The following is a 62039-nucleotide window of genomic DNA, read 5'->3' as shown; positions in this document are numbered from 1 at the left end:
CTTTAGTCTCATTGTCTTTGCAGGATCTAAGATTGTCATTTTTTTATGGAAACTGGTGGATGCAAAAATCTATTTTAAAAGGCCCTGATCCAGGCAACTGGGTCAGCATAGATGTAACTCTGCCCCTATGGTTCAAATTTTATTCATTATTTTTCCTCAGTTGAATAATTCCTTTGTGGTCAGCATGTACATAAAACTCGTACACAATCATGTACATATTATTAATTAAAGTCGGTCAGTAAATAACTGTAGAAGCCACATTCAAAAACAGCTGTAAAGATTTTACTCAAACTTTCTAGGAAAATTCACACCCAACAGGAATTTGCTTAAGGAAGTTCTGAGCAATGAAAAAGCGGGAGTCATAATGACAGCTGGAAATTCACTCACAACTTTAGACTCTGCTGCCTCTAGCATGGACGCTATGATAATGATAATACAACAATAACAGAAGTGTACTTTAAAACATCTTTAAGAATCTATGCTATTCCGTTGATAACAGAGTTGCAATCCTTTATGTCCAAACCTACATCAATGGACTATTGAGATGGTGGTTCATTGTTTATAAATTCTTTGTAATATTAAATGTATTTAATATTTTCTTTAGGCCCTATCTACATAAACTTTCATTGGCGTTTAAATCCAGTGCTTAATAACTAATAATACCTACCATCTTTGTAGTACTTTACATTTTCAAAGCACTTTACAGCCTTGCTGTTAAACTCAGTTGGAAATCCCATGTAGATGGGACTTTTGGTGCAAAATTTGAATCCAAATTTCTCCAAAATTTGGGGGTTGTGACAAAGTCTGTCTTGACGGACATAAAAGAGCAGTCCTGTTGGGTTCTGGGAAGTGGGCTAAAGGACTTTCCGCCCCCTCCCAGGATGAGGTGAAGCAGGTACCCTGCCACAAGGTGTTCAGATGCTGAGTTTTGGTTTACTCCAATATAGTGATGAGGGGACAGCTCTAAATTTGGATTCTGGTCTTTCACTGAATCTATCTCTAGTTAGGTGTAGTGATAAGAACTACATTTCACCTTACATAATAATATATTGGCTCATACTTTTGTCTCCTTCTACTGGGCGAGTACAAAACGACTATACTAACCTATTGTCCCTCACACTTCCTCTACTTCTGCCAAATAACCTCACACTGAATTTACTCCCTGCTGGTGGCTGTAGTAGGTAGTGCCTGTCTGAATACCCTGAAATACCATGGTTACCCTGAAATCCCTATGTATTTATGTATACAGCTCCAAAGGTTCCCTTCTCTGTTACATATGTAATGGTTTTCTTTGGTCCAGTCCATATCATGTACCTAGCACACTTTAGGTTGCTGTATAAATAAGTTAAAAAGATCACCAAAACCAAAATAATTTACTGATAAAAATACTTTGGTGAAGTGGTCACAAAACCCAACCCCCACCATGGTTATTATGGAGGTACCGCAGCTCCGTAGCTTAGGAGTTTTGCACTTAAAGCTGAGATTCAACCCTTTTGTAATCTATAAAAATTATACATTACTCTTTTACTCAATTACTCTTTGAAAATAGGTTGAATTTTCTGAGAATTTACAAGTAAGCCCATTAATTAGTTTAGGAATTCAAATTAATAAAAAGTTTGGCCTTTTAAAAATTTAATTGATGGCAAACTGATTTTTTTTTATCCCAGATTAGCTCAATAACAATACACAGAAGCTTCAAACTCCCCACATAGTTTCAATTCGCAGAAATCTTATGCGTGGGCCTCTTTTGGTGGGTTTTAAAGGACTGATGATAATTTTTTCCCCAATTAGTCTTCACAACTGCAAGTTTCTCCTTCAGCAGAGGCTGAACAAAAAAGTTCTGCTACAGAGAATTCCACCCAGAGCTGCCCTCTTTCAAAACGACTGCCATCTCCCGTTGTTCTCAATGAGCCTGAAGTCGCGGGTTGTCCTCTGGGGCCCATTCTCAATAGCACTCTATGCCTTCTAAAGGGGTGTGGGGAAAACAATTTTTCTTGGTTTTACTCTCATCAGAACAAATGGCCAGTTTGAAAGAGGACACTTCTCTGGGGGTTTCTCTGAAGGAGAAGTTTGATGCAGCAGCCTTTGCAGACAAGCTTTCAGTGATGAAAATGGCAAAAATGAATTGACCCTTATTAATCCGATAGCCTTCTTTCCAAAAATCTATCCCTTGCACCGAAGCTGCTCCAAAGGGATGACAGGAAAGAGGGGGAAACTGGTGTGTGTGTGTATAGGACAATGTGGGGTGTTGTAGGGAGAGGGAGCTGGGCTGTGCGTGTGTCCGCAGGTGAATATGGGGTGCAGATGGGAAACTGGTGGTTGTGCATGCTGTGGAAAGTGGAGGATAGGAGGGAGGAGGAACTGAGGAAGCGTGAGCAGGGGAGCATAGAGATGCCCGAGGCAGTGGGCATTTGGGGGAAGCAATGGTGGGAGCAGTGAATTGGGTTCTGGAGAAAAGTTCAATAAGCTAGGGGAATGCACTTATCTTTTTGTTGCCCACTATGGGGGTGACTGAATCCAGGGATGTTGTAGGGTGCAGCTGGGGGTGGAGGCGCTCGGCACTGGACTGCAACCCTTACAGAGCGCGGGGCTGGTTACCAGATACAACCCTAGACTGGGGCCTTTTTCTGGGCTGAAATTTGGTGTGTGGCGGGGAGGGGCGCATCTGAACGCCTGTGACCAGGATGTGCGTGGGTGGAAGAGCCAGGCCCTTCAATGGGCTGCAACCAGCACCCTCAGGCTGGGAAGAGGCCGCCGCGGCCCCGTCGGCTGCAGCCACCTCCTCCCCGGCGGCAACTCCGGCCGCGCGTCGCGGCTGCACAGGGAAGGCCAGGCAGAGGCAGCCGCAGCCGCAGCCGCACGCGGGCGGGCTTGGAACGCTGGGCCGGGACGTTCGGGTTCCGCTGTCACCATGGCGACCGGACGCGGCTGGATCCTGCAGCAGCACGGCCTGGGGCTGGCGTGGGCAGCGGCTGCGCCCCAGCGCCTGGCGCCGCCCGCCCTCCCCAGCCGGAGCCCCCTGTCCCCCGCGGCTCCTCCTCCGGGCCCGGACCGCGGCAGCTTCGCCCGCAGGTAACCGCCCCCCGCCCCACCCCACCCCCGGCTGAGCGCCACTCGGGTTCCCTCAGCACCGGTGCCAGAGCCGAGTCACGCCAGTCCCCTCCACCTCCAGGCGCCCTGTTTCATGGTGCTGTGGTGCCCCTGCAGTCAGGGCCTGCTCTCGATCTTCCCCCTGGCCCAGGTCGCTCAGGGGAGCGTTGACTCGGAACCCTAATGATGACGTCCCCACTAGTGCGCGAGGTGCCAGGGGAAGGAGAGCTGCAAAGTCTGCCGTGAGTGGCAGCTGGTAGATCTACCTCACCTGTGGGCAGAGCTGGGGAAAGTGTGGCCACTTGTTATTTGTCCCCAGTGGGCTCAGTGCCCGGATCGGAGCCCCTGTTCCCAGGGTTTGTCTGCTGCCTAGTTTGGACCCATTACTGCAACTGCATAGACAAGTTTCAGGGAAGTAAGTGCATGGGAGGGACTCCAGTAGGATGGTCGAAAGGAAGAACAGTGCCTTCATAGATTCATAGATACTCAGGTCAGAAGGGACCATTCTGATCATCTAGTCCGACCTCCTGCCCAGCGCAGGCCACAGAATCTCACCCACCCACTCCTACAAAAAACCTCACCCATGTCTGAGCTATTGAAGTCCTTAAATCATGGTTTAAAGACTTCAAGGAGCAGAGAAGCCTCCCTCAAGTCACCCATGCCCCATGCTACAGAGGAAGGCGAAAAACCTCCAAGGCCTCTCCAATCTGCCCTGGAGGAAAATTCCTCTCAGTCATTGTGACACGGACTCTACTGCTTCAGAATCCTACTATGTCATGCATTGGTCTTGCTGCCCCTGTTGTACCTTGGGCCATTTTGAAACCAAAGCTTCATCAGGGGCTAGGACACCACAGGTCAATGAGGGATAGGCTGCAGTGGTTAATCGATCTTTAGTGAAAAAGCTTTTTAGAAAGGGATAAAGGAGGAAGCTAGAGCTGGTATTTTTGGGTCTGGTAGTCTAAGGTTTGTAAAACTAGTGAAGCAGAATTGCTGGATCTTGTGGTTTCATCATGAATCTCTCAATATATGCTTAGAGACTAACAAATTTATTAGAGCATAAGCTTTCGTGAGCTACAGCTCACTTCATCGGATGCATTTGGTGGAAAAAACAGAGGAGAGTGCCACAAGTACTCCTTTTCTTATTTCCCCATGGTATTTCTCCCTTCCACCCCACCCCCCACTGTTCCTCTGATATTCTTGTTAACTGCTGGAATTAGCCTACCTTGCTTGTCACCATGAAAGGTTTTCCTCCTCCCCCCCCCCCGCTGCTGGTGATGGCTTATCTTAAATGATCACTCTCCTTACAGTGTGTATGATAAACCCATTGTTTCATGTTCTCTATGTGTGTGTGTGTGTGTGTATATAAATCTCTCCTCTGTTTTTTCCACCAAATGCATCCGATGAAGTGAGCTGTAGCTCACGAAAGCTTATGCTCTAATAAATTTGTTAGTCTCTAAGGTGCCACAAGTACTCCTTTTCTTTTTGCGAATACAGACTAACACGGCTGCTACTCTGAAACCTGTCAATATATGCTGTTTTCTTTAAAGTCATAGCTCCTGGAGTCATGCAATTATGTGAAAATTTCTAGTTTCCAGCCGTAATTGGTGTGTAGAAAAGCTTGAAAACATGAACTTTAAAGACTCAAAAACAGAAGCAAATAAACCTCTTCCATAGTCCCCATCCAAAAGTAATTTTAAAAATTTGATGATTTGGGAAGGCCTGACTTGTGATTTTTTGATCCCTTGGGACTAGAAATACAAGTGAAGAAACTGTACTGGCTGCTGCTACTTACTGTTGGGAATCATTGTCTTTTTTCATGTTAGTCAAAACTATCTTGGTTGGTACCGGTATCTGCAATAATTGAGGACTCAATCCTACAAACACTCACATGCATAAATGGTTGCGGGACTGGGCCTTAATATTGCAAGTCTCATTGACTCATAGACTTTAAAGTCAGAAGGGACCATCTTGATCATCTAGTGAATACCTCCTGCACAAGTCAAGCCTCTTTTCTCATGTGTTTAAATCTTTCTGGAATATTCTCTCTCAAGGGTGGCATTTTTCATGTTTGTTCATTGCACAAAGATGTTTTGTTTGTTTTTGATTTGAAAGCTCAAGTAAAATTCCGTGAACTGTTTTTGGGTTATGGAAAATGAAACCCCCTTTCTATTAAAGAAAATTGCTAACACCACTCTTATAAATGCCTGTAGCAAAAATGGCAGAAGTTTGAATCTTGGCATGGATTTTGTACTTAAAGAAGATGTGCTTTTATCTGGTTTGATTTAACAAAATATGGCTATTTGAAAATTTCATGCTGAGATTATGACATATTTATTTAAAGTCTTTCCGGTGGCTCTAATTACTGTAGCATCTGAGCGCTTCACAAACTTATTATTATTTTTTCCTATCTCAAGGGAATATTGCAAAGATGATATCATTATCCCTATTTTGCAGATGGGGAAAGTGAATCATAGATGACCATAAGGATATGTGACACTTCAGTTGTGAAAGTGATCTTGAATAAAATGTAGGGGTAACCTTGTGTAGTTATTTACATAATAACTTGTCTTGTGTAGTTATTTACATCTCTGTAAAGTAGTTGTAAAAAGCTAACGAATCAAAATTCTCCACTTCTACTGACGGAGGTGTTTAATTTAAAGGGGGTGTAAAGGACTAAACAAGGTGAAAGGCCAAGCAAATTGCAAAAAAGGTGTATTCACTTCACACAGAGAATATATTGTTATTCCTGATTTAAATATGTATTTGATGTAATTCTCTCCTTCCTACTTCCCATAACTGCAGTTTTCCATTACAGGCAAATGTAGGTCCAAGAAAGCTGTCTACATGGAAAGCCAAGGCAGTGTAATCAAACCATTTCTGAAGCAGGTTCAGGATGACTGCTGCTAGTCACATAAGTGTTGCTAAGGAACACCTCAGCTTCTCTTTGGTTGAGGCGATATCTTAGATGGGACATGGTAGTCAAGGGGGCCTCCAGAAGAGGCACGTATAGTTTCATATTAAATTGGTGAGTAAGAAAGGGAGTAAAGTACATTCTAAGGTTATATATAAATAATATGAAGCGGGGAAGAGGCTGTGAGGTTATGTCCAATTAGTTTAATTAATTTATATTGGAAAAACAGAAGAGGATCTGGGTCGGGTAAGGGCATGGGGTAGGACTTCAAATTCCTCTGGCCCTGAAAGACATTATTCCAGGCCTGGGTGGTGAGAACTTTGGATGGAATACCTCTAAGGGAAAACGCAGGGTGTTGTAGGAAGTGATACTGGTGATTTAGTAGGTGATACTTGAGAGAGAGAGAGAGAGAGAGAGAGAGAGTTGCCTTTGAACAAAAGGCTTCAGAATGGGTTACTTCAGGGATCGGCAACCTTTGGCACGTGGCCCGCCAGGGTAAGCCCCCTGGTGGGCCGGGCCGGTTTGTTTACCTGCCGCATCCGCAGATTCAGCCAATCGCAGTTCCCACTGGCCGCGGTTTGCCGCTCCAGGCCAATGGGGGCTGTGAGAAGTGGCACGGGCCGTGGGATGTACTGGCCGCTACTTCCCGCAGCCCCCAACGGCCTGGAGCAGTGAACCATGGCCAGTGGGAGCTGCGATTGACCGAACTGCAGACGCGGCAGGTAAACAAACCTGGCGGGCCGCGTGTCAAAGGTTGCCGATCCCTGGGTTACTTGGTTGCTAGAGGTGCCATTCTTGGATGTGATATAAAACTGCAGTGTCTCCAGGATGCCAAGCCAGTTTAAATGCATAAATCCAGGTTCCATGCTGCAGATATAAAGATAGTATGATGTAACTGTTGTACTGACGTAACTGTTGTACTGCATGAGACAGGAGCCTCAGGCAAGGCCAGTTCAAACAAATTTGGGGACCCCCTGCAAAACAAACAAGCACCAAAAAACAAATTCACCACCACACCCTGAGGAACTTTCAAAAAAGTAACTTGATAAAGGCCTTTGTCTGCCAGGCTGGAGATTTGATGAGTGACTTTCTCCCTCCACCTGTCCAGACTCTCGTGCCACACAATTGCATAAGTTTGAGTCCCAGGGGTTGAAAAAGAAGAGAATACGTACCGTGTTCAGAACTTGCGCATGTATTTGTCGGAGCTGTGGTTATAGCAGATGGAGGTTTCCTGTTGAACAGAAGGTGTGGAAAACACTGAAAGTTTGGTAGAATTATTTGAACCAGCCATGGTCTCTGGTATCCTGCTGTGGACCTTGCAATCTATTTTTGCTCAGCGTAGCACTATTTTGTTTATTTCTTCCCTCCTCCTAAGATAAAAAGGGTCACTGTTATGGTTTGATGGCTAGCCTAACATTTGACTTTTGTTGTTGTTGTTGTGAACTCTTCTACATTGTCTTGGCCATATTTGTAAATAATATTTTTTTTGTACTAAGAAAATAACAGCCATAGTGGGTCAGACCAAAGGTCCATCTAGCCCAGTATCTTGCCTTCCAACAGTGGCCAATGCCAGGTGCCCCAGAGGGAATGAACAGAACAGGTAATCATCAAGTGATCCATCCCGTGTCACCCATTCCCAGCTTCTGGCAAATGCAGGTTAGGGGCTAATAGCCTTTGATGGACCTATCCTTCATGAATTTATCTAGTTCTTTTTTTAATCCTGTTATAGTCTTGGCCTTCAGAACATCCTCTGACAAAGAGTTCCACAGGTTGACTGTGCGTTGTGTGAAAAAATACTTCCTTTTGTTTGTTTTAAACCTGCTGCCTATTAATTTCATTTGGTGACCCCTAGTTCTTGTGTTCTGAGGAGTAAATAACACTTCCTTATTTACTTTCTCCCACACCAATCATTATTTTATAGACCTCGATCGTATCCTCCCTTAGTCGTCTCTTTTCCAAGCTGAAAAGTCCCGGTCTTATTCATTTCTCCTCATACGGCAGCCGTTCCATACCCCTAATAATTTTTGTTGCCCTTTTTTGAACCTTTTCCAATTCCAATATATCTTTTTTGAGATGGGGTGACCACATCTGCACGCAGTATTCAAGATGTGGGCGTACCATGGATTTATGTAGAGGCAACATGATATTGTCTTATTATCTATCGCTTTCTTAATGATTCCCAACATTCTTTTCCCTTTTTTGACTGCCGCTGCACATTGGGTGGATGTTTTCAGAGAACTATCTACAATGACTCCAAGATCTCTTTCTTGAGTGGTAGGGAACAGCCCTTTTTGACCCCATTGTTTCATATGTATAGTTGGGATTATGTTTTCCAATGTGCATTACTTTTCATTTATCAACATTGAATTTCATCTGCCATTTTGTTGCCCAGTCACCCAGTTTTGAGAGAGCCTTTTGTAGCTCTTCGCAGTCTGCCTGGGATTTAAGTACCTTGAGCAATTTTGCCACCACACTGTTTACCCCTTTTTCCAGATCATTTATGAATATATTGAATAAGACTGGGACCAGTACAGACCTCTTGGGGAACACCATTATTTACCTCTCTCCATTCTGAAAATTGATAATTTATTCCTACCCTTCGTTTCCTATCTTTTAACCAGTTACCAATCCATCAGAGAACCTTCCCTCTTATCCCATGACAGCTTACTTTGCTTAAGAGTCTTTGGTGAGGGATCTTGTCAAAGGCTTTCTGAAAATCTAAGTACACTATATTCACTGGATCTCCCTTGTCCACAGGCTTGTTGACCCCCTCAAAGTTTTCTAGTAGATTGGTGAGGCATGATTTCCCTTTACAAAAACCATGTTGACTCTTTTTCCCCAACAAATTATGTTCATCTATGTGTCTGACAATTTTGTTCTTTACTATAGTTTCAACCAGTTTGGCCGATACTGAAGTCAGGCTTACTAGCCTGTAATTGCTGGGATCACCTCTGGAGCCCTTTTAAAAAATCGGCGTCACATTTGCTATCCTCCAGTCATTTGGTACAGAAGCTGGTTTAAATGATAGGTTACAGACTACAGTTAATAGTTCTGCAATTTCACATTTTAGTTCCTTCAGAACTCGAGTCAATACCATCTGGTCCTAGTGACTTATTGCTGTTTTATCAATTTGTTCCAAAACCCCCTCTAATGATACCTCAATCTGGGACAGTTCCTCAGATCTGTCACCTAAAAAGAATGGCTCAAGTTTGGGAATCTCTCTTGCATCCTCAGCTGTGAAGACCGATGCAAATAATTCATTTAGTTTCTCTGCAATGGCCTTATCGTCCTTAAGTGCTCCTTTAGCATCTTGATCGTCCAGTGGCCCCACTGATTGTTGAGCAGGCTTCCTGCTTCTGATGTACTTAATATTTTTTTTTGCTATTACTTTTTGAGCCTTTGGCGAGCTGTTCTTGAAATTTTTTCTTGGCCTTTCTAAGTAGTTGAGTACTTAATGTTGTTACATTCCTGAATAGCTAAGAGGCATAGTGGAGGCAAGAAATCCAGAAGGGGGAGTAGGGGAGATTACATATGCCAAAGCCCTGGAAGTAAATTCTAGTAGTCAGAAAAAATGAGCTTCTCACTTCCTGCATCACTGCTTATGACATTTCAGCTGGTAAGGGTGAAAGAATGACAGCAGGGGCAAATGTGTGAGTGACAATTGTCAAGTATGCTTAATATTAAACAAGACTTAAAGTCAATGGCACTTCTAAAAAGAACAAACTGACAAAACTGCACTGAACTTGTTATGCAGCAGTAAAGTTGCGCAGTTAAAATTACGAAGTCTGGACGTGTAAATCGTAACTGGATAAAATTCTATTAAATTGTTATTTATTTCTTCGATATTGTTTTTCTCAAAGTGCTATTTGCTGTGATATTTGGGACAAGCTTTCTCCTTTCTGTTTGGCCTGATTCATTCAGCAACGACAGAGTCCAGTGTGTTTGACATCAGAGGCCATCTCCATGAAATTGTCACAAAAGATAGATTGTGGCATTACTGAATGAACTCTACAGGAAAAGAATGGGAAAGAGAAATCTGAGTGAACAGAAGCTTAACTGGTATTTACCAATGGAAGTATGGGAAACAAAGGAAAAAATACGTCAGTTAAACAAGATTTCCCATAATAATTGCTAACAGACACGCTGCGACCCATTCCTTCCTCATTTCTAATGAAGGTAAACTGCAAACATCGAATACTGGAATCTCCAAAATTAATATCTAGTCCCGTATCCAACATTCACATTCTGTAACATTTATAAAATTGAGGTTTTCCAAGTTCAACCAAGTGCATGATTGCTAAGATAAGGAAGGAGGGAATAGCATATGTGGGGACAAGAGAAAGGCAAAGCATGGGCCCCCTGTGTTCTGTTTTATACCCTCGGTCCAATGTTCAGGCTTTTCTGGAGTGGGCATTGCTGAGTCCCTAGGCAAGGTTGAGCAATTCCCCTGGTGTGGCCTTATGCAGGTGAGTCATTGAATTGTAGCTTCCTTGCAGGACAATGGCTGTTAATGGTTGTTTGACACCCACTTGGATGTTGGTTACTTTCCTTGGCATTATCTCTGGAGAGCTAGTATCCGGGCACTTCCCAAACCCACAGCATATTTGTGGACACGTCTACACTGGCAGAGTTACAGCACTGGCAGTTACAGCGCTGCTCAGAGAGTGCTGAAGGGAAACCGCTGTTGTGTGTTCACATTGTCAGCTGCCTGTGCAATAGCGTGTTCACACTTGTGGTACTTGCAGCAGTATTAGGAGCGCAGCTATTCCACAGAACTCCTTTTTCTCTTCTGCCACTAAGACTTGTGGGAAGGCAGAGGGGGTTGCAGGGCATTCTGGGTCCTGTCCCAATGCCCCGTGATGCATTGCTTCGCTTCCCAGCAATCCCTGTGCTTCCATCCACATTTGGTGCCATCTTTCAACGGTTTGTGTACTGTGCGCCCTGCCTTTTCAGGCTGCAGGAATGGATCCTGAACTGCTGACTAGTATGCTCCTCGCTCTGACCAACACATCATGAGTGGCAGTGGAGTTATTCCTTAAACTACAAAGTCAAGAAGAGTGCGACATTGATCTCGCCATACATAGTATCTATTGCTTGTGGCATTCACGGAGGTGCTGACCAGAGTAGAACCCCGCTTCTGGGCTTGGGAAACAAGCACTGAGTGGTGGGATCACATCGTGATGCATGTCTGGGATAATGAGCAGAAGTTGCAGAACTTTTGGATGAGGAAAGCTACATTCATGGGACTGTGTGATAAGCTTGCCTCAGCCCTCCAGGGCAAGGATATGAGAATGAGAGCTGCCCTGTCATTGGAGAAGTGCGTGGTGATTGCACTGTGGAAGCTGGCTACTCCAGACTGCTACCCATCGGTCGCTAACCAGTTCGGAATGGGAAAGTCGACCACTGGACTTGTGTTGACAGAAGTGTGCAGGGCCATTAATCGCATTCTGCTCCGAAAGACCGTGACTTTGGCAACGTGTGTGGCACTGTAGATGGCTTTGCACAGATGGGCTTCCCTAACTGCGGAGGGGCAATAGAGGGCACGTGTATTCCAATTCTGGCATCAGACCACCTAACCACTGCGTACATTAATTGCAAGGGGTATTTCTCAATATTTCTCCAGGTGCTTGTGGATCACCATGGTCGTTTCACAGACATTAACGTTGGCTGGTCCGAAAAGGTGCATGACGCATCCATCTTTCGGAACACTTGCCTGTTCAGGAAGCTGCAAGCATGGACTTTCTTCCCGGACCAGAAGATCACCATAGGGAAAGTCTAAATGCCCATTGTGATCCTGGGAGACCCCGCCTACCCTTTAATGCTGTGGCTTATGAAGCCATACCCGGAGCAACTTGACAGCAACAAGGAGCAGTTCAACAACAGGCTGAGCAAGTGCAGAATGACTGTTAAGTGTGCTTTTGGCCGTTTAAAAGCCCGCTGGTGCTGCCTCTATGGGAAGCTGGACGTGGCTGATGACAATATTCATATGCTTACAGCTGCGTGATGTACGCTCCATCATATTTGTGAAGGGAAGGGTGAAAGCTTCACTCAGGGCTGGACCGCAGAGGCTCAGCGCCTGGAGGCTGAATTTGAACAGCCTGAGACCAGGGCTATTAGAGGGGTGCAGAGTGGGGCCATAAGGATCAGGGATGCTTTGAGGCAGCAATTTGAAGTTGAAAGCCAGTAATATTTGGGATTGCAGTGCTTGTAATCCTAGAAGGTAATTGGTGCACATGATGCAATAAATGGGTTTAATATAATTGTATGTTGCTTTGCAGTGCTCTTTTTGCTTTCAATTAATAGAATAAAGATTGCTTTCAAATAAACACAATTCTTTTGTTAAAAGACAACAACCAGAGTAGAGTCAAACAAAAAAAAAACCCATCAGCAGTGAGGGGGATGAGAGAAGGGAGGGTCCCAGGCAGCTAAAGATTTGTGTATGTCCAGGGATCATATCCAGCCTTCTCCTTTGGAGTACAATATAGCAGGTACTGTACTTCAGCAGGGCCAAACTGCAGAGGGAGGGTGTTGAGTGCAGTGGGTACTGGGAGTCCACAGGGCTGGACTGTGATGAGGCAGGAATGGAATGCAGCAGGTACAGACTGGAGCCAGGAAGTTGATAAGAGTGTGTTGGCAGTGTCTGAAGGGCGCATGGGAAAGAGTTTTGTAACAGTGGCTGCAGGGGAGGGTGGGCCAGAGCTGCTCGGTTTGAAGAGCTACTTGTGTCGTTCACCTCTGGGGTTGTCTGGACGAGTGATCTGCTAGGCCACTCCAATCCTTGTCTCTGGGAGCCAGCCTTACCTTGCTCTGCTGTGAGAATCCCCACTCCTGGGCTATTCACGCACAGCCTCTGGTATGTAAACTGCTCGCAGCTATTTGCAAGTGAATGACACTAGCCAAGATCTCCAGTCCCAGAAACAACCCTAGGTCCCTCCATCTTACAGTGTCCCGTTATGCCCACTGGATGCTGCAAGCTTATATAAGTTCGTCAATTTAACAAAGAAATTGATACGTACCAGGCTTGTTATCCCAAGGGGAGTCTCTGACATGCTTCAAACCAAACGCACTGCTTCAGGTAGAATAAACAAACAGATTTATTAGCTATAAAGATAGATTTTAAGTGATTATAAGTCAAAGCATAACAAGTCGGTCAAATGAAATAAAAGCAAAACGCATTCTAAGCTGATCTTAACACTTTCAGTGTCTTATAAACTTAGATGCTTCTCACCACAGGCTGGCTGGTTACTTTTCAGTCAGGTGTTCTCTTTTGATCAGCGCTTCAGTCGCTTGGTGGTGGTGGTGTCTGTAGATGTAGGTGGAAGAGAGAGCACATGGCAAAATGTCTCTCTTTTATCATGTCCTTTATTTCCTATTGGCTTTCCCCCCAACCCCCTTCAGAGTCAGGTGAGCATTACCTCATCGCAGTCCCAAACTGCCCAAAGGAAGGGGATGACTCCCTTGAGGGTCTAAAACAGGGGTTCTCAAATTGGGGGTCAGAACCCCTCAGGAGGTTATGAGATTATTACGTGGGGGGGTTGCGAGCTGTAAACCTCCACCCCAAACCCTGCTTTACCTCCAGCATTTATAATGGTGTTTAAATATATTAAAAAGTGTTTTTAATTTATGGGGGGGGTCACACTCAGAGGCTTGCTATGTGAAAGGGGTCACCAGTACAAAAGTTTGAGAGCCACTGGTCTAACAGATTCATTTGTTGCTGCCTAAGCCAGGTGTTAGTTTTTTTTTTTTCCATCCAAGAGTTGTGGGCATTTTAAAGCGGATTATTATACAATGATGGAAGCTAGTACATTTGTTTTCTATTGGAAGCAGTGTAACAGCTCTCAGTCATGAAGAAATGATATATTCTGCATTTTATACAATAAGTTCGGTATTAAAAGCAGAACACAATATAATTATTATTTTTCTTTTGCCATTTACATCAATTTCAACTTTTTGTAGTATGATAATTTAGACACTTCTGATAACTTAGTACTGTTCTGTTATTATCATAATTTAAAAAAACTGTTCTACAGTAGACAGCATTGCAATATTCTTTGCCTAGAGTACTTTCCTTGTGATGTCAGTAAGTGATAATCCTGCGTCTGAAAAAGGGACAGCATTAGATGGAGCATTCTGATTATGGCATGCTAGTACTTTCTATGTGAAACCATTTGTGATTCCCCCCCCCCCCTTCTAAAACTTCTTTATAAAAGGCTGTGAAATAGATGGAGATGTTTGGCCATTGTTCCTGTGAGGCTGGGCTGGATTTGTCCCATCCATGCCTGACGAGGAGCGAACTGCCTCTCTGTTCTTGGAGAGTTTTTGCATGGGCTTGCTTTAAGCCACGAGGATACATTTTCAGCCTCATAACTATATACATGAAATTGTAACCTTACTATAACATTACTGTAACAATTACTATAACATCACTATAACAACGATACTCAGTGCATTATGAGCCTTCCGAAGACACCTAACATGACAAACTTTGCATGGGATACCATACAATCATTTTATAAAGATAGCATGGGGGTGTAAGGTGTTCCCACAAGGTACAGAGCGTCACACTCGTATCGCTTGGCGCGTGTCTGCTTGGTGCTCCATCACCTTTAGCTGCTCTGTGGCTTAATTCTGGCGTGCCACTTTCTCCTTTCGGTCCCTCTTCTTGCTGTCCCAACACTCCTTCAGTTCCTGTTTCTTGGTGGCAGAGTGCATCATAACATCACGCAGAAAGTCCTCCTTAGTTCTTCTGGCCGCTTTCTAATTCTGCGCAGCTGTTCGGCCGCCAATAACAAAGAGGGAGGCTGAGCTCCCAAGGTCATCTTTGTGAAGTTTAAACACAACATTTTACAGAAGCAGCATTGTTTGCAACACAGACAACACTGATTCAGTGATTTAAAACACAGCCAGTACTCACACACCTGACACTAACTGGCTGACCCCAGGCAAGCACACATGAGCCACAAGACCTCCAGAATGGTGAGTAGCCGCAGGGGCAGGGTAAATCTCTCTTCCTGGATCCTGCTGTACACTGGGCACGTGGCTCTTCGGGAGAACCAGCACTGTAGGGGTGCCTGATAGTCATTCCTGTCCTTACACTTTCCACAGGATGTGATCGTTATGGCGGCACTGTGGCGTGGGAAAGTTACCATTAATGGGGCAAGAAACAAAAGCAGCTCTGATGAAGAATCTGTGGCAGCGGATTGTCCAGTATCTCCACGAGAGTTTCTTGGAGATCTCTGAGGGAGATTCCCGTGAAGTGCGGGAGTCAATCAACAACCTGTTCCAACGCTCAGACTAGGCATGCAGTGGGTGACAAGCCTGCTTTCTGCAACCCTCCTGCCCCCAACAACTTGCTTCAGCAATTTCCAAAATCAGATCCACTTACCAGGGGCCTCCTCTCCTGTTTGCGCTTCGCCAAACTCCGACAGCTGTGACGGCTAACCTCCTCTGGCTGCATACATCTCTGGACTCCGAGTCATCCTCTGTCTCAGGGTCTCTCTCCCCATCCTCGTCCAAGATTTCCTCTTCCTGGCTCAGTCTACTCTCAACTGGCATGCAAGCCACCAAAGTATCCACAGTGGTTTTTGCAGTGGAGGTGGGGTTGCCGCCGAGTATCGCATCCAGCTCTTTGTAGAACCGGAGCGACTGTTTGCCTCCTGCACCTTGTGGTAGGCGTTCCACAGCTCATTCACTTTGACCGTTCACTGCAATGTGTCCCGGTCATGGCCCCTTTCTGTCATGCATCATGAAATCTGTCTGTAGGTATCCTCTCCCCAAATGCGGATGAGGTCCAGCAGCTCGGCATTGCTCCAAGCGGGGGATCACCTGGTTCGTGGAGCAGGCATGGCCACCTGGAAAGACGCACTGAGACCACTGCATGCATCACCGAGCAAACAGGCAGTGGGGCCAGGGTTGGGCATACATGTGAGACTCGTCCCTTTTACTTGCTATCTTTGTGTACCTGGCATCGAGGGGCAGAACCCCAGGATGTTTCTGGGGCAGGCCCAGCTCTTGCATTGTCAGGGTCGGGTGCAGCCTCACCACTGAGTCCGTGTCTGGGGAGGGGATAGGGCAAGGAGGGACTACAGGGCAATCTCCCATCTCAGTGCAGCCAGTGGCCTGTGTTCCCTACTGCCATGCTGGAGCCTCCACATTTATTGATTGATTGATTGATTGATTTATATATTTATATAGGTGCGCCAGGTGTGGACAGGCAGGCTCAGCAAGGCAGGATCCAAGTGTGGGGGGATCCAGGTGTGGGTCGAGAGGATTCTGTGTGGGGCAATCTGGGTGTGGGCAGTTCAGTCAGAGATCTGGGTGCAGGGGGGATCTGGATTCACAGGGGCTTGCTGGGGGGTTCTGGGTGCAACGGTAATGGGACTCTGCAGAGGGGTCTAGGTGAAGATGATTGGGGCTCAGCATTGGGGGTCTGGGTATGGGGGATAGAGCTTGGCAGGGGTGTATGGGTGTGAGGGGCTCAGTGGGGGGATCCAGGTGCAGCTGGTTGGAGCTTGGTGCGGTGTGGATCTGGCTGTGGGTGGCATGTTGGGGTGGTCCAGGGGGAGTGGGGCTCATTGGGGGAAGGGGTTATGAATGCGGGAGGGTGAGGCTCGGTGGGAGGATCTGGGTATAAGGGGATCTGGATGCACAGGGGTTGGGTGGATGGGGGAGAAGCTTGCTGTACAGGGTCCCTCCGCCTGCAGCTGAGGAGCGATGGGTACAGTAAGTGGGGAGGGAGGGGGAGGACAGAGGGGGAGTTTGCAGAACTTCCTTCAGCCGGGGGAGAAATCTGGGGGTGGGTCTGATCCGGCCCTGGATGCCGTGCAAGGGAAGAGGAAGTCCCATCCTCCCCAGCCCGTCTGGGACAAGCAGCTGAGCCCGGTACAGGGTAGGAGCCACCAGGTGGGTCTTCCCCAGTCCCTCCTCCTGGCCCACAGTGTATTACCTCTCTGCTGCCTGCCCTGGGCCCCTGAAACATACTACTGGGGAGGGTCGCATCACCACTCTTGTGACTTCCCTTTGCTTCTCCATGAGAGAGTCATTTTTCTGTGGGGAAGCAAAGAAATCTACAGGGAATATAAATTCTGTGCATGTGCAGTGGTGCATACTTCCCCCATGTATAATTTATACATCTTCTGTGATTGCAGTGTGGGGGTTTGTCAGGTTTCATTTTCCTGGAGTGGGGTTCAGCTTCCAAAGGTTTGAGAAACGGTGGCCTAGTAGTAATGTCAGAAGACTTTTGTGTTGTGTTCTCAACCCTTCTTTTGTGTGACCTTTGGCAAGTTTCTTATCCATTCTTCACCTCAGTTTCTCCACCTGTAAAAGAGGGTTCGTAATACCCCTTTCCCTTGTAAAGCACTTGGACATCATCAGATGAAATGAGAAATAGCCATTTAAATTATTTTTGTCATTGTTTATGACTAGATATATTTTAAAATTTTGGAAACAGAATCAATATTGTCACAACTTTAATTACAACTTGCTATGTTCTTTGAAACAGACTAGATTACTTCTTCTCTAAGAAAATGTTGTCTCCACTTTGCATATGCTATAGGTTACGTGCCTTTGAGCTTGAGCCTCTTAATATAATGATATATGACACTTCTGAAAAAAGTGTGTGTGGGATCAACATCTGGCATTTAGATTTTAAGTGGCAGGCCAGCCTTATCTATTTTGTCATGAAAGTTTTTCTCGTATTTGGACTGATTTCTTATCATTTAATTTCACATTACTGAAGTGCTGATTATGAAGTGAATATATATATATAACATGTCCTTTTGAATCTTGTTTCTGTTGTGAGGCATAGTGCATATTGCTACATATTTTTTGTTCCAGTTAATGATCATGTGACTATTAACAGCTTTATCTTTGTCTGTAGTAAGAGGTCAGGAATCTTCACTGCCATGTCTGCGAAACTATCTGAAACCCAAAATATTTGCATTCAAAGGCATTATCAGAAGACTTCTATGAAATCAAAATCTTGTCCATGCATTGAGAGGTGAGTATGTCTGTGGCTTCAATGTGATAATCAAACTTTAAAGAGGCTGTTCTGCTCTGAAATATAATCATGTTTAAAAATAGCCTAGTGGAGTTCCATGTTTGTATCTCAGTGACTTCCATACCCAATATTCTTAGTATAAAAGTGAATCGAATGGTTTATACCAGCCTACCTTGAAGCTTCAAATTGGGCCCTGAGTATTAAACTGGGTCTTTTCTTGTATATTTTCACCCTTCTGCTGGCCATGTTAGTCTCTGTTACCTGTGTGCAACCCTATGGTCTTGATGAATGAACTACAGGTATATCACTTCTTAAAATCAAAGTTGTTACAGTGTTAGTTTTAATAAATGGCAGTTTGTAATTAAACTTTTAAATACTTTTCATGGCGAGAAGTATATTTAGCACGGGGAATTTTAGAATGATGGGGTATGTAAAATGGGTGGCCTCTTCCTTCAGAACAGGTCTTGAAGACGGAACTGTATTGCTGTGCCTGGTAATGTTAGAGGGACACCCTCGACAGAAAAATCACATTTCTTTCTGAACCTATTGTTGTACAAGTAACGTCTGAGATTATTATAAGGAAGATTAGAGAAACTTCTTTGAGTTTGCTTACTTTGTGCATTTGATAGCACTTTGTGTGCAGCCATTTTCCGCATTTCCCTGTGTAGCTAATTATTTAATCACTTTTCTCAGTTGTCTTTCACACAGCAACAGGGAAAAGCATTTTCTGGGGGGGAAAAAAAAAGGAAAATGTTGTTATAAAATCCAAAACTGGTGGATGGGATTCTAGAGCAAGGGAACTACTTGATACTATTTTAAATTCTTTTTGCACCTTACTAGGTATGAAGCTGTATTGGGACCCCAGGTAATTAGTGGGGTGGCTAGCCCATGTTGAAGCCCATGCTGCCACGGCTTCACTGCTTCGGTATCTGAGCTAGCAGGATTAAAGTGAGCATGAGTTTCAATCAGATTCCGTGGTTGCAAGTGACCATAGCCTTAGATGTTGAGATTTTAACATATTTCCCATAGTATTTAGTGGTATTGATCAACCTGTGTTAGGAAGATCACAAACTGCTGGAGTAAACAGTAATCTTAAACATGCAGTTTCTTCACAAGAACCACAGCTGACCTGCTCTGACCCATAATTGATTTGCTTGGTCACTTGCAAATGGACATAGACATCAGGAAAGACCTTAAGGTTGCCGATTCCCACAGTAGCTCCTTTGTTCAGTGGTAACTGACACCAGGGTACTGCAACACTCAGAAAAATGAGGACAATAGAAAAAGTTTATTTCAAACTTTTGTACCATATACCTGTTAATCTAATGGCCTGTGGCTTCCAATCTCTAGAGTGTAGACAAAGGATTCATGCCCCAGGCTGTGGTTTGCACATTCCAGCAGGTGATTGCAAAGCAACAGCAGCAACGGGATTTCAGGGAAGGCACCTGCACTTCACTGAACAGCCTGACAGCCGCAGTGGAAGACAAATTTGTGCATTTGGAAGTGCTCTGAGGATGCCTGCAAGTCCTATTGAAGTTAGCGGTAGTCTTTCCATTGACTTTAATGGCAGTTAGATTAGACCTTTTATGAGTATGCATGGAGCTGAGGAGAGGTACAGCAGCCCACCAAAGTTTGGCTTGGAGTCGGCACTGTTGGTAAAGTATCTTGGGACCTGACATCACATTTGAAAAGTGATAGTGAACCCACAAGATTCTGGGATACATTTGAGAGGTATTAGTGATGAGTGACTGAACGTGGAGCCATGATATGAAAAAAGACTGTGAATCTCAGGGGAGGGGTGAACAGAATAATTTCACATAATTTGAATTAATTCTCTGTTACTTTTCAAAACTAAATTGGCTTAAAGCTCAAAAAAAAAAAGTAATATGAATGCATGAGGAATTAAGCTTGCAGTGACAGGTTTCAGAGTAGCAGCTGTGTTAGTCTGTATTCGCAAAAAGAAAAGGAGTACTTGTGGCACCTTAGTGACTAACAAATTTATTTGAGCATAAGCTTTCGTGAGCTACAGCTCACTTCATCAGATGCATTGGATGAATGCATCCGATGAAGTGAGCTGTAGCTCACGAAAGCTTATGCTCAAATAAATTTGTTAGTCTCTAAGGTGCCACAAGTAATCCTTTTCTTTAAGCTTGCAGTTAACATCTTGTGCCACTTCATTCAATAGGCTGTTGTGAACTGCAGTAAGCAAAGGCTTTAGATCAAAGCAACAAATCAGAACTGATAGGGCTGCAGGTTAACACTCTATGTGAGAACAGGACGTTTTACAAAGACAGGTTTGACATGTGGATTTATGAAGTGGTGGCTTCTCTCTCTCTCCTGATCACTTTCCTGTGCTGAGGGGTTAAAGGTTTTAGTCACTTGTCAACTCTGTTTTGCACATAAGTCCAGTAATATTTTCCCTTTCTTTTTGTTTTCAGTATGCCATCAGAGATACTCCTGAAGATATTTTCTTATTTGGATGCTGTATCCCTGTTGTGTATTGGTTGTGTGAATAAATGCTTCTATCATCTGGCCAGTGACAAGTAAGAAGGGGGGAAACATAGTAATCTCAATCTCACAGCAGTCAAATTAACCTGAGTTATATGAGACTTTTTAATTTAGTTTCATTGATGCCAGGGAATTGATGTAAGTACCCAGCAGCTATTTTTCTGTTGTATTGCAATCTGTATGGTAAATTTTCAATATATTGCATGCAGTTTTAGCTGTGTGAGTTCCATTAAAGTTAATGGGATTTACGTGGCTAAAACCAAGCATGCTGCTTTGAAAACTTACCCGTTTGCATTTATTGCTTTATAAGATCTATTTATACTTTTCTTTCTGATTTAGATAAACCAGCACAAGATGCCGGGCTCCCTCCTCACAGGCAGGGATTTTCACACCTTCCTTTCAATTCCTTCTTTTTCATTCCAGTTTTTTCCTGCTTTGTTGCAAGGGGTTTAAGTAGCCAGGCAGTTCTGGTGGTGGTTTCAGCTGCTTCCATTTGTCACAGTGCAATGAATTTATTTTCTATCAAAACAGGAGGAAAAAACAAATAGAAAAAGGTTTATCGCAGGGGTATCAGTTCAAAGGACTAAATTCCATGTTTAATTATGGTCCATGGGACAGAGAATAAATTTAAGACTCAATTCATAGTGATCTCCCACTGATGTCACTGAGAGCTTTGAAGATGGATCAAATGGAGAGGCCAACCTGTATGTAGTAATTAAAATGTTTAGGTATCATTTTTTCAGTACCTTGTTGTTGTATTTAGCATCACTTAGGGAGAAAATATGCTTCCCTGTAGACCCACCACTATTTCTCCAATTTCTCCCACTCCATTTCCTACCCCATCTGGTAAAATGATGTCCACTGAAATTGTTACTGTTGTCATTGAAGTGTCATCATTGGGCTTTGGAGCAGACATTCCAGTAAGATTAAGGAGTCAGGGAACTCCACACCTCTGAGTTACGGTCCGAAATGACTGCTTGCATCTGCTGATATTCACTGCATTGATTGCATTTGGTTCACGTACGGTAGATTTACTTTGCAACCGTGAGGGCTAGAAATAAATAACCTCAGATTTCATTTAATTTTAAAATGTGATTATATCACACAGGCCATATAAATGCAAGGGGGCACCCCTGGTTTATGGAGCTTGTGGCCTGTAATAATTCCTTTGCTTTTTCCCAGCTACTTTCTTCTGCTCACCATGAATGACTGCAACTAATGCCAGTGGGAGAGATTGCAATAGCTTAGTCTGGTGCATGCCTTCCTCCTAGTTGGCAAATGCTGTACTAGACACCTCAGGGATGTTTTGGACCTTTCTGAGAACAAGGTCTCCTTTCCTATCTCAGCCTCCAGTGCTAAACATTTTCAGCTCTCTGTCCTGCTTCTGGGATTTTCTCTGAAATCTAACTTCTCCATCCTGAATTCCTTTTTCAAATCAGAATCTAGGAGTGGGAGGGAAGAGGAGGAGACTTGAAAACTTGGGCTGTTGGTGGTATGATCTTTGCAACCTCTTACAAGGGGCCTCTCCGCAGCTCCCCAGTTGTGCCTCCCAGGCTGTGTGCTTTACACAGCCTCAGCTCAAAGAGTTGAAGAGAGGAAGCTTCACATAAATCTTACATGAGTTAGACCATCAGACTAATGTTGATTTCCCAGAGAATCCCATACAAAAGGAATGATGTACTCTTAAGAAGAGGGAGCTTGGTGGCAGTGATGTGTAGTGACTTACATTAACCACTGAGGGCATGGGAAACAGGCTGATATGAGAGAGACTGACAGTTCTCTTGGACAGAGGTCAGTCTGGGAGCCATCTAAGCCCTGAATATTTTAGGCAAAAGACCCAGAGAAACATACTAGAGCAGGTTAACATAGTTTTCATCTGGGAAAAAGCAGGGACTGGTAAGGAAGACTTGACTGGCCGGTAGATGTGAAAATCCTGTGGTGAGGCTAATTTCTAAGCGTGAAATAAAACACCATAATGTGTCTTTGGTATAATTACTATGGACTGTGTGGTTGATATTTTGGTAGCACATCCTGTTCATCATTTGTAAAATTGTATTCAGAGGATAAATGGTAACATATTTATTGCATACTGTCCCCCTTTCTCTTCCCCTCGTCCCTAATTTGTATGATTTTAACATATTTTAATGAGGAAAGGACAGCCCCAGAGGAACAGAATTAGAACATCAGGAAAGAAGGATGCTTTTTTTAATGCATGAGAGAGAGAGAGAGAGAGAGAGAGAGAGATTAGGGATTGGGAAGTCCTGAGTTCTTATTCTGGCCCTGAAACGGACTTCTTTAGGCATTGGGCAATCCTTTAACCTTGCTGTCTCATTTTTCCCATACATAAGTGATACTTATCTACCTCTCTGGGGTATAGTGGGGATTAACTAGATCACATTTATAAAACCCTCTTGATGTGGAAAAGTGGCAACTCTTGGGTGGTGAGGAGCCACTGTAGCAGCTTTGCTGGTACCCTCTTCTAGCCATGGTGCAAGGGATGTGCTTGGGACAAAAAGGGCATGTTCAGTACATCCCTGGTATGCCCTAGCTGCTAGATTAGACCTCGGGGACATTAACAGCCAGCACAATTTAAAGCAGCCTTCTAATTTGTACCAGGTGGCTGCCCTGACATTGAGTTGGCTGAGGACAGGTGGGGGAATGCAGCACAAATGACACTTTTGCATCTCCCTGTTGGTTATTATTATGATGTCCTTCCTCAGTTTTTGTTCAGACAGTCCCACAGATCTTAGTGATAATTGATTGAGAAGGTAATGAGTAACAAGTAGGATGTATCTCATGTAGTATGATGTCAGGTAAAACTTTTTATATCCAACAAAAATATCAAGATGTGTATAAATGCCCTTTGGTTCTCATTTTGTGACTTGTCTTTCCCCCAGCTATGTAAATTCTAGCATATCTGCACTAATACAGAATATGGGGTTTAACAACAAACTAAAAGAAGGGGAAATTATGAATACAGAAGGACAACAACCATTGAGGCAAAACCTAGATGTTGGGACTTTCTAGAAATAATTTGTATTCCCTTTATCCACCTAAATCAAACAAACCCAACTTGTTCTTAAAGTTGGTTAATATATTTTTTCTTAATAAGATTCTCAATAATGCCTGAGATGCACATGCAACTGTATATTTTAATTCTGATGCTGGTGGGTCTGTTCATTACTGGTCTGTGCCCTCACTGGTAATAACTCTTTATGGGGTTCACTTTGTCTCTTCAATGTTTTTTCCAGTGTGATCTGGTTCAAAATTTACTCCAGTTTTTTTCCACCTAAAAGAACAAATTGGAAAACTAACTCTGTTGAAAGATCAGCTGTCTTCGTAAGCCATGCTATGATTCAGGACAGAGAATTGGGATATTGGAAGAACGAATATATCATGAAACAAATAGCAGCTGGCAAAATTAGAATAATTCAGCTTCTGAAACCTATAAACCCTTACACTGGCCTTCCACTTAAAACCAAAGAGGCTATCAAGTAAGTAATGTCTTGTCATAAAGTGTGTTTACTCCCAAGCTACATTCAGAATGTTGGCATAGTGGTTTTATATGGTATCTGTGTATGGAGAAATAGAGATGCGAATTCAGATCATGATGGGGAGATGCTATCATGATCTGATTAATGTGATTTAGTCACAAGATAAAATTTAATGAAAATAAAAGTGAAATAAGACATTTCTTTAAGTTTTGCTTGCAGGGAAGAAGATACTTTAAGAGAAATTACCTTGGTGATTTCCATTGAAAGTAATAGGAAGGATACATGCCTTCTTCAAGGAATCCCCAGGGACATTGCTGACTGAATTTCTAAAGTTCCATACGTTGTTCTTATCACTTCTGGCAGGTTGTCTTAAAAACTTTTTTTATTGTTTTTACTTCCTCGATAACAGAATATTTAGTTTGAGTTGGGTGATTGTACTGAAGGACAGAAATGGAAAGGAACATGTAATGGAGCAGGTGGACATCTCTTTTAATGACACATCTATTACTGTATTTTGGTATGGTACAAACTGGCCATGTTTAGACACCTTGTCAACTCTGGAATTATGTGGAGTGACACCATTGCTTCTTGACCAATGTAAAGTTCCCACCAAGAATGGGTGAGTTTAAATTAAAGTATTTTTATACAATTAAATATTGTTGGAATTGTCTGTGTGGAAATTGCCTGACTTAAAACTGACCCAACCAGTGAATTATTTTGAGTCCTTCTTCAGCCTATTCTAGGAAATCTATTTCTTGTTCTTCATTGGCTCCAGAGAAAATAGAGAATTTAACAAAATCATATATTATTTATTTATTATTACATTATTTTATGAACTGAGTAGGTGTGATATAGTGACTGGCCATGTACAATACAGAAAAATAAAAACACTTCCTGTCTTGGAAAACTGACAGTCTAAGCATAGGTATAAATAAAATGGGATGGTAAATCCAGACCCATGGAAAACTTGTAATTAAAAATCCAGTGAGAACAATTCTTTGCCTCTATTTAATCATATATATTAATCTAAGGCATTTGTTACACAAATAAGGAAATGTTGTTAAAATATATTTTAACCTGAATTTCTTTTGTTTAAAACAAATGTGTGTATGTTTAGAAAACCTAAATGAATAAAAGGGAGATTTTAATAAATTCTTAAAAACATCCATGATAGGATTTCTTTGGTGTAAGTGGAAGGGTTTCAGCGTGTTAGTAATTTAAATGTTTGTGTGAGTTGTGAAATTGCACACAACAGTATGGTAGTGCATAAGACCTGGAACACAAACATGTTGATCTAGTGTCATTGTCCAGGAAGAGTGAGTGATGTATGTGAAAAAGAGAAAATTATATTTAAATTCTTTGATGTTGTTGGTAACATGCCCACTGACTTTCTTTATCCCCAACAACCTCATGTATTTTTTAAAATTGCTGATCTAACTCTTTGTGATCTGTTAACTGAAATAGTTTACAAAGTAAATGTTATTATGTCTGGAAAGAAGACTTTTTGATCCTGTCCTACACAATCTGGTTTATTAGGGAAGGCAGTATGTTTGTAGCCCTAGGAACTTCCACTTTTAGTTTATTAGCCGTAGCCATCGAGAGGTGTTTGGCTATGATTAAAAGAAGACCGTATGCATGTAAAAAGTAAAGTGTTTTCCTTCTTATTGGAAAATGTTGGCTTATTTTGGTTTCCCTGGGTAACTTACAAATCCTTGGCTGGAACTATATTAACAAAGTATTCCAGTTAACAAATCACAACGAATTAGACTTCTGATTTTTAAGAAAAAGTACATGTGATTGTGAAATTTGTTGTTTTTTCATAGGGTAGTCCGCACCATCAAGTTCCCTAGGATTTTTTAAAAAGGGCTCCAAAGGCAATCCTGGCAATTACAGGCCAATAAGCCTAACTTTAGTACTAAGCAAATTGTTTGAAACTGTAGTAAAGAAAGAATTACCATACACACAGATGAATATGCTATGCTGGGGAAGAATCAGTGTGACCTTAGTAAAGGGAAATCATGCCTCATAAATCTATTAGAATTCTTTGGAGGGGGTCAACAAGCATATGGACAAGGGTGATCCCGTGGATATAATGCACTTGGATTTTCAGAAAGCCTTTGACAAGTTCCCTTACCAAAGGCTCTTAAGCAAAGTAATCAGTCAAGGGATAATAGGGAAGGTCTCCTCTTGGATCAGCAACTGGTTAAAAGATAGGAATAAATGATCAGTTTTCATAGTGGAGAGAGGTAAATAGTGGGATATCCCAAAGATCTGTGCTAGGACCTGTGCTGTTCAACATATTTATAAATGATCTGAAAAAAAGGGGAAAACAGTGAGGTGGCCAACTTTGCAGACAATACAAAATTACTCAAGATAGTTAAGTCCAAAGCAGACTGTGAAGAGTTACAAAAGGATCTCACAAAACTGGGCAACAAAATGGAGGATGAAATTCAATGTTGATAAATCGAAAGTAATGTACAGTAGAAAACATAATCTCAACTATACATACAAAATGATACCTAAATTAGCTGTTAGCACTCAAGAAAGACACCTTGCAGTCGTGGATAGTTCTCTGAAAAAATCTGCTCAGTGCTCAGCTGCAGTCAAAAAATCTCACAGAATATTAGGAATCCTTAGGAAAGGGAGAAAAAATAAGGCAGAATATACCATATTGCCACTTTATAAATCCATGGTACACCCACACTTCAAATACTGCATTGCAGGTCTGGTCGCCCCATGTCAAGAAAGATATATTAGAATTGGAAAAAAGTACAGAGAAAGGCAACAAAAATGATTAGCTACTACGTGAGGAGAGACTAAAAAGACTCTGACTGTTCATCTTAGAAAAGAGACAGCTAAGAGGGGATATGATAGAGGTCTATAAAATCATGACTGGTGTGGAGAAAGTGAATAAGGAAGTGTTATTTACCTCTTTCTGCTGTTCCGAAACTCTTTTTTTTCTTCCTTTTTTGCCATTTTAAAACGTTTGTGTACTTTTTCCTTTCCTGCAGTTTTAAAACTTTCTTTTTTCCTTTTTCTCACTATGCAGTAATCCACTTTCTTTTGTAAATTATTGGAAAAGGGACTAATCTGTATTTACTAAACTTTATTTAAAATGCGTAAAAACCTGTTTTCTTCTGAAAATCTTCTAATGTTAGCATGTGTGGAAAAAACACAGAGAAGCAGTCCTAATGCACCCCATAAAAGAAAAACTAAAACATTATTTCAAAATGGCTGCCTGGGAAGTATTTTTTTTTCTTCCCTGTCTTCCTGGACATCACAGGAAGCTGTAAGTGGACCATGGCAATAGGCAAGCTGGAGGTTGCAAAGGTGTGAGTAACTGTTGTAAGGTTCACCTTTTTTCACCTACTGCTGTATTGCTAGATGAAGAAAGGTAATACTGCTACTATCAGGAGATCCAGGAACCATTTTGGATCTAATTAGGATTCTGAAGCTGTGAACTATTTTAGCAGAAGCTAGTTCTCCTCAATTGATAATACAGACTTTGTTCCTACTACGTGTTCCTCCTAAATGTCTATTTTGCCAACAAGCATCCCTTCTTCCTTATTTGGATGAGTTGCTGCTTGTTCATTTTCATCCAGATCCTTGTTCTTGGTCACATAGTGGGAGAGTTATTGCACCTAAAGAATCTGAATTTCAGTTAAAGGACATGTAGTCTTATATCCTAAAAATTACGCTTTTGAAGTTCCAGGAATGAAGAATTGAGTATTACAAGCATATTGATGTGATTGGGATGTGTTTGCAGCTGCAATCGCCTGCTGATGGCATCCTGCTTTTTTTTTAAAACACACACACACACACACACACACACACACACACACACACACACACACACACACACACAAAAAGCATCGGAAGAGTGATACTATGGATCTTTACAAAGGTCTTTGTGGAGAGTGAGCAATTGCCAAACAATATCTTGTGAAACTTCTCTGATGGGAAGGATTGAACACACTAAAGAGCCACTACTTACATTCCTGCAAACAGCCAACAAGGCAGCAGTCAGTGGTATTAAATATATATTACCATTGTGGTTCTACACCAATTTTTAATCCCAGATTGGTAGAGTACAAAAAACCTGAAAAATACAACTGTATAGTAAATGACCTTTTGGTTCAAATTTCACTTGTTCTGAGAAAGCTTTACCTTCCTAAGTTGCCTGTTTAATATTGATGAATATTTCATGATTCCCTTTGCTATGGAAACAGTTTCTTTATAATGACACATTTGTTAATAAAAGAACCCTCTGGGCATTTAAGAAATTTAGTGAGCATGTCAGTTCCTCTTGTTGAACTGTACAGTGGATATGTAATACCAGCCTGTGATAGATTTTGGTAGACATCCTTATTGGAGATTCTCTTCCCACTAGGCTTTGCAGTCCTGCTGGTTAGCTGCTAGTTAGACTTTTTACTGCTTCTCATACTGCACGGTTTCAGAACAATTTGTTTTAATGCCCAGGCAGAAAATGAAAAGTGGCTGAACTTTCATATTAATAATGGCACATTCGTGTCTTTCTTTACTCTGCTATGTCTCTTCAAAGACCACGGCGACGTTCCTTAATTGCTGAGTTCAACCTTACTAACCTCACTAAAGTGACAACAATGATTGGCTCTGACATGCTTGTGCAACTTTTCCGTCTGAATCCGGGACTCTTGGTGGGTCTCTGGAAGGTAAGACTACATTCAGCTACAGTATATTGTTCATTATGGTAGCCTGGAAGGCACAGTTTCCTCCATCTTTCCTTTTTTTTTTTTCTTTTGTAAAGTTCAGACATATATATGCAGATAAAGAAGATGTGTGCAAATGACTTCCATAGCCTAATAGGAATCCACAGTCAAGCCCCGTGTACTATTTCGCAACGCCTTCATTTATGCTTTAAAAAATATAGGTTTCTAATTATTTCAGTGTAACATTCAGATGGCATTGTACGGTTTATTTTCCTCTTCCAGTTTTTGATGTGCCCGGGATTTTTTTAATTGACATAGTGTCACAGTTCAAGGGCAAGCTGCACCTGTGATCCCTTCCCCCAGACTCTCTGTGGGCACTCTTTCCAAGAGACAGGCCCTGATCTGCATTCTCCCAGAGTGCTACTCTGTGGTTCCCCTGACTTTAGACTGGATCACCAGGCTACATACAACACCATCTATTCTCACTGTACTGTCACAGTTACAGGGCATGAAGTGCCTTAGACCCCTTTACAGTCCTTTATGAGTGCTCTCCTCAGGTGACAGTGCTAATTATAAGGTAGAAAAATAAGATTAATGAATTGTTGCTGATACTGCAGAGAGTCTTCCTGTATGGGTAGCTATCCTGTGTTCTTGTGCTGGGACAATGTTTATGGTAGCATTCTATGCGACTAGTGGCCCACATATAACTATTATTAAAATTGTACTAATGCGTTGTGGTAATCTTGCAGCAGCAAAAGAAGAAGCATTTATCTGTGGTCTTTAATGTACAATATTTCCAGGTGAGAAAGGTATTCATTGTAATTAACTTTTCAGAAAGGAAATGGAATTGCTTTTGTTACGGCAAGTCTTCATCATCATCAGCTTATTGAGAGAAGCACTTTGGGCTCTGCCACTATGTAAGTACTGGTTTCTCTTTGCCTGTGGATGCTAGAGATGATCTTTTAAATAAAGCATTGAGTTTGAAAATTAAAATTGATTGGTGATAAAGAAAGTTCAGTAACAATTGTAGTTCCCCCTAACCAAGAATAAGAACTCTGTTGTGCACTAGAGTTGCAATAACTGGTTTACAAAATGGCGTGAAAGAGGCCTATGTTTTCCATGCTAAAATGTACTGTGGTGAAGTAATATATTAAAGAGACCCTGTAAACTTAATTACACATGTGTCTGAAACCTTTCACCTTAGCTGAAAGAAATAAGAAATTTTTCTGTATTTTTTTTTCTTTGTTTATTTTCGTCACTTTCTCCTGATGTGTGACAGACCCACAGGGAAGAGGGACATTTTAAAAAACAGGAAAATGTCATTGTAAATCCACAAAAAGTGGCAGGGTGATTTAATTTAGAACCTAAATCTACTTTTAAATCTTATTGAAAAAGTTATCAGATTTCTAGTAGACAGTGTCCTTTAAATAGGTATATATAACACTGTATATTAATGCAATATATTCATGTGTGAGTTTTTCCTCACACATGTTAAAATAGTCAAAATAATGGTTACAATGATTACTATGTCAACTAGCCTCCCTGAGCAGCTCTTTTTCTCTTCTTCTTCATACCCTTTCCTCCCAGGCTGAAGGAGCATTTTATCTGGCGTAGATATGCTCCCTTTCTTTCCCCCTCTCCCAGCCCCCTTCATTGGGATTCATTTCACACAGGCAATATCTAATAACTTTCACTCCACTGGGACAGTCATTTATATGGGTAAAAATTTCCAGTATGTGTAAGTGACTTAGTTTATTAAGCATAAGTGACTTAAGAGCCTGTCTCATTGACCTTCATTGGGACTTATGTCACTTAGGTGCTTTGGAAAATGTTACCCCACACCAGTGATTCAATACTCTGCTCCTTCCACTAGGGTTCAGGCACAGGGAGTTCTCAACAGCGGTTCTCAACCCGCGACATGTGGGCCAATTAGAACACAGCTGTGGCCCAGGTCAGCTGTGTGCTTGTCAAGATTGCTTCCTCACTGTGAACTCTAGGGTACAGATGTGGGGACCTGCATGAAAACCCCCTAAGCTTATTTTTACCAGCTTAGGTTAAAACTTCCCCAAAGTACAAACTATTTTACTTTTGCCCTTGTACTTTATCGCTGCCAGCACCAAGCATCTAACAGATATATAACCAGGAAAGAGCCCGCTTGGAAATGTCTTTCCCCCCAAAAATCCTCCCCAAACCCTACACCCCCTTTCCTGGGGAAGGCTTGATAAAAATCCTCACCAGTTTGCATAGGTGAACACAGACCCAAACCCTTGGATTTCAAGAACAATGAAAAAAGCAATCAGGTTCTTAAAAGAAGAATTTTAATAGAAGAAAAAGTATCACCTCTGTAAAATCAGGATGGTAAATACCTTACAGGGTAATCGGATTCAAAACATAGAGAATCCCTCTAGGCAAAACCTTAAGTTACAAAAAGACACAAAAACAGGAATCTACATTCCATTCAGCACAGCTTATTTTCTCAACCATTTAAAGAAAACAGAATCTAACGCATATCTAGCTAGATTACTTACTAAGTTCTAAGACTCCATTCCTGTTCTGTCCCCGGCAAAAGCCTCACACAGACAGAGAGAAAGAGATTTTGTTTCTCGCCCCTCCAGCTTTTGAAAGTATCTTGTCTCCTCCTTGGTCATTTTGGTCAGGTGCCAATGAGGTTATCCTAGCTTTTTAACCATTTACAGGTGAAAGGGTTTTTCCTCTGGCCAGGAGGGATTTTAAAGGTGTTTACCCTTCCCTTTATATTTATGACAGTGCTAAAGACCGCGGATGTGCCCCAGGTTCCCTGCTGCCTGGGGAGAGGGGTCCAGGCTGCCCCACCACCTAGTGTGAGGGGGTTGGGCTCTCAGACGGGGTCCAGGGCTCCCTGCTGGCCCCAGAGGGTCGTGAACTCTGGGGTCCGGGGCAGCCGACTGGCCCCACCAGTTCAAGGGTCCAGGGCTGCTGGCTTGCCCCACAGGGTCCGGGGCCTGGGGCAGCTGCCTGGTCCTGCGAGCTCTGGGGGCTGGGGCAGTCACGTGGTGGGGGACCCAGGTGGGCAGCTGGGGCCGCCGCATGGCTGCGGGTAGGGGGATGGGGCAACCAGCTGGCCCCCGAGGTCTGGGTGGTGGCGGCCCACTCATATGCACCCACAATGTGTAATATGTTGAGAACCACTGTGTTAGGTGGCCCAATGGATGTTAGATTCAGAGTTAATTTGCCCGTATATATAATGCAGACAAGTCCATCTATTGAAGTTTTACATGTACACACTTTAGGTGTATTTAGTGATAAATTTAGTTAGCAGCCTTTGTAAGATTAGTCTTTACAGCACATTAATAAACCTTGTAATGAATATGGTAAACTGTAGTGAAACTTAGAGATTCAGAAATTTTAGTAGGAAAGTAGAACACCTTGACTGCTAATTGTGTTTGCCCTTTTTTGAATCTTTTTAAAATGCCTCCTCTGTTGAAACTACTCAGCATTTCTTGCCATGCTAAATTGTTTTTTCCCCACCCGATTTCTCTTGGTTTTATTTAAGCCCATATATCCTGCCCCCTCATAAACCTATACTGGATGATGTTGACCCAGAATATGGACTGCATGGCTACCAACTACATATTGATATGCACAGCGGAGGACATACTTACATGTGTGGTACATTTCGCAATCTATTCTGCAGAAAAGGTAGAGTTAATGGAATTTAGATGTTCCTTTAAAATTGGTTCCTGGGTTCATTTCTCCCCATTTGTATTCAACTTCTTTCTGTTCAAGGGAGAAAATAGAATTGGCTTTTAGGATAAACTTTTTTTTTTCCTTGCATTTTTGTTGTGGAATTATTTTGATGGCTACTGCTGGCAAATTGACAGTCTAGATATTGTAATTTCAGTTGTTGTTTTTTAAAATGCAGGCTTCTGGATTAAAAATAAAACTGTTCTTTACGTTTCAAGGCAGAAATTAGGATAAAGCATCTTGGTAACAAACAAAGCATTTCCAAAAACAGAATTAATTTTATAACAAATGTAATAACCAAGACTGGATTTCAGTGTGTATGTTTTTTTAAATTTATTGCTCTTCTTCAATTACTTTAAGTTTGCTTTGACTAGATGTGATTTTTAACAAAGCTTTATTGTTCAGATACAATGCAACTTAATAAGCATACTGTGATTCAGACAAAGTATAATTGTTTGGTCTGCTTCTCTAGATTGAGATACATACTGTTATGGCAATCAATACAAAGTTGTGAGAAATTGCATAAGTGTTTGTAAATAATTTACAACAATATTTATTTACTTTTATTTATTTAGGTTTAGGCTTAACAATAAAGCATGCCCTTGCCAGAAGCTCTGAGTGTCCTAATAATAATTAAACTTGCAGTAATAACCACCCAGCAGCATTAAATAATAACATACAAATAAATGCTGCCAGCTGGCAGCATTAAATAATTAAACTCAGATAACAATTTCCCCAGCCAACAAATAAAATCAGAAAATCCTTTTTTTCTCCCCCATCCTTTCCTCTCCCCGCACCCGCAAGCCCCTCTCAAATTACATGATGAAAAATATGCTTTCCTTTTTATGTTGGATGTAGGAGGTAAGGAAACTTTTTTTTAAATTTTAAGAGGCCCTGGAGGTTTTTCGCCTTTCTCTTTAGCATGGGGCATGGGTCACTTAATGGAGGATTCTCTGTTCCTTGAAGTGTTTAAACCATGATTTGAGGACTTCAATAGCTCAGACATAGGTGAGAGGTTTTTCGCAGGAGTGGGTGGGTGAGATTCTGTGGCCTGCGTTGTGCAGGAGGTCAGACTAGATGATCAGAATGGTCCCTTCTGACCTTAATATCTATGAATCTATAACAAAATCTATACCCTATGAACAGTTGTTTTTTACAAACTGAGGTAAGAAATTATTACAGTTTCATATTATTTTTCCAATAAATGGCTAATGCTGATGCTTTGTTACCAAATTTGCCCGTTACTTTGGGATACGCTCATTTATTAGGGTTACTTTTCTGGTAGCTGGGATTCTGTAATTCTGTCAATGTACAGCTGTCACTTGTGTTCTCATACGGAGCTCTACTTTCTGCAAGTTCCCTCCCAATGAAGCTATTCTGCATGACCTAGGTTCCCCAGGACTGGGTTCCTCTAGCTCGAGAATCGGATGGACGGACACACACACATATATTAACAGAGCGCGTTTGAGAGGACCGGTTTAATCAGCACTCCCAAGCTGACCCCATATATGTCACTGGACTCAGTACGCTGGATCGAGCAGCACTTCTAAGCTGTCACCCTCATATGCCCCTGGACTCTGGACGTCCCTATCCCCACTTTCACATTACAATTGTTTTGGTAGTAACCCACTTGATGAGCAAACCCCACAGGATTTTTGGGTGCAGGGATCTTTAGCTTAGGTACAAGGAGCATTGCTGCAGAGCAAATGGGGAAGCCAAAAAACACCACGGGGGGTAGGGAAGAGAGAGAAGAGAGAAAGAAGCAACCAGCTTAACCATGAAAGTTATTTATTGCCAGGTAATAATCATACAAGGGGAGCCAAACAAACGAAACAGTTATAATATTAAATCTAACTTAAATTTGATTATAAAAGTCAGGTTTAGAAAACTGATCACACAAGTCAGGGTCAGAAGGCTATATCGAGAGAGAGAGAGAGAGAGAGAGATGGGTTCTCACCGTTCTGTGAAGCCTGAATCTCAACTGCCTTCCCAGATGTTGTGCAGATGTCCATCAGTCAGCTGCTATGGTTGTTGTGTCTCCTGCTTTCCTTATCTGGAAAGCAAAAAACCATACACTTGTCTACATACTACCTCTGCTTGTCCTGAGCTTCTGGGCAGTAAGAATTTTTCTAGTCTACCTATATACTGAGGCTTGAAAAACCCACTCATTCTTCACCTAGAGCAGATGGAAATATTGCTTGCACAAGTGTGGGTGGGGTTGGGTAGCCTTTATTTCCTTCTGTTGGGAGGAGGAGGAAGGTACAGGACAAAGCAGCAGAAGTACCACTGATTCTTTTGAGGTGTGGAGGTGGTGTGGGCAACAAAGTGAGGGGGGAGCCACTGTGTTCTTTCTTGGAGGGGAATGAGGAGCAGATCATGAATTCTGCAAGCTACAGAAGGGATGAGGAAGCAATAAGTTGGGTGGCCCAAGGGTTTTCTGCACACCCAGGAGGAGAAGGGGAAGTAGCCCTGAAAAGGGTGGGGAGGAGATTGCATAATTGTTTAGATTTGGACACATGGAATCTATTTTGAGGGGAGACAGAGTTTTGATGCATGGGGAATGGGACTATGTCTGGATTTGGAGGGGTGCCTTTTGTGGTCAATGACCACAGCGTCAGCATAGGGATTTCTAGCCAGGCTGGACACCTCTAAAATGCTAACACTTCTATACATCTGTGTGTGTATCTTGGGGGTCTCCATAATGAAGGAAGAAGTGTAAAAGGTAGATCTTAATGATTAATGAATTGATTTATTCATGAATGAGGAGTTCATTTTTTAAAAGCATAAATTCCCAGTGGCTATTGTTTGCATCAAATGATTCAACTGATGTTTGAAATGGTCAGAGCTCTACAGAGTCCTGTAAATTAAAAGAGCTGCTGAGTCCTTGGAATTTAAGTGCATTGTCTATAGCCAGAACTTCCCTCCCTCAGGAGGCGAGGGTAAAAGTTTCATATTTAAAAAGACGTGCAGTAACCAAATACTATAGTAAGGTATTTTCATTTTTTCTTCAATTGTTGGCTGGACCTCACTGTTCCAGGTGATGGGTGAAGTATTCCTTATGCAATATTCTAGTTCAAAGATGCATTTATAGCCTCCAGGATGGTGTAAAGCTTAATTTTTCTCACGTGTGCATGCACACTTAAGGAGTGTTTAAAGTATGAGATCTCCTTTTATCAGTTCTAGCTTAGAAAGTAGAGAAGTAGTTCTAAGAGGAAATGTATTACATGCAGAATAGCTTCCCCAAGTGGTCCATCAAGGATTTGGGGATTCCTTTTATTAATATCCTGTAATAACTGTGGTGTCCTGGATGTTCATTCTTTATTGGTGGCTTGGTTCCTTCAGTTGCTTTATTTTATTTCCATTAAATGTGATGATCCTGAGTGGGTTATGAGCGCAGAAATAGAGTTCCATTATAGAGTCTGACTTATGGATAAGTGAATATCATTCCTTTGAGGAAAATGCTTATTAACCCAGTTTTGTCTTTTAAAGTCTCATTTGCAAAAGCTTAGCTTCAAATGGAAACTCTTAATGTTCTCTCTGTGCTAACAGTAGGTATTTATCCTAATCTAAACTCTGTTGTACTGGATTTATATTACCTAGGTTTGGAATTTGACCTCTTCAAATATCCATTAGCCTTTCAGATCTAGAGAAACGAAATAAATCCTTAGATAAGTTACCTTCAGCCTGGCTTAATGTATGATGTTTTTAAAAAGCAGCAAAATTTTTAACCCTAAATGAAAACTTTTTCATAGTATAACACATCATAGCAAGGATTCCCAAAATATATATGTGACCCGGGGTGCCTGGGGTAGCCCTCACTGGAAATGCCAAGGTCAGGGCAGGCTGCAAAAGAGAGCAGATACTCCCAGAACTGGTGAGTAAAACTGAAGTTAAACTCCCCAACCAGTCACAAACTGCACTTCTGATCCCCCACACTGGTTATCAAGAAGCAAACAAAAAGAAATCACACAGCCGTCTTTATTTCATTCCAGTTCTCTGGACCCCAGTCAGCACCTAGGTCCAGTACAGTGAGAAGATATTTAAAAAAACTCTGCTCACCTATACAAAATGTTCTTCTGACCGCAAAGGGTCAGCCGTGTTACGAAGTCAGCATAGGTTTGGATCTTACCCAAAATACCATGCTGCCAGCCAATCCTTTAGTATCTAAAATTAAAGTTTTTATTATAAAGAAAAAAGAAAACAAGAAGAGAGATAATCTCCCCTCTGCTTTTTCCACCAAATGCATCCGATAAATGAGCTGTAGCTCACGAAAGCTTATGCTCTAATAAATTTGTTAGTCTCTAAGGTGCCACAAGTACTCCTTTTCTTTTTGCGAATACAGACTAACACGGCTGCTACTGTGAAACCTGTCATTAAATGGTAAAGCCGTCACATACATACAAAGACTTCAAAGTCCATATATCAGGTTCCTAGGAGTATTCGTGAGTTTGCTGGCTTGAAAGTCCCTCTGGAGTACATCCACAGCTTGGATGGGTCATTCAGTCCTTTGTTCAGGGCTTCGGTTTGTAGCAAAGTTCCTCCAGATGTAAGAAGCAAGACTGAAGACAAAATGAAGAAGATGCAGCTGCCTTTATAGTCTTTCGCCATGCGGCCTGTGTGTCCTTTGTTTCAAACACAAGCGGCCCAGCACATGGCTTGAAATCATTAGAGTTCTGTCCACAGGCATACCCCTGCATGCCTTGCTGAGTCATAAGGTGTATCTGCCTTCTCTCTCAATGGGTCAGTTATATAGCTGATGGTCCTCAATGGGCCATCAAGCAGACTAGGCAGTGCTGATGCCAGACTGTCTGGGGGTGTCACCCAGAAGCATAGCACAAGTTTGAAATATAGACATACATACTTATCTTTAACTGATAATACAAAGGGGATACAAACAGAAAAAATAGATTATCATGTCTGGCAAATTATAACATTTTTTGCAGATACCTCACATGGCATATCTGGCATAACTCATTACAGTTTTACAATATTAATATTCATAATATTCTCAAGTGTGCCCCGATTCCATGCAGCGTCACAATGTAGACCAAAAATTTCAGATGGTTTCTAAAGGTAAGCAGCTAATTTTGTAAAAAGAAAAGGAGTACTTGTGGCATCTTAGAGACTAACAAATTTATTTGAGCATAAGCTTTCGTGAGCTACAGCTCACTTATTGCACCTAGCTTTAGGCACCAAAGTTTAAAATTTTTGGCCATTGTACGTAAGGAATTGGTATTTTATTTTGTTCTATAGTAGAACTAGAGTATAGTTTGTTAAAATAGTATGTAATAATACTTTGTCAGTTTAATTTAAATTGTTTTCAATGAAGGCTCTCAAAGCACTTTACAAACATTTGTAAGTGGAGGGAGAGAACTTCCCCTCTCTGTCTCTCACTGCTCTATTTCTGCATACCATATGCTTCTCACTGAGGATTTTATTGGCATAAAGTTTTAGATGTGAGCTAATACAAATATGCATTTTGGTAGCTTGCCAGACAGTCGTGCAGTACATTAAATCAGTTTGTTTTCAACTTTGTTGCAATATGGGGGGAAAGAGAGAGCAGCATTGTTTATAAAAACAAAAAACAAATTTTAAAATTTTATTAAAGCTAATGTTAAAAAAATTATGTAATACATAGGTTGAGAAACATGTCTGTACATCTGGATATAGTGCTTAGATTATCCACAAATACAAAGTTTGTTTTTAAAAGTCATATGATAGTACATAGGTTTCAGCAGTTGTGTTAGTCTGTATCCGCAAAAAGAACAGGAGTACTTGTGTCACCTTACAGACTAACAAATATATTAGAGCATAAGCTTTCCTGGGCAACAGCCCACTTCATTGGATACATAGAATGGAACATATAGTAAGAAGATATATACACGCACACACAGATAAGTTGGAAGTTGCCATACAAACTGTGATGAGCTATTATCAGCAGGAGAAAAAAACTTTTGTAGTGATAATCAAGATGGCCCATTTAGACATAATCAACATTAACCCAAATTTAGGTGAATAAATTTAAGAATACAGTTTCGATATTAACTTCCAAGTATTTGGGTACATCACTCATGAAAGTTGTATAGAGATTTGGTTTTGGAAAGCAAAATATATCAATGAGTGAAGATTGTCCCTCAGTAATGAGCATTTAGGGTAGGTTGTCCATTTAGAAAATACAATCCATGAGGAAATTATTTCAGTTAGTTTCCTGACTGCCCTTCTCATTGGCACTCCAGCTCCTCCGTCCTGGTATTGCCGATGTCCAGTGATGCGTTCTATGTAGCTGTCCCTCGACCACCTGATGGCATCCGACACCATGAGTTGCAGCATTAGCCGAGCATAGTGCTGAATGAATCCGCATTCCCGCAACACTCGCTCATTACTGGGGTCCCATGCACCCAAAGCTCCGAGGATAAGTGTGTGTGTCTGAACCTTGTAACCCCCAGCTCTCAAGGTTTCAGACAGAGGGGCGTATTTCTCCACCTTTCAAGCTCGAGCATCGTGGAAGGCCAGGGTCCTGTTCATGGAGGGCACTGTGACATCCACCATGATGATCTTCTTCCGGTCCTCGCTGGTGATGACAATGTCTGGTCGCAGTTGGCTGTCGGTTCTGGGGATGGTGGAGTTCATGGCAACCTTCCCTACGGGTGGTGGGATGGCTCTGACCAGGCGATCTTGGATGGTGTTGTGTCACAGGTGCCAGACTGTGAATGGGGCTTGCAGCTACACAGGGATAGTGTCTCGTTGGCATAGCCACATGTCCTACATCACTTGTCCCGATTCCCGTGGTGGACAGCTCCGTTCAGTTGAATGCAGTTGATCCAGCCCCTGTGGATGAACCTCCAATCAGCAAATCGGGTAAAGCTGCCCCTGGGGAAGAAGTGGTTGCTAGTGTCCCACTTGCAGGTCACCTCAAATGCTTTGCCCTGGTCTGGCTTCCGCTTCAGGTTTTCCACATACTGGCAGCGGATGGCATCCTTCAGGGTCCTCTCCAGCATGGTTCTAGCTTTTGGAGTGAGGATTGTGTGGTCTGTGTTCTTCACTTGTGGCACCAGGACTCCCAGCTCCTGGGTACTATAACAAATCCTTTCCCATCTGTGAATTCTGTGGTTGTCACTATACGGGATACCATAGCCATTTGGAACTGCACTGTGACGTCGAGGATAGAAGTCAGGAATGCTGGAACAGTTTTTTTTATTGAGGGTGCTGAGAGCCATTGAACCAAATTGTAAACCTTGTATATAATGGAAACTATCTCAAGCCTAGGGGTACGGCACCCGTAATTCCAACACCTATGATAGAAGTCATATAGTTTTGCTCCAAAATCTAAAGCAGGCCCCTACCACTGGAGCTCATGCAAAATCTCTGTTATCCTCAGCATAGGACCTATGCCAAAGTCAATCAGTTCCTTTTGTGTTCAGTAAAGAGTAGTGGTACACACATGCATTAGCCATTTCATTATTTTGTGGGTGAATTCCACTACCACTTCCAAACCATAGTGGAATTTTCCTTGCACTTATGGCTTTTGGGTAACATACTGTGTATATATAGTTCGACAGTTTGCTAAACTATTGGTGGAAATACTGTAGGTTAGATTCAGGGATGGGTTTCCTGCGCTTCTGTCGGCTTAACTTTAGGTGCCAGGTGAAGAGTCCGTCGGGGAGGTTGCAGCCCAAAAAACATTTGACCACCCTTGTCTCCGTTTTGTGTGTGTGTGTGTGTGTGGGGGGGGGGGGTGTTGCAGGTAGGTATCGGAGCCCCCAAAAGTGTTCAGCTAGGTTATAGAGACTGCACTGCCTCAGCACTTCCCTGCTGTGTTTGAGAAAGGTGGTGTCCTGTGGAGACGCTGGGGGAATTTAAAGCTATCCCCACTTTCCCTTCACTAGCAACAACCTTCAGGGAGACAGCCAGTACGATAAACACCTACTCTCCTGGTGTAGTGGACCCAGGCTCATGCAGGGAAGATAATTTACATCACCTTTTGTGTCAGCATGAGTGACTCCAACCCTGTATTCGTAAGTTATTGAGATCATCTATGGAAGGCTAGACCTGATGTTTCCTTTTCCTTCGTCAGTATGGTAAAGAACTCCAATGACACTCCCTCCTCCCTTCTTGCTCATGGTGATTTATCAGCCTTAATATCTCTGCTTCAAGGAGACTTAGTTCACTTATGAAGAAGTTCACTTATTTTATGAAGTGATAGTTTGTCCTTGTCAGATATCTATGGATTATTAAGATGAACACCAAAATATAATCAGGCCTCAGAATATTCCATGTCCATTAGAAAGAAACTCTTCCTATTTGGGGAGAAAAAACGCACAGGAATTCTTTCCCTCTTGGTTAGCAAAAAGATGTACCAGATCCAATATAAAGGCTATATTTAATTGTACGTAATTAAAACAATATGTTTTAATGGTTGTACTAACCAATGAAAATGAATCTTTCTTTGGAAAAATAACAGGACAGGCAAGAAACATAAATCATTTATTTAAATCAAAGTTTTCCACTTGCTGATATAAATAAATGCACCCTGGAATCGATATTGGTTCAGCATGATACCTTACATCAGACAAAGTGGACAAAAGAGTGATAATGAAGCACCGCTTCTCTTCTCCTTTCTGATGTAAAGCCTGATGTTTTTGTAGGGATTGCAACATTTAATTTGGGACTCTCTTTTTTGCATTCTTTTTAACTCTACTGGGTTGGCCTCAGATTTCAGTATTTGAATAAAATGAAAATCCTTACCCCTCCCCATCTTTTGTCACCTCAGAAAATAAACTAATCCTTTGCATCTTTGAGACATGCTGGCTTGAATTTTTCAGCTGGTTGGGTATGAAGAATTATTGGCTCTTGAGGAAAGTATCCCATTAATGTGCAGGAAGTGAATAGAGGGCTTAAAGAAAGGAAACGTAGAGGTAAGAACATTCCCTGAGTGGCTGACCTAGTTTGATTTGTTGTGCTCTAACTATGCATGTATTGTTAATCTTTTCAGATTACATTCAAAATGGATACTTGAGGCTAACAGTTATAAGTTTAAAAAATAATTCACAACATTTACCTCTTGCTGGGAAAGTTGGCTTCTTCTGGAGAACTGATGTGTTTGAAGGCAGCATACAGGTAAATCACTAATGTTTTGTTTCTGGAAATAGTTATTTTAAAAAAAGGAGTGATATATGCATGCTAAATATGTTACAAAGTTATTTTGGGTAGTTTAACTTGTAAAAAATCTCATAAAATCCAGATGTTATGGAGGTTGTGAAGCTAATGCTGTTCTTGAGAAATGCCTGCCGAGGACTCTGTTATACTAAATTCCTAAAAGAGGGCTGTCCATAAAGTACAAACATGCATATTTTTATTAAGGAGATTGAAGTAATGTACTGCAGTACTGCAACAGTGTTTAAAAATACATTTTAAACACATTTAACTTTTGTAGATTGGAAACCTTTAAATGAGCACATATCTGAAGTAATCTCTACACAAATCTTTCAAACAGTCCTAAAAATGAATATATACTAAAGAGTTTATGCTTGAATTTGACATTTTGATAATATTATTTTGACATAAACAAATACAATTAATAGGAGTTGCCATTCTGCAGTTAGGCAGGCTGAGCAGAAAGAAGTACTGTATGATGAGTGAGTTAATATTTGGTTCATACATGTTAAACTACCTGCATTATGCTTTACAGTGTTAATCGGTTGTCCTGTGCAACAGTGAGTGTAAAATTCAGCTTAATTTTTAATGGTTTACTACTGCTGCTGTTGGCAGTACCCACTGCAGTTAAGATAGAATTCAAACTTCCATTGCGTCTTCACTCTTCAGTTGTTTATAACATTCTCAAATTCCTTTTTGACTGAAATTTCTTATGCTTGGTCTTTGCCCAGAGGTAGGGTTGCCAACTATCTAATTGCACAAAACCAAACACCCTTGTCCCGCCCCATTCCCTGTCCCATTCCTGAGGCTGCGCCCCTTCTTTGAGGCTCCCCTCCCACCACCACCACTCACTCTGGCCCCCCTCCCTCTATTGCTCACTCTCACTCACTCTCACTTGTCTGGGGTGGGGCCAAAAATGAGGGGTTCAGGGTGTGGGAGGGGCCTCTAGGCTGCAGGCTCTGGGGTGGGGCTGGGGATGAGGGGTTTGGAGTGCGGGAGCAGGCTCAGGGTTGGGCAGGGGGCTAGGGCGCAGGAGGGGGTTTGGGCTCTGGGAGGGAGTTTGGGTGTGAGAGGGGGTTCTGACCTGGGGCAGGGAGTTGGGGTGCAGGCTAAGGACGGGTGGTACTTGCATCAGGTGGCTCCTAGTTGGCAGCGCAGTAGGGCTAAGGTAGGATCCCTGTCTGCCGTGGTTCCATGCTGCTCCTGGAAGCCGTTGGCATGTCTGGCTCCTAGGTGGAGAGGCTAGAGGGCTCTGCATGGTGCGCACTGCCCGTGCCGTGCCGTGGTTCCCAGCCAATGCGAGCTGCAGAACCGGTGCTCGAGGTGAGGGCAGCACATGGAGCTTCTCTGGCCGCAGGGACATGCCACCTGCTTTTGGGATCTGCTCAGAGCCAGGGCAGGCAGAGAGCCTGCCTTAGCCCCACTGCTCCGCTGACTGAACTTTTAACAGCTCGGTCAGCAGTGCTGACCAGAGCTGCCAGGGTCCCTTTTTGAACGGGTGTTCCAGTCGAAAACTGGATTCCTGGCAACCCGACCGAGAAGTGAGATTTCTTCTAGTATCTGCAAGATCAGGCTGAGGTTTTGGGTTTTTTTTTAAGTTTTACATATATGAAAAATACACTTTTCCCATTTTTATCAAGCAATCTGAAATGTTGTGGTTAGAAAACAGCCACATTTAATAGTTCTAGAGCTATGATCATTTTAAGTCAGAAATGTTATGCACAGTAGATGACTTTTAAACTTCTTTGAGGCTTTTTAAAAGTTAGTGTTGGCTCTTGAGTTTGTCAGCCTAGAGTTTATACCCTGTTTATGTAGAATTCCTAAGCACGTGTATAAGTCTCATTAACTTCATGGAATAATTCATGGACTTAAGGTCAATGGGATGTAAGCACATGCTTATATGATTTATTGAATCAGGGCAAAAAGGTCTTGATGGAAGATGGTGAGGAGGAAATGGAACTTGGCGAGGAGGGCAGATGGTTATACAATGGATGCAGCGGGGGTCTGTGTTCTAGTTGCCTTTCCTGCAGCTCCAACAGACACTTCATCATGTCCCTTTGCTCTCCCATTAGCCTCAGCATCGCCTCCTGCCTCTGCTCTTCGCGCTCACTTAATGCTTTCCTGGCTTCTGCCACTGAATGCCTCCATGCATTCAGCTGTGCCCTATCAGTCTGGGAGGACTGCATGAGCTCTGAAAACACATCATCACGAGTGCTTTTTTTTCCCACCTTCTAATCTGTGATAACTTCATGGACGGAGTTGACAGGGAGCATAGAAACATTTGCACCTGCAGGGGGGATAAAAAGGGAGAGTACAATTTAAGAAGATACATATCTGAAAAAGGGAGACTCTTTCACAGTGAATCAAGCAATTCACAGCAGACAGCACATGCTTTTAGGTACAAGGTTACATTTTGCCTTTTATATTGAGCACCTGCCAGTATGGTGACACATCAGACACGGCTGGGGAACAGAATTTGGTTTCCAGGCAGCCATGGTAAGCCAAAGGGTATGCAGGGTTGGCTTATTCCGCCTTCATAACATGTGGCAATGGTTTCAAACTGCAGTGCCCTCCTTTTCCATAGCAAGCAATGCCGGTTGGGTTTGCCATTTAAAAGGAGGGGCTGTAGTTTTGGGGTGGATGTGCAGCACACCCCTCACGCCCCCCTCCCCCCCCGCGTGGCTATTCCCCAGGATGATCCCTTTTAGCCAAGCGCAAACAGCCCAGCATGAACGGGGTCCTGTTACTGTTCCCTTACAAAATTCCCCTATTTCAACCAGGTGACCATGAATGATATCACTCTCCTGAGGCTGACACAGAAAGATAAAGACCAAATGTTGCATGAATGCAACCAAAACCCAGAACCATTCACTGCCATGCTTTGTGCTGCAATGATTCCAGACTACTGGCTTGGCATGGTAAAGTGTCCTACTGTGGAGGACAAAATAAGGCAGCCCTCCCCAGAAACTTTCTGCAAAGGCTTTCAGAGTATCTCCAGGAGAGCTTCATGGAGTTGTCCCTGGAGGATTCCCGCTCCATCCCCAGATACATTAACAGACTTTTCCAGTAGCTGTAGTAGCCGCAAATGCACCCCAATTCTTCAGGACAAATCAAACATTAAACACTATTGCTTTTACTGTACTGTAGTTACAAATGTGCACTTACCGGAGGTGCCTTCTCCGCCTTCAGGGTCCATGAACAATATGCCTTGGGAGGGTATTGGCTCTAGGGTGAGGATAAGCTCCTGGCTACTGGGGAGAACGGATTCTGCCCTTGCCTGCTGCACATTCTCCTCCTCCTCCTCTTCCTTATTCACAAAATCCTTCCGTGTTGCATGAGACTCCCCCCTTGCACATGTCCATGGACAGTGCTGGGGTCCCCCCCTAGAATGGCATGCAGCTGATCATAGAATCGGCATGTATGGGGTTCTGACCCAGAGTGACCGTTTCCCTCCTTTGTCTTTCAGTAGGCTTGACTGAGCTCTTTAACTTTCACGTGGCACTGCTGTGTATGGAGGACAAAATAAGGCAGCCCTCCCCAGGAAGGTTGATTTTAGCGCTACTCCCCTCCTTGGGGAGGAGTACAGCAGTCGATTTTAAGAACCTTTTAGGTCGGCAGAACAGGGTTGGTTGTGTAACTGCATTACTTATAAAATCGACCTAACGCGGCTAAATTCGACCTAACCTCGTAGTGTAGACCAGACCTAAGAAGGGTTAGAAATCAAGGGCATGAGAGAGGAAAATTTGCTGAGACTTCCCTCATGACATCTTGTATGTGAAACGTTGCACTGACTTGATTATCCTATGAAAAAACAAGTGTGAATCGGATATTTCTCTTATGTTTTGAAAAATTGCTTTGTTTTTTACTTTGTACATTTGGCTGAGAAACATCAGATAGTTTGTCTACCCAACATAATTAATATGGTGTGATCCATAAAAATGAAAATGCATGTTCTCGTTCAGTGTACAGGAGTAGTTTTAACAATTCTGAACTCATTGCCAATGGGCAGTGACACATCACCTGGTGTGTATGTCTGTCCAGTATTTGTATACCTGAAGAATGATAATGTACAAGCCTGTAAATACTTCTTGCATCAAAACAAGCAATAATTCTATATGTTGACTCATGTACACCTTGATATTTTATAGTCTTGGGTAATATTTTCATACATTGTTTTAAAGAATAATTTTTAAGTATTTTATTTAATTTTAGTATATAATTTAAAAGGAAGATTAAAATATTGTATTTGTCACTCTGGGAATCAAAGACCTCTACAGCCTCTGCCCATTCCTAGAAGGTTAAGCAGGGGGATGTCTTGCAGTATTTTTAGTTTAAAGTCTGATCTCTGTTTTGTGCACATCTGTATTTTTCTACAGTTATGGAACTCTTTGCACCTGATTTGGGATATTGCCTGGTCCATTGAAGTTTAAACTCCATATGTTTGCTCATAATGGAGGGCATCTTGCCATTTTAACTAATAGCACACTAACTGTGATTATTTATAGACATAGTTTTAAATATTTTTTAAAAGTTTAAAACATTGCTTATGGTATTACTGGTATCACCATGTGATTGGCGGGAGGCTACCAATGGCATGCTTAGGCTACAATCCTGTTGGTTGGAAACCTTTTCAGTTAAATAGATTGCAGTCCTTTTACAGTGGCCGTTGAAATGCAGTGAATTTTACTTTGACTGTCTACCTATGTGCCAAGTCTTTCAGTCTGTACAGCCCTAAGGCAGGGAGAATCCCCCCTAACATTGGTTGTAGTTCTGCCTAACAGTGCAAGGACCATGAGATGTAGCTCTGTGGTAATTATGATATATGCTGCACATAGAAAAATAATGTTTTTTGCTTATGTTTTTAGAACTGTTACATGATGGATGTGACCCTCTTGGATGAAACAGAAAAACCCTTCTGGTGTTTCAGTGCCCCAGTCTACATGAAACTTTCTTCCAAGGCATCCTGCCTTTATGACTATATGGGCCAAAACTATGACTTAAACTATGTGGATTCAGAGGGGAAAGTCCACATTGAGCTAGTTTGGGTAGAAGAAACCAAGGAATACTATATCGTCAATCTGGTTCTTTATCTAAGCACTGAAAAAGTTAACCGCTGGTTTGGAACAAAATACTGATTCTAATAATTTGAGCAGTTACTTTCCCTGCTGGTAATTAGTTGATTTTTTGTGGGGAGGGAGTGGAGATTAAGGTTGAAATGAACCCCACAGTCCAGGTGCTCCAAGTTGTTTTGTGCTTTATTTATTGAAAACTAAGAAGTGTAATCACTTCTTTATTTTTATTATTGTTTTCACTTTTGTTATTGGGGAGGGAAGTTTAAACATAAAAAGTAATGGCTTTCCTGTGAAGCACCACGATTTGTGCTACTCTCTGTTGCAAGTACTGGGCATGATCAGGGTAAAAAGATCAGTGTCACTCGATACAGTATTATTTGGCACAGTCAGATATGTAATGCTGCTTCTGAAACAGATACTGTAAATATGACTGTGTTCTCTCTCCATATTTGTATGTTCTACACTGTTTCTAAGAACTTAAAAACTACCTTGAAAAACTCAACTCCATGAAGTCTGAAGTAACAAAACAATGCCAGAGTGTTGTTGAGTGAGCCTCTGTGCTACTCTCCTTTAGATAATTATGAGAAACTATTGCTAAATGACCAAATTTATGCAGAGGAGGTATTTTTAATCATAATTTATCATTTAAAATTCACTGTGGTAGCGGCTTTAAGGATTTAGATTGAAAGACACAACGATGACCAATGTGGGGAAGAAGGCTTTTGCCAAGGGAAAGTCTTCTATAGACCCTTTTCTTAAAAGTTGACTGCTAAACTGGTGTTGGGTCAGAGGAGAAAATGCAGTTGTTTTAATTTGGTGGCATGTATTGTGGTCCATGTCTGAAAGCACTGAAGCCCTTAGGTAGGAACTGAAAGTGATTTATGTTGGCCCCTAAATAAGGGGTCTGATTTTTTTTTTCCCCAGAGGAGCTGAGCGTCATCAGCTCCTAGTGACATAGTTAAGATTCAGTTACTTAAATAGATGATGGGTACCTAAAATATGGCTTTTAGTATCTATCTGTGGGCATTTGTTTGAAAATTTTGTTTTGTATGTTTAATGTTTCAGGCTACTTGGTTGTACCTTTTTGGAGTCCAATCCTGTACGCCTTCCTTGAAATCCATTGGGAGTTTTGCGTGAGGGAGATATGTGGCATTGGCACAATTGTGTCTTTTTAGTAATGTGGATAACATTCCTGTATAGTTTGTTACAAATAGATACATTTTGTTTTGTTTCCAAGTACTTTCTATTACAGATGAGGTTGTCAGACCATAATTACTTATTTGTTGTCTTCTGTGACTTGTTTTTAACTGTGGCAAAAGTGATTTGCTTTAATATGTGTTTATTTGCCTCCTGTCTCTATATTCACTTGCATATATGAGCCAGTTATTTAAACAATTGCTGAGTTTAAGTATTTGTCTTTGTACTACAGATATAGTGATTCTTTTTGTTACTTTAATTTTTAAATTTGTTTACTGTTTTCTTTGAATTCAAAGATACTAAGTAAAGAAAATAGAAAAGGTGGGTTGGTTCAGCAATATGTTTACAGTTTGACGTCTGTGTAACCTCACCTAATCAAGAAACAAAATGTCTGCGCATTTTTAATGGCCAATCAACACTACTTCTGCTTCTCTGCTTCACACCAGCAATATCCTTATTCTCCTTCCCCCTCCCCATCCCACTCCCCTGCCGTTGCCTTTCCTGGCTATTTTATAATGATGATGGGCAGGGGCATACGCAACGGGGTGTAAGCAGGAACATGGAACTCCCCAATAATCATCTCTGCCACTGTCCGCAGCTTCTGCCCTGACCCCCGCCCTGGGATTCCCTCCCCCAAGCCCCTCCACCCCCATTTCTGCCAGGGGGTGGGAGTCAGGCTGAGCTCGGCTGAAGAGATGTGCCTGGGAAAGGCACTCCAGCTAGCGCTGCTGCTGAGCTCCACTCGATGGCACCCAGAGCAGGGAAGCTGGGCTGGCAGCAGAGTTCTGTGAGAGGGGGCCTTGGAAGCCTGCTGAGCCCCGTCCCTTCCTTGCCTGCAGCCTCCAGTAAGTATTTGAAGCCTGGGACAATGGCGTGGGGGAGGCAGCGGGGAACTGGGATAGGTGGGGAACCTGGGGAAGCAGCAGGGCCTGGAGGCATTGGGTGGGGGGCTAGTGTTTAAAGTGCTCCCCTCAAAGTAGTCACATTTAAATTCCTGCGCACGCCCTTGAAGACGGGGAACACCTAGGGTTGCCAACTTTCTAATCACACACAACTGAACACGCTTGCCGTGCCCCTTCTCCAAGGCCCGACCTGCTCACTCCCTCCCCCCTCCCTCTATCAATCCCTCCCCCTCACTCATTTGCACCGGGCTGGGGAGGGCCCTGTAACCCTGTTAACTTAGCATGTTCAAGAAGATCACTGATAACTGGAGCCGACTGGAGGACAACAATTCCATTCTGTGGCGACTCTTGAGATTTTGACCTTTGTTTTTGTTTTGCAGTGGAATAACAAAAGCTTTCAAATGTTTTCTCAAAAACAGAATTATGTCCAAGTGTCTGTGGGTTTTTTTATTTTTTCAAAACCTGAGCTTTTTGATTGGGGAAGGTAGAGAGGAGGTGTGTGTGTGTGTATGTAGGTATGTATGTATTACAGATGTAGCCATAACCTGGTGGTTAGGGGGCTTGGGTCTAGGAGGCTGAGGCACAAGTCCCTGCTCTTCCTGATTCACAGCAGAATTTTTAATCCCAGATCACTTTATAATCAGGCAGATCAGAGACTTGGACCTGGGGTCTCCCACATCCCAGGCCAGCGCCGTGATCACCAAGCTATAGAGCAAGACAGAGAGCATTGGACTCTCTTTCCGCCCACCCACCACCCTATAAATATTGTATGTTAAATTGGGTACATCTTCATAAAACATTTCAGCTTTGATCAAACTTCATTTCCTCAAAAAATGTTCCAAGCTAACACCAATGGGTTGTCTGTCTGAGGCGAAACAGTCATTTACTTCTTCAACACAAAGAGAAGTTTCTTTAAGATACTGTATTAAATTGCACTGGGATATAAAAATGAAATTAGATTGAAAGAAATGTTTAATTCTCTGTTTTAGTTTAAAAATAAAGCATTTGGTTTTATAGCATGAGGCATCTTGGAGGAGTGGGACTTTACAGTCTATCATGTACCACAAAATGGATCTTATCACACTGTGGGCACCTGACCATAAGAAATCACAAATCTGAGAGTCCAGCCAGGAATCTTTGTCGTATTCTGAATGCATTTTCTGCAACACAGACTGCATGATTTGGATTAGGAAAGGAAGATATCCTGATTAATCCAGCTCTTTGCTGCTGAAAAACATGCTTTGCAGAAACTATTTGAAGCCTGCATCCCAAGTAAGGGGAAAAATTCATAGGGAAGATTTGTAGACCAAGCTGGATGAGCAAGCATCTTAAACTGGTGATTAAGAGAAAGCAGAAAACATTCCAGGAATGGAAGATGGGATGGATCAGCAAAGAAAGCTACTACTTGGAGGTCAGAAAGTGTAGGGATAAAGCAAGAGCTGCCAAAAGCCAAGCAGAGATGGATCTTGCAAAGGAAATTAAAATAAATAGCAAAAGATTTTATAGCCATATAAATAAAAAGAAAACAAGGAAAGAAGCGGGACCATTAAGCACTAAGGATGGGGTGGAGATTAAAGATAATCTAGGCATAGCCCAATGCCTAAACAAATATTTTGCCTTAGTTTTTAATAAGAGTGGCAGGGTGGCTAATGGGAATGACGATATGGAAGTAGAAATTACCACATCTGAGGCGGAAGTCAAAATCAAACATCTTAATGGAATTATATTGGAGGGTCTGGATAATCTCCTTCCAAGAATATTAAAGGGACTGGCATATGAAATTGCAAAACCAATAGCAAGGATTTTTAATGAATCTGTAATTAAACTCGGGGATCGTACCCTATGATTGGAAAATTGATAATATAGTTTCTATTTTTAAGAAAGTGGGGAAAAAGTGATCTGGGAAATTATAGGCCTGTTAGTTTGACCTCAATTATATGGAAGGTCTTGGAACAAATTTTGAAAAAGAAGTAGTTAAAGACGTAGAGGAAAATGGTAATTGGGGTAAAATACAACATGGTTTTGCAAAAGGTAGATCATGCCAGACCAACCTGATCTTCTTCTTTGAGAAGATAACTGATTTTTTAGACAAAGAAATCTACCTGGATTTTAGTAAGGCATTTGATACAGTTCCATATGGGAAATTATTAGTTAAATTGGACAAGATGGGGATTAATATGAGAATTGAAAGGTGGATAGGGAACTGGTTAAAGGAGAGACTACAACAGGTCATGCTGAAAGTTGAACTGTCAGGCTGGAGGGAGGTTACTAGTAGAGTTCCTCAGGGACCAATCTTATTTAACATTTTTATTACTGACATTGGCACAAAAAGTGAGAGTGTGCTAATAACATTTGTGGTTAACACAAAGTTGGGAGGTATTGCGAATACGGAGGAGGACCAGAATATCATACAAGAAGAACAGGATGATCTTGAAAACTGGAGTAATAGAAATAGGATGAAATTTAATAGTGCAACGTGTAATGTTATGCACCCAAGGACTAACAGCAAGAATTTTTGCTATAAGCTGGGGACTTATCAGTTGGAAGTGACAGAAGAGGATAAATACCTGGGTGTATTGGTTGATCACAGGATGACTATGAACCACCAATGTGATGCAGCCATGAAAGAGGCTAATGCAGTCCTAGGATGCATCAGGTGAGGTACTTCCAGTAGAGACAGGGAAGTGTTACTACCATTATACAAGGCACTGGTGAGACCTCATCTGGAATACTGTGCACAATTCTGGTCTCCCATGTTTAAGAAAGATGAATTCAAACTGGAAAATGTGCAGAGAAGGGCTATTAGGATGATCAGAGGAATGGAAAACCTACCTTATGGGAGAAGAGTCAAAGAGCTTGGTTTGTTTAGCCTAGCCAAATGAAGGGTGAATATGATGGCTCTTTATAAATATGTCAGAGGAATAAATACCAGGAAGGGAGAGGAGTTATTTAAGTGCCAATGTGGACACAAGAACAAATAGATATAAACATCAATAAGTTTAGGCTTGAAATTAGATGAAGGTTTCTAACCATCAGAAGAGTGAAGTTCTGGAACAGCCTTCCAAGGTGAGCAGTGGGGCAAAAATCTAACTGGCTTCAAGTTGAACTTGATAAATGTATGGAGGTCATGAGAGTGCTTACAATGGCATGTAGCTGATCTGTGACTGCAAGCAGCAAATATCACCAGCAAGAATCCCAGTGATAGGACTCTAGATGGGGAGGGCTCTGAGTTACTACAGAGAAGTCTTGCCCATATCCTAGAATTTCAGGGTTGGAAGGGACTTCAGGAGGTCATCTAATCCAATCCCCTGCTCAAAGCAGGACCAATCCCCAACTAAATCATCCCTGCCAGGGCTTTGTCAAGCCTGACCTTAAAAACCTCTAAGGAAGGAGATTCCACCACCTCCCTAGGTAACCCATTCCAGTGCTTCACCACCCTCCTAATGAAAAAGGTTTTCCTAATATCCAGCTTAAACCTCACCCACTGCAACTTGAGAACATACTCCTTGGTCTGTCATCTGCTACCACTGAGAACAGTCTAGCTCCATCCTCTTTGGAACCCCCTTTCAGGTAGTTGAAAGCAGCTATCAAATCCCCCTCATTCTTCTCTTCTGCAGACTAAACAATCCCAGTTCCCTCAGGCTCTCCTCATAAGTCATGTGTTCCAGTCCCCTAATCAATTTTGTTGCCCTCCGCTGGACGCTTTCCAATTTTTCCACATCCTTCTTGTAGTGTGGGGCCCAAAACTGGACACAGTACTCCAGATGAGGCCTCACCAATATCGAATAGAGGGGAACGATCATGTCCCTCAATCTGCTGGTAATGCCCCTACTTATACAGCCCCAAATGCTGTTAGCCTTCTTGGCAACAAGGGCACACTATTGACTCATACCCAGCTTCTTGTCCATTGTAACCCCTAGGTCCTTTTCTGCAGAACTGTTGCCTAGCCATTTGGTCCCTAGTCTGTAGCAATGCATGGGATTCTTCCATCCTAAGTGCAGGACTCTGCACTTGTCTTTGTTGAACCTCATCAGATTTCTTTTGGCCCAATCCTCTAATTGTCTAGGTCCCTCTATATCCTATCCCTACTCTCCAGTGTATCTACTGCTCCTTATGCTTAGGGTCTAACTGATTGCCATATTTGGGGTTGGGAAGGAATTTTCCCCCAGGTCAGATTGGTAGAGACCCTGGGCTTTTTTCGCCGTTTTCTACAGCATGGGGGTCATTTGCAGGTTTAAACTAGTGTAAAAGGTGGATTTTCTGTAACTTGAAGTCTTTAAATCATGATTTAAGGACTTTAGTTATTCAGCCAGAGGTTGTGGGTCTATTACAGGAGTCGGTGGGTGAGGTTTTGTGGCCTGCAATGTGCAGAAGATCAGACTAGATGATTATGATGGTCCCTTCTGGCCTTAAAGTCTATGAGTCTACATAACTCTTGGAGGGGAAAAAAGCAAGTTTGCCAATAATAGGTTAAATGATCATTTCAAAGCATGAGTTTAATATCCTCATTGGTAGTGTTTTTGACTTAAAGACAAAATAGAAACCTTCATTTTTTAGCAAACTGTGTGGTGTGAAAGGTGCTGGAATGACAGACCCTGAAGTGCTCTATGCACAGACAAGTACTGCATGGGCAGCAGCAGCTTAAACTGCTTTACCAGTGTGTCTCATGTCTGTCTTTGAAGGACCACGTTTAGTGGAGAAAGGATACTTCAGCTTCCATATCCTTTCAGCCTTTGGCCTCATTTTACTAGGGTGCAGATTAGATCAGGTTGCATTGGCAACTTTGTGATATGAACACACTTGTCCTCTGAGACCTGGTGTGAAACCACCAAACTCATTTTACACTGGCCACCAAACAGCCAGTGGATGGTTACAACCTTCTATCAGTACTGACTTGAAATGAATTTGTTGTATTAATATTTTATATTTCCAGTGTAAAACACATGAGAACTTTTATTCATTTAAATGACTTTTCAACTAAAAATGCTAAATTATGCAAAGGAAACAGTGTAACAAACACAATGTAACAGCATAATAAAAACTGATCAAGAAAATATACTTGTTGTAGTTTCTAAAAACTGATAAAAATCTAATGATCTGCCATTTGTTTTATTAAGGGAGCCCATGGGGAAAGGGATAACAAGTCTTTAATAGCCTTATCATTTATCAACTTGCACACAGTGGAAGTGGATAACAGTTAAACTGGGAACACTTTTATTATAGGTTAACTCTCATTAGCTACTTGGTCTCTACAAATGTTGAATCCCAAAAGAAACTACTTTCCATTCCAATTTTGTTCAAAACTCTTCCAGGGCATGACAAATTCACTTACCCACAGCAAAGTTGGAACAGAATTAACCCTAAACTAACTGACTTAATTTTAAAAATTGTGTTCCTAGCTGTTAGGGTTCTGAAGATGTTAGGAATAATGTAAATCAATGCAGTCCTGCTGTCTTTTTGGGTCTTCAGACCGACAACTCCTGTGCATTTCTTACTACTTATGCGGGCTTGTCTACATCACCTGCTGGATCGACAGGCAGCGATCGATCCAGCGGGGGTCGATTTATCACTTCTAGTTTAGATGCGATAAATCGACTGCCAAGCACTCTCCCATCGAATCTGGTACTCCACCGGAGCGAGAGGCACAGGCGGAGTCGATGGGGGAGCATCAGCTGTCGACTTACCACGGTGAGGGCAACACTGTAAGTAGATCTAAGTTGTCGACTTCAGCTACGTTATTCACGTAGCTAAAGTTGCGTAACTTAGATCGATTCCCCCTCTCCCCCCCAGTGTAGACCAGGACTGAGTTAGCAACAGAATTAAATTAACACACTCTGATCATTTCCATTTATGTCTCTGCTATTCAGAACCCTGTAGATAGCAACAAAACTGTCAAGGATCATCTTGATTTCACTCTGATGGTGGATAGAAAAGCTATAAACAGCACCAAGGGAGAGGAGGGCATGAAGAAAAAAGGAGGCTGGTTTGACAGACCTCACTGGTTTGCTCTTCACCTCAATCATAGAGTATCAGGGTTGGAAGGGACCCTAGAGGTCATCTAGTCCAACCCCCTGCTCAAAGCAGGACCAATTCCCAATTATTGCTCCAGATCCCTAAATGGCCCCTCAAGGATTGAACTCACAAACCTGGGTTTAGAGGGCCAATGCGCGAACCACTGAGTTATCCCTCCCCCATCAAAGAAAAGGGCAGTTTGGGGATCTTGATTCTTAGCAGTATGAGACAAACCCAACTTAAAGTTTACAAAGAGGTGGCTGCATAACAGTCATAATAAATATCTCAGTCACTCCTAGATGTGGCAGCAGTATGTTGCTCGATTTTGTCTGTCCAAAAATACAGAACAGTTATTCCTAAATATTTACTTTAAGCGTAGATTTATTGATAAATTGGATATGCATCCAAGAATATGATATCATGAATAATAAAATTCATCTCAAGATATTTCTACTTTATTGTTTTTAATGTTTAAAAAGTGCATATTATACAAACAATAGTTTTGACACCTTCTAAAGAAACATGGATATATATGGTCATGAAACTATTTTTTGTACATTGTCAGAGTGTCAGTTTTTAGTGAATGGCTGATGGCCTTACTCTGGAAGCAAAGATTGAGTTTCCATATGCACTCCTATTAATGGGCCTGTGGTTGGCCTGATTCTCTTTACATTTGTTTTACATTGCTGTAACTATTGACTTCAGTGGAGTTACTCTTGATTTATTTGGCAACAGAATCAAACCCAGCTTGCATGAACTGGATCCTGTAATGATGTATATATTGCCTGATAGGAGCTTCCATGTTTTTCAGTTCCTCATATGGTTGCATATTACTGTTTTGTAAAAGTAAAAAAACACTATCTTGAAGCTCTATTAAGAGCAATGGGATATGAGGGAAATAGCATCAGCAGTTAAAAGGGGGACAAAAATCAAAGGCCAAAATTATTTTGAAATAATACTTCCTTATTCAGTAACCATTCTTGTACCCTCCCAGCCTATGCAGAGTTACAGGGGATGGTAGGGAGAAATCAGGCTTAGAGTCCTCTGTATGTCTTGTCATCTTTTAAACAACCAAAGGGAACTGACAGGCAAAAGAAACCACGTGAGCGGGAAAGACAGCATCCATAAAAATGCTTGCTTGACACAGAGACCATAAATCAGAGTATTCCATAATTATTTATTATGTTGTTTCTTGCACTTTCCTCTAAGGCATCTGGTACTGGAGTTGTGCTTTTGGCTTAGATTAGATGGACAACTAGTCTGATCTGCTGTGGCAATCTCTATGACATATTATTGCTACTAGTAAGTTAAAGCAAATCCAAAAATGAAGAAAATTTTTTGTTTTTATACATTTTCAAAGACAAACTCATGTAAGTGAAAAAGAGAAACTGCCAACAATTTTAAGTGTGTATATTTAACTACTATGTTTTAAAAGGGTAATTTACCTGGTAGGCAAGCATAAAAACAGTAGTTATATTTATTTTATTACATGTATAATAGTGTTCATTTAATGTAATGAGCTTAAATTGCCTTGAAAAGGGATCAATGGGTATGAAAGAGTGATTTAACCAAAATGATTGTAGCAATTCAGAAATTTGTCTTTTTTTTTAAAGAAAGCTACATCAAAATGTTAACTCTGCTGTTGTCATTGGTGGCCTACTGCATAAATAAATTACTTTATTTGTGTCCTATGGTCTTGGTTTTTTGTACATTTTGCTGCAGAATGACCTCCTTGATTTTTAGTTCTTTTAATGAATAATGAATAAATTCTCTTGTGCCATATCCTCAGCTGGTATAAAATAGTGTAACTCCATTGACTCAAATAGAGCTAGAGACACAAGGTGGGTGCGGTAATACCTTTTATTGGACCAACTTCTGTTGGTGAGAGAGACAAGCTTGTGAGCTACACAGAACTCTAGACCTGAGGAAGAGCTCTGTGTAGCTTGAAAGCTTGTGTCTCTCAGCAACAGAAGTTGGTCCAATTAAAGATATCACCTCACCCACCTTATCTCTCTAATATCTGGTACTGACACAGCTACAACAACAGTAGATACATAAGTGGAGCTACACAGCTCCAGCTAAGGATTTGTCCCTCTTAATTTTAACAGTAAATATCAAGGTGGAACATTTCAGTACTTTATTCAGTCATTTTTCATTCAGAGCACTTATCACAGGGGCTGCAGGTCACTGGAACTTTGCAGTGTGGCCTGGGGACCAAGGTGTTCTCCCTTCATTTTACCCCCCCCCCCAGATGTTCTCCCACTACATCTTCTGCAGTAGTTACAGAGAGCGCCAGATCTGCTTCCACAATGCATACAATGTTCTCAATACCATAAGCTTACTGGAAATAAACTCATTACAAATACTATGTACAGTACTATCTTGTTACACTTTTCCTCCTGAGCTGTGCAAATCAAAATCTTTCTGCTTCTGATTCTTTAGACACTCAGGCATGTGTTTAACTTGTTCTTTTCTCATTTTCAAACTTGGTCAAATCCCCTTGAGGATTTTTCTCATCTTGTAGCAGCTCTAAAATGTCTGCAGAGAAGGAGCAGAGACACGTACTTACTGCAGGTCTGGCAATACAGATGATTATAATAAAAGGAGAAAACTATAAGGCTTGTAAACACACAGAGAGAAGATGGAACTGGAGAGCTTGGACCCTGGAGTTGACTGACGTTTCATCTCTCAAAAGTATATTGTGGGAAAACAAAGCACCAGAGCTTTACAAAGTCTGAAAGTGCAGACCCATTGAGAAGGGAATACATGCACTACAAATCAGAAGTATTGATCAGAGACCAGTGGTTAACATTACATTTGTTCTACATATGGATGATTTCCAATTATATTCATTTCTCTGGATTCTTGATGCTGAGAATCTGTCAAAACAGCTGAGCTCATTTAAAATAAAATCAGCAAGAAAAATGGTAGTAACCAACTGACTAAGTAACATTCTTTATTCAAATTATTAATTTATTTTTCAGTGCAAGCTGAAGTACTGTAAATCAATGTAGCCATGAGAGAGCAAGTCCGTGTACAGTGCTTATTAATTATTTCCAAACAAAACAGGTTCAGACCAAATATGTGTAGTATTGGAGTTCTACAACCTCCCTCCGATCCAACCATAACTGCCCTTTTTTTGCAAATAAATAAGATAAATTTACATTAAGAAAAACTCAATATTTAAAAAAATCTGGAAATGAACAATTAAGGGACAAAGTCAATTCCCTATGGTTTTATAACTATTCATTTGTTACTTTGACCTCATCTGACCACCACCCACCCAGTCACAGCTTTGTCTCTTTTTTTCTTTGTAATAGAAATGTGTGGCTAGATGTATATTTCTGATTTCATATATTGTTCGTTAAATGTGTAATAAAGAGTGTGAAAGGAGGATGCTGTAGCATGAGTCTATGGCAGAGTTCCGCAGGTTCTGTGTTAGTGTGGGGTTGAGCAGAAGACTGCTTTTGGGAATAGAACCAGAATTTGTCCTGTTACAAAAGATGCTGTTCAGATTAATGTTCTTTGGTTATACAAGTCTGTACAGACCCTGCCATTTATATGTTTAACTGTATTTTGTAGGAACTAATGTGTGTGGGGGACAGAAGCAAAAGATTTAGTAGTGTATACAACTACATATGCCAAAGCAGGGAATGTTGTGCTGAGGAGGGAGGTAAAGGGGGACCCAACCAGGGTCACCTTTTTGTCCAGCATCACCCTTTACCCAATACTGTACAGAGGAGATGAGTTCCTTCATGCTGGGGGCACTACGACCCAGATGCTATCGCCCCGTAATGTGGGCTGTAGAGAAGAACCAGCCAGAGATCCCAGCTGGTAGGGGCAGAAGCAGCCAAAGCAGGGACCTCTGGACATTCAGAGAACTCTCTACAGTTTTGACTGGACTTTCTCTGCCCTGTGCTGATGGGCTGTTTGCTCCAATCCTCCTCCTCCTCTCCTTCATAGTCTTTGCCCCCTCAGCTTCACATCACATCCTCCTACCATCTTGTCCCCTGCCCTGTCCCTCTTCCCTTTTCTTTCCATCTAGCTTATCCCCTCCTAACTAAACCCATAAATAGCATTTTATTTATTTATTCTGTAGCACTATCATGTTGCTTGCTGCCAATGCATTGTTTGCTCTGCTGGTGTGTTCTACTCCTTCCTTCACCCTGTGTCTCTCTTGCCTGTCAGATTGTAAGCTCTTTGGGGCAGGAACTGTCTACTACTCTGTTTGTACAGTACCTAGCCTTTGGGCACTACCAAAATGAACATGTTAAATATACAATAATAATATCTTAATGTGACATCATATTGGAAGTGGATTTGGTGATAAGACAATGGGATTTTACAATTTCCTGGTCAATTTTCATGTTGACCTTTTGTAAGTGGTTTTGCACATTGTAGGGGACAGAGTGGAGGCTGAATTGGAAAGCCACAGTTTTCCACATGCAGTCTCAGATCAGTGCTAGCATGCAGCTGTTTTGATACCAGCATCATCATCACAGCTTGCCATCTTGTTTGCATCTTCAAAGAGTGGTAAGTGGCACAAATCCTATTGGACTGCATGTAAAATGTATGCATTGTTATACACTTCCCTATTCCCATGAATAATCCTATTCCCATGTTATACACTTCCTTATTCCCACTTTTCAAACAGTTAGCTGCATTCTCAATAATGTGAATATAAAGGTTGATAGTGTGCCAACACCTGCCCCTCTGCAAACCCCTCAAAACCCCCATCACTGAGTAGACCTTGTACAGGAGATTGCTCTTAATGAAAAGCCTTTTACTCAAATTTCCCCGACATTACTCCATGAAAATTCGTAGTCTGTCCTCAGATGTGTAGGTGCCTTCCAATTAAATTACATCATGGTGTCCTCTCATGGGTAGAATTTGATCTCTATTTAGCGTAAGCTCCTTACCTATGGATGTCTGTAAATTTAGACTATAGGTGGAGGCCCGCCTATAGTTCAGACCTTCCACCGCATTGGAACAATTGGGGATTTTCTTTCTGGAGTACTTCATTATAATTGGATCTTCAATCTATCACAGTTGGTACTAAGCAGGCTCAGTGCTCTACACCCACCCGTACTAATTCACTGGTAACATTTTGCAATCTAGGAGTCATTTTTAAATAAAATGCATGAATTATACTTATGCTGCCTTGATTTCTCAAGCAGTGAAATTTACAATTCAGTGGGAGGAGGATTTAAAGTTTGTGTTTCATTCTGTAGCCTTGACTATTAAAATACAAATTAACCTCAGGCTACAATGAATGCTTTGGAATTAGGATACAAGCAGTTGTTCCATCCCTCTTTCACCATAAATTTGTACTGAAATCAATTCTCTGGTCTTATAAGCCTGCCCCAAATGCATGGCTGCTAAAGCTAACTGGAAACTGCATGTAATCTGGCTGTGCCAAGTTCCCTATATATTATATCTGAGTTTTGGTAATTTCCACTATCTCAGATATAACAGTAATGCAAATAGATTTAGACCCTCTTTCCTCACTACTTTAGGAGATAGTAGTGAGTTATAAGGCTGTAAGGCAGACATACTATTCAGGCTTAAAATATTTTTTTTTTCTACAGCCACGAAATATATGATGACTGACTGGAGCTGTGACTCCCTGCCTCCTTTTGAAATTTGCAGTTTGACTATCTTCCAAGGATTATGCTGTTTGAAACAATGGAATTGGAAACAAACTGTCCCAAAGAGGATTTTAATGCAGTGACTTTTCCCGACACCTATGCCATAAGCACTGCAGCAAATTTCAGACATGACACTTTCTCATTTTATCCTTTATTCTTATTTCAAGCTCCCAGGTAGTGCACATAATCTTCTGCAAATCTTGTTGTGTATTTGGCATTCCAGACAGGTAGCATGTGAAGTGATCACCTCATCCTTTTTATTTTCCCTTCTCATTTCAGTATGATGTATAAAATGACACATGCTGAGTTGGACAAACAGAAGCTTGTACAGACTGAATAAACTGTGATTATTCACCCTATTTTTCCCCATACAAGAAACTGTTAGTGACTGGAATTTGCATAAGATTACCTTCAGTGAAGTATTATTTCATGCTCTTTGGTAGCTTTCTCCCAAGGCATCAAAATGACTGGCAGTCCAGCTGTCCTTGCAAATCACAGTTTCTGCTGTGTGTATTCTAGTCTGTGCCCATAACCCCCTTTCCCCATCATGTACACTTTTGATAAAGATTTTAGTATTAGTGTAAAACAAAACCTTGTTAGTAATAACGTGGGATAGCCTTCATAGATAAGGTACACACTTAAAGAAACAAGTGGATCCAATCCTTAGGGGCACTGCTTTGTGTATGAACATATCAGAGCTCAAGAGAGATGTCTTAAAGCTTCGGTAGACCAAACATGGGAAATAGGTGAAACTGGTGCCCAAATTGATGTGTATAGTAGGCGAAAGCCTTTAGTCTCCTTAGGGCTATTATTGCCACACAAAAAAACAAAACAAAACAGGTGGAAGCTGGGGTGAACTTTCCAGAGAATGCTCTTGATTAGTGTAGCCTCTCTTTTCCCCCACTCAATTATTTTTGAATTGTCTATTTTTATGAATTTGTTCATAATTGTTGCCAAACCCATTATGAAAAAATATTTCTGCTTATGAGTTATTCACAAATTATTCTACTCAGCTATGTGATTTATTATTTGCTATTCATTATTTGTGATGTGTGACTAGTTATCTAACTCATGACATTGTTTCTGCTCTCTTATTACATGAATAAAACTTTCATAAACAGGTGTGAAAAGCATGTATGTTGATGAGGGCTATATGAACACTTCAGGTGCACGTCTGTCGCACGAAGGACATTCATATAAGTATTCATGAGACTTGCACTTGCCATTAACATTCCTGTAACAAATCCCTCCCCTCTATTTGTATAAATGTTTATAGAAAATTAATAAAGAGGTTTGCAAATACTCTTGAAGTGAATTTGTGGTTGTTATTCCAGTGACTGTTTCTGAATACTGTTTGTGTAGTATTTGCTCAGTTTTAGTATTTTTTTTAACCTGTTGACTTCTGCAATTAGGGTTTTCCAATGTGGTAGAATACATTGAGGTTGATCTCTTGTGAGTCTGATTTTCAGAGGTGCTGAGCATGCAGTTCCCAGTGACTTCAACTGGAATTGTGGGTATTCATCAGCTCAGATATTTGTTAGGCTTTCAGGTCCAGATTTTCCTGGTGCCAGTTGGTTAAAATTTTTTTTTTCAGTTGTGAGGCCTGTAATATGGCAATTGCTTTAGCCACTGCTTTATTAATT

General features: G+C 41.7%; 1 protein-coding gene across 1 annotated transcript; it reads left to right on the top strand.

Moving 5' to 3' along the window:
* The first annotated feature begins 2722 nt into the window (after positions 1-2722).
* Positions 2723-50248, top strand: FBXO15 (F-box protein 15). Its single transcript, XM_038391208.2, has 10 exons — positions 2723-3072; positions 17880-17999; positions 20438-20542; positions 23759-24001; positions 24411-24620; positions 28563-28692; positions 29524-29606; positions 32222-32367; positions 41405-41529; positions 46431-50248. The coding sequence occupies exons 1-10, from the start codon at positions 2912-2914 to the stop codon at positions 46698-46700; spliced, it is 1593 nt and encodes a 530-aa protein (XP_038247136.1). The 5' UTR covers positions 2723-2911; the 3' UTR covers positions 46701-50248.
* The last annotated feature ends 11791 nt before the right edge of the window (positions 50249-62039 follow it).

The sequence above is a fragment of the Dermochelys coriacea genome, chromosome 2 (assembly GCF_009764565.3).
Source record: "Dermochelys coriacea isolate rDerCor1 chromosome 2, rDerCor1.pri.v4, whole genome shotgun sequence".
Classification (NCBI taxonomy): Eukaryota; Metazoa; Chordata; order Testudines; family Dermochelyidae; genus Dermochelys; species Dermochelys coriacea.
The sequence above is the reverse complement of the archived record's forward strand: the minus strand, read 5'-3'. Positions and strand labels throughout refer to the sequence as shown.

Coding starts and splice junctions, on each gene's coding strand:
- FBXO15 (XM_038391208.2), top strand. CDS start 2,912: ATGGCGACCGGACGCGGCTGGATCCTGCAGCAGCACGGCCTGGGGCTG. Junction 3,073..17,879: donor CGCGGCAGCTTCGCCCGCAG/GTAACCGCCCCC, acceptor CTTTGTCTGTAG/TAAGAGGTCAGGAATCTTCA. Junction 41,530..46,430: donor TGTTTGAAGGCAGCATACAG/GTAAATCACTAA, acceptor TTATGTTTTTAG/AACTGTTACATGATGGATGT.